Source organism: Hippoglossus stenolepis, chromosome 7, assembly GCF_022539355.2.
Source record: "Hippoglossus stenolepis isolate QCI-W04-F060 chromosome 7, HSTE1.2, whole genome shotgun sequence".
Classification (NCBI taxonomy): domain Eukaryota; kingdom Metazoa; phylum Chordata; class Actinopteri; order Pleuronectiformes; family Pleuronectidae; genus Hippoglossus; species Hippoglossus stenolepis.
Window position 1 is genome coordinate 4279782 of NC_061489.1, and position 72089 is coordinate 4351870.

At 40.6% G+C, this 72089-nt stretch overlaps 3 protein-coding genes across 3 annotated transcripts; 2 read left to right on the forward strand and 1 right to left on the reverse strand.

The window, feature by feature from the left end:
* Window positions 1-26503: 26503 nt before the first annotated feature.
* Window positions 26504-27982, reverse strand: LOC118112659 (tripartite motif-containing protein 16-like). The gene has a single exon (XM_047340710.1). It carries the CDS (start codon window positions 27965-27967, stop codon window positions 26519-26521), a length of 1449 nt encoding a protein of 482 aa, XP_047196666.1. The 5' UTR covers window positions 27968-27982; the 3' UTR covers window positions 26504-26518.
* A 1493-nt stretch (window positions 27983-29475) lies between these two features.
* LOC118112660 (CTD nuclear envelope phosphatase 1A) lies at window positions 29476-31251 on the forward strand. Its single transcript, XM_035162161.2, has 2 exons — window positions 29476-29486; window positions 30518-31251. Exons 1-2 carry the CDS (start codon window positions 29476-29478, stop codon window positions 31224-31226), a joined length of 720 nt encoding a protein of 239 aa, XP_035018052.2. The 3' UTR covers window positions 31227-31251.
* A 900-nt stretch (window positions 31252-32151) lies between these two features.
* On the forward strand, window positions 32152-32982 carry LOC118112440 (U6 snRNA phosphodiesterase 1-like). The gene has a single exon (XM_035161751.1). It carries the CDS (start codon window positions 32152-32154, stop codon window positions 32980-32982), a length of 831 nt encoding a protein of 276 aa, XP_035017642.1.
* Window positions 32983-72089: the final 39107 nt, after the last annotated feature.

The following is a 72089-nucleotide window of genomic DNA, read 5'->3' on the forward strand; positions in this document are numbered from 1 at the left end:
ATGAGGCAAAAAGCTGATCCCTGGAGCCTGAAGTGGATTTTATAAACCCATCTAACCTGCTCGGATTGGAACGTGATTCTCTCTGTCCTGGATGAACCAAACAAGCTAAGTCTCCCTATTGAAACTCTCCTGGCTTCACCGAATTCCCTTGGCCTCTAGAAACTTCACCCCTCATCTTCCCTCTACCTGGAGATTAAAGGACCGCCATAAAGAACACACATTTCCCTCACTTTACCTTTTCATTGGACCCTAACTCCCCTCTCCAACAACACACACACACACACACACACACACCCCTCTTTACAAATCGAATTATGAACTTAATGGCATATTATATACAAACAGTTTTTTTCCTGAATACTCTCCCCACACACACAATGTCATCTTAACTCTGACAATACTCACCATGAATTCTTAATGGAAACTTCTTTCATATATCACTGGATATTTTGGTCAATATGAGTTCTTTGTCAGTTTATTAATCATACCTATATGATTTTATTGTTAACTTGATTGAATAATTCAATTTAATATATATTGATTAACCGAATTGATTGTTTGTGATTTATTTTTCTTTGATGCCTTTTGTAGTTGGGTAAATAAGCTACTCGGGTTAACTCTCTTACCGGGAGATATTAACATTTTTGACAGGTGAAGAAGCCCTGTCTGGCGCCCAACTCTTTTATTTTTTTCAATTTAGAAAACCTACGCTGCAGTGTTATGGTCTTTCTGCTTTGATTTCACTGATAACATACACCCCACACAGTAGGTGGTCTATGTAATCACTGAAAAAAAAAAGAAAAGCATTATTTTCATTCCAACAACATGGTAATATTGAAAAGAGTCCACCTGGCTACGGACACAGGGACCACAACCCGAGGGAGAGGGCACACAGTCCACTTACAGCCCCACTGAGTCCACTTACAGTGATCATTTGGAGTCTTTTCATACATGTTTAGACCATGCAGTTATTCTTTTTTACAGTTTTTGTAGCGGCACTGTCAGTAATTTACTGCTCCTCACTGACCCAACCGAATCAAGCTAAATGGAACGCGCACCAACTCCTCCGGCTCTCCATACATTGACTACATTTTCGTGTGTGTGCGTGTGCGTGTGCGCGTGTGTGCGTGCGTGCGTGCGTGGCATGCTGTAGAAAGTGTAGCTGTGAGACACAACATGTAATTACTTATATTTACAATGAGCAGAAGCATCAGGGGTTGAGTTGTGGAAAAAAACCAACAAGCTGCAGGATTTAATCCTGGAATAGACACCACCTGCTCACAAAACAATGCTTGTAGAAGTGCATGCAATTTAAAAACAGCATGATAGAGTAGAAGCTTTAGCATTTTTGGCTTTGAACATTCTATAACATGAGGTACCTTGTAATATTACGGTTTGCTGCAGGGACTTTGTTTCCACTTGCTACATCAGCTCCTAACTGCAGCCACCTTTACTTGTGTACTTTGCAGTAGGAACTCATAGTGGTCATTAAATAAATGATTAAAAAAATAAAGTTTAATTAAACTTGGGGATTCGCTTCAAACAGTGAAACCTGCAGGGTCCAATAGGATCAACTCGATTGGTGACTTGAATGGAAAGTTTCTCTCCCCTGATTTAAGGTAGCTGTAATCTGGGGCTGATGATTCCAGCCCCTCCTCTGCACAGCAGTTAAGTGGTGCTTGAGCTTGACGATTATATTATCACAGACATTGACTTTTTTCTTGTCTCAATGCACAGGGAGGTGAGCAATTGCTTTGCACGTCATTGGACTGTATAGACCTGCATAGGGACATGCCGTGTGACAAGAGCCCGCCGTGTATGGCTTAGCTTCAGTGTGTGTGTGTGTGTGTGTGTGTGTTAGATCATTGTCATATCTCTGCTCCCTGTAAAAATATATAATAATAGAAAAAAATATATAAGCAGTACTGAAAATAGGAGATAACGCAGTTAATTGAGGACTTTAAGCCGCCCCTCATTTTACTTACCGCATCATAATCTCGTAAACTTTACTCAGAGGTGATTTGGTTAAACATTTTCAAGGTCCCCTGTCATCTATTATTCAGCATGTGCGAAGCGTAATCGGTCAAACCAGCTGCTGCTTGAGGCACAATGTGAGGACATTTTCTAAGAACTTCAAATTAATGATGGACAGTTAAAACTGTGATTGATAGACTAAACCCAGCATATTGCTTCCCTAATTACAAGTTTCCTCAATGTCAGATCTTTGAGAGGTGGGACATGAATAATTGGATTTGGATTAAATTGTTGGTCCAAAACACTTCAAATCCAATTGGAAACATTTGTTTTCAGTATTGTAATCTACAAAAATAATCTATCCGAATAAAAAAAGGCCTAATTTGAACTGAGTTTATACTGGTACGTACTTTGCCAGAGAGTCAGAGGACGTTAACAGCACTTAACAAAATTCATTTTTTATGTCATTTATTTGATTCAGAACAGGCAAACTGAGTACCAACACTAACATTTAGATATAGGCCTAATGTGGTTTTAAAGTGTGAGTGTTGACATTTATAAATCTCCCTTAACATGTTCTTGAAATAATTATTCTCTTCAGGCCAACTAATTTATATATCTCTGTATTTTCCTCCTCTCCCATGTATATGCTGTGTCCATAGTATAGGCAGTTCCTTTCCTGATATTTGTTCCAACACTGGGCAGTTTGAGTCTTTAGTTATGTGGTACTTTGTCAAGCAGAGACAAATATTTTTCCTTAATGGAGCTCCTACAAGTATTGCTATATACCATGCAGTTTAAGTATATTTGAATTTGTCATTGGTTTTATATGTTTCTTTAATTGCTGGTCTTAATTATGCAGCTAGTGTGGGTTTCTGATCTATGCTACAGGTGCATGGGATAGATATATCTTACTTTTTTACAGCCTATCAAAACATTTAGTTTTAATCATGCAACCTGATGGTGGCACATAGACCTGAGCTTTTCTTCTAAATGAACCATGAAAACTTAGCACTGTATCACACTGAAAAAGATCAGTGTTTTTTTTTAGATTGGAAATGTATAATTGTTTTTGAGTCAGGTTTTTGATCAACTAATGCAGGATCTGGTTTGGGACCTTTGGGTTTGTTCACTAGTACTGGGTGTCACGTCCTATAAGCCACTGTAGGAAGCCGGAGTTTCTTTTCATCAGTGTTGTTAGGAGCCTTTGCGCCTGGTGATCCCCCACTATAAATCCCCCACTATAAATCTTCTTCAGTTGGAGTGTAGCTCTACTCACGCTCCCATCTTAATGTGTCACAGGCTATTAAACACTCTACTTGTCACTCACCCACACTCACTCATCCTCACCACATTTACAATCGTATCCCATTGTGGATGTTTGTCTTTTGTCTTTTTTGCGTTATGCTATTTCAATCAAGCCACAAGTTAAGATGGATGCAGAAGCTTTATTTAATAGACTTGATGTTGTCACTGTTGATTAGTTAGAAATGTGTGGAGTAGGGCCAGGTACTGAACTTGGTACTTTTAAAATGTAGGCATCAAATTATGTCAATAATAATAATACAAAAATTAGTTCATACCCCCAATCAGTAGGGGGCAGTTATCAACCAAACACTGGTTTCCAACTGCTATTAAAACAAAAAAAGCAGATGTGGTATATTCAGCTAACATAGATCGTTTTGACATGGGTGTAAAACATAATGACAGGTTTAAAGCTAGGGGGCCCTCGTTTCTGGCCTCTCAGATTTCCTAACTATTATTCCATATGTTACGCGTTAGTTCTCTCCCTCTGAGAATGCTCTTTGACCTGTTCGATGGAGGGGTTTCCATTTCTATGTACGAAGCATGTCTTTAATTAGAGGCCCCTATGTATGATGTCATTTTATCTCAAATCTTGGGCGTAAACAATTTCCCTATATGAATGCTTGTCCGACACCGGGGAGACAGACTTCTGCATTGGCTGAGAACGTCTCCGGGTATACCTAGGTACCTGTCCTGACCTGTAACTTCTGTGGAATAAACCTTATTATACAAGCAAGAACGGTGTCCGGAGATTCCTTCATCATCATCTTCAACGCACTGCTGCTTAAATATACAACACAGAGACCAACATGATGACACACTGAGTCAAGTCCGTACACTGTATATAAAGATGGCTATTATGATAGTGAAGCCAAAGCTTTTGGCTGCAGTATGGGTCATAAATCCTGCCTCCAACATGTTAGTGGATGAAAGATTTTTTTTTAGGTAGTTCTTATCACACTGATGTAACAGAGTTTTCAATTGTATGATAAGTTTGGTTTTAATTAGTTATTTGATGCTATAAAAACAGGGTGATACATCATGATTGACAGCTGAAAGTGTTTTGACAAGAAGATCAATAAAGGGAACGTCCTGTAAGACTACGAAGACTACGAAAGTAGGAGGAGTTATGGGACTGGTTACTCATGAGCATTGTACAACATCATAAACTATAAAAATAGCAGCATATGAAAGTATCTTTAAGTGCATCCTTTTATTCTGAGGAAGACAGTTCTTCTCAATAAAGCCTTTGGAGCACAATCTTCTCTGTAAGTATCCTTGCGCACCTACACTGGCCAGGGCAACACATCTAACCTGTGAGGAGACACATGAAACATCCAACCTGACTCGTCTCTACATACTTAGTATCACAATGTAACATCACCATCCACTGGCATAACTGTGAGAAATTGTAAATGGTCTCTATTTATATAGCGCTTTTCTTGACGACCACTCAAAGCGCTTTACAGTTTTTTGCCACTCACCATTTCACACAGTGCATCATGGGCAGCACTTTTTCTATGACAATGGCACAGTCATCAAGCAATTTGGGGTTCAGTATCTTATCCAAGGATACTTTGGCATGCGGAATGGGGACGACTGTGAGCGAACCGCTGACCCTCTGGTTAGAGGACGACCCGCTATCCCCCCTGAGCCACAGCCCCTCCACAAAATGTTATCTGTGGTGAAATTGCAATGAAATTACATTTGTGACTAATCGAATGCTCAGGACTTTAGATGAGCTATGAAGCAAGAAAACAATCAGTGGGAAAGCAGCTGTTGACAGCTTTTACCAAATAAAGTGTCAGCTTGCTAGCTGTGTTTCAGAACAGCCACAGAGGGAGGATGAGCTGCAGGACTTCTGAAAAGTCCATTTAAAGCAGACATTGCCCGGAGATTTGCAGCCCTGAGGTGGAGTTTTCTAGTTTATTGTGTATAAGCAATTTACAGCTATAGGTATGTGTAATGAACAGTGTTTCTTAAATCATCAGCATTCAAATATGATCAGTTTACTGTTGCGATTACAAACATGACTGATGCAAATAGACCAGCAGCACCAGCACAGTTTATTATTTAACATCAGCTCACTGTATTATGAACGGTCATCTCATCCTGTTTCATTTAATATTTTAAAGTTGAAGTTATATTATGAGGCTTCTATAGCGGGCCTCATACATTATTAACTGGTGCAAAAGAAATTCCAGTGATTCTTTATTAATTTGTCATTTTTATGGGTGATGTTGTGTGATGGGCCTACGGATGTTGCCATGTGTACAAACAAGGGTAAGGCTGTAATAATGTAACATTATCGGACAATGGAGGAAGACATCAAATCAGCCCCCCCAGCTTCTGGGAACATCCCCTCAGTGTGTGTGTGTGTGGTTGTCAAATGACACAAATCACCTGTTAGACGGTATAACCACTGTAATTCTCTCTATATAGCTGTAAAACACACCACACAAGCAAACCAATCAGCTTGATAATGTTTTCGCTCATCCTCGGTGTGCGTAGTCCTGTGTTGTGTCGCTGTAGCGTTTCAGGCGGTCAGGTTACTCAGATTGTGTGTGCTTGTTGGTAATCTTCCAGTCTTCTGTCCCAACCTCTCCGTTGACAACACATGGGGCCGTTTACTGGGAGCGCAGCCAACCTGGCTCGTGGCTCATCACAAACAAAAGGTGCTTCTCTGTAGATTTTGTAAAGCCCCAGGTGGAATTGACAGTGACGGTCACTTCGAACAGTCGTGACTGAGTGTGTGCTGTTGACAGAAAACCAAGGAAGTACAATGCTGTGATTTAATTTCAAAACTTAGAAGCATGATTGTAGGAGAATGAGTGTGAAAGAGAAAAAAAAATGGGAAGAGTCAAAACCTGTAAGGGGCGAATGACTTTGCAATGTGTGGTGAAAACTGGACACAAAACCAATGAGAACAAGTGCCCAGACAACAGATTAAGTGTCTCTCAGTTTGAATATGAGGCAAGAATATATATGATTACTTGCAAAAACTCTTTTGGAATCTGTTTTATTTACTGGAGAAACATTTGACTCACGTGATAAAAGAAACTTGTCGGACAGTGTATGACATTCAGCAGATGATAGTGTTAAAGCTGCAAATATGAAAAACTTGGGCATTTGTTGTTATGAACCAAAATCAGGGTTTATTGCCAACTAAGTTTACACAGGCAAGGAATTTGCTCTGGTGTGTTTTGTGCAAGCATAAATATAACAATATTAAAATAGCGAACAATATAAAATATAACATAAGTAATTACTGCAATGCAAACGGATAACATTTTTGGAGGTCGGTAAGAAACTGCGATAACACTAACCCTGCCCTGGTTGCACGTTTAATCGTGACACTGATGCTTTTCATGATAGTTAAATCACTAAATGTCAGGAAAGATGAATAATTATGAATTTCACATGAAACACCTGAAATGGCTTCCTGTCATTGGCAGTAAATATATTTTTTATTCTCGTGTGGTTGAGACTCTGCATGTTGACGCACACAGCTGAAGTGTGCCTCCCTGACACGCTGGCACTATGATTGATATGTCAGCGCCCTGCAGCCAGGAGAACTGAAGCAGTAATTGCTGTTCGAGTCATAGTGTTCCAGTCAATAATATTATTTTCACAACTCCTGGGTGTGCTCATTGTTTTCTCAATTATTTCAGGAGAGCCTCATAGTGATGCAACTCCTGCAGTTTCATCTGTGAAACCAAAGGCAAACTGAAATTGTGCCAAAGCATAAAAGACAGTATATCAAATCAAAGTATACATTACCTTTCCACACGGTGAAGATTTTCACTTTACTTCAAAACATTACATATTTTATTAGAAAATAATATGAATTTGATATGATTTAATGATTTATACTTTCATCTTCTTCATGACTTCGCATGTTTTCATCTGCGCTTGTCTTTGAACCCATTCAATTTTGGTTTAGATCCGTATCAGGGGTGTGAATGCAGGATTTTTTCAGTTTCAGTTTCCTTAACATAGTGTGTTTTTCAACATATTGATTTCTCAGAGAATAATTCATGGATCTTGGAGGAGGTATGTAATATTTAACCCCTGGGCCACACTGTGCAGACATGACGTGACTGTCTCTCCAATCTGTTGCATCTTGCTGGTGTCTGTTGTTCATACAGAAAGCGTGCCTGCTTCAGAGCTGCATGTTTCTGGCATTTACAATTTAAAAAAACCTTGTTTAAACAAACGAATGGGTTCAGTCAACATAAAGTGTCAATGCTTTTACATTAAAATGGGTGCAGGAAGTGTTGCAAATATTTAAGTTTGTGACATATTCAACAGACAGACATTGAAACTATGGTGAAAGGTAATTGTCACTGTTTATTTTGCAAGCAAGACCCAGGCATCCAGTGTTGCCTGGGCGTTAGTGTCATTCTAGGTTAATAATAATAATAATAATAACAATAATAATATAGTTTTTAGTTTAAAAAAAAAATGTAATATATCAACAAATGTTGTGTCTTGATATCCTCAAAATACACGGATCATTTTATTTCGGTTCATTTAAAACCTTGCAAGGTAAATATGAAAATACATTTCTAAAACTCAATAATGAATTGACGTGTGGGTAAGTTTCATTCTTGACTTTGGAGGCAGTAGTTTGAGAAAAAAGATTAACTTAAGTTACCCCTTTCAAAAACATGATCAATCAAATGCAGCCCAGTTGTCAATTAGAGACCTTACATTGTAAATATGGCCGCCCCTTTATCTAAATTATTTCATGAATAACCAATTATATAAACCATACCAATAGTAATACAGTGTCATCCACATCACACATTGTCTCAAACCAAGGAGCAAGGAAGTGCCATCCTGTGCTTGTCTTCTCAAATAGAGATGATTGATAACCACCTCAACTCATTCTTATAATTAAGGGAAAAGATGTCTTTCTCCCTCTGGGTGAGTTTTCTCAGGGTACTTGAGGCCAGAGTCCTGAGATACGTTAGAGACTCTAAAATGATCGTAGGTGTGATTGGTTGCTTGCCTCTGTATGCTGGCCCTGTGATGGATGAGCAACCTGTCCAGGGTTTTCGCCACCTTCCGCCCAATGTCAGCAGGGATTGGCCCCAGTGCCCTTGCGACCCTTATAAAGATAAACGTTATAGATCATGGCGGGATACCGGAGTTTTCTCATGAATTATTAGAGATTATAAAATCATTATTCAGACGTGTCACATAATTATGAGATTAAAACTCTATATTTTTCTATTCCTTTGGTAAAGCCATAGCACCTCCACATAAATGTTTATATTATAGCCTTTATTATTCTCCTTTTTTTACAAAAGCAACTAGGACACTTTAGCCAATGTTAATTTTCCATTTTTAGTTTTTAGTTAGCATTTTCAGCACAAGGACGAGGTGTGTGAGATCAACTCATTAAACAACACGTGGTTATGTGTCAGGAAGTGCAGCACTACAATTTGTAAATGTGTTTTTTATAGTTTATGGACAACACTGGAAAGATGCAAGCCTATTTCATGCATGACTCTTATCTTCTGTTCACCGTACACCTAAAGGCTTCAAGCCCCAAAATCAGCTGATAGAGATAACTAAGAAGATGTTTGTTTTTTATCACTCACAGCTACACTCCAATGTGAGCAGTGTCAATCAAAAAGGACCAAGAATCTTGCAAAAATGTGTGTTCCATAGTGTGAAACTGTTGAATGCAGTGTTTTTTCTTTACATCATCTTAAATTAAGCCGTTTTAATGTACATGATATTGACTTCAATATGTGTGTGTGTCTTGCTGCAGGGCCGTGCACTTACTGGACCTCTCCATTAAAACCAAACCACTTTTAATGTCCTAAAATGAGCGAATTACAGGCCATGTTTATGGATGAGTGGGTAAGGTGGCTGGCTGATTCACAAGCACACTGATTGGCTGAGTGCTTGAATGGATGACTGGTTAAATAAATTGGCCAGATGACTGAATTCCTAGCTGACTGTATGCATGCGTGCTCTGGACAAATTGCAGAGTGGAACAGCGCACAGCATGAAAATACACCTTCCTCTTGGGACAAGTTATTGTCTGTTTGTCATTCTCCATTTTCTACTTGGCTTCCTTGGAATTAGTATGAATTTATTACAAGCTGAAATGTATCTAAGCTGCTCACAGAGCTATATCCTGAGACTGCAGAGATGCACCAGGTTAAATTGCATGATGGAGTGACTGGCTCCCTTCCTGAGTGACTGGCATGACTGGTTTTTAGATTATTTTTAGATAGCCCTCGCTTCCCTGTGAGTGACGCAGCAGCTGGCTGCCTGATTGACTGTCTGAAAGATTGACTAGGGGGACATTGATTGACATTTGACTGTTCAGCTTACTTGATGGATGAATTAATAGAGCAACACAACAGCAGTGGAGCTCAACTCGTTCTTTACTTATATTATTATTTTGAATAGTCCAAGGGTCTAATTTACAACCAGACTGTTTTGGAGTATTATCTATTAAACAAATTTGCTATTGCTTCTTTTGTTGTTGTTTAGACTATATCTCTTGGTGAAGATATTTCTGTGACCCGTGGTCTTTGCTGCTTTTAGACATGCACTGAAATCAGAATAATCTAATCAAATTAACGAGAGGGGCTGTACGTGAGAACAAGAATGTCAGTCAGTCTTCTGACATTCTCCTGAGATAATGTCCAAATGAGCTCATGTGCGAAGGCGGGAGATTATCTACAGGATTCACCACGAGCAAATACGTGTCTTGATAACATCTTTAACACACAATGGATGCAAAACCAAAAAACCCTATAGTCTGACTTGAGAGCTGTCAAATTTTAAAAACTAAAACAAGCCTTCTACTTTTCCTTGGCCCTGATGGAAAATATCATTAGACTTCGTAAATATGTGGCAGCAGATGTTATTGACATGGTGTGTCCTTGTAAATGATGATGCTACAAGGAGTCTGGGAACGGCATTATCTCTTATCTTTTAAAAACGATGTTCCAGCTTGCCCTACACTAAAGGAGCAAAGCATTCAGAGAGTTTGACCAGCTCTAATGTCTATGAACAGATTTGGAATATAAATTTGCAGAATCGTTGGTTGCCTGCAGGTAAACAGTGTGTAGAGCAAAAGTGGTGGAACACATTGACCTAAAAATACATCGGATTATCAAATTGCTTTTATATGCAGATAGATGTTAAAACAAATTAGCCAAAATGCTATTAGGATCTAAAACGTCAAAGAAAGTAATTGCGTTTAGTGTTTTGTGGCGTAAACAGAAGATGGAGTCTTGGCCTGGATACCACTGTCTACACTGGAAGCCCCAAAATAAAGACCATTGCCCCCAGATACTGTCATCAGACCATAGCCCATGGGCTCTAAGACTGGACCAGCTCTTATCATGGCAGCCACCTCAAGCTCATTTTTCTCTCTTAGGAAACTTTCTGAAACACTAAACGACTGCAGCCACGCTCTTGGGTTAGAGACATGAGGCTGATATTGATCTGCTCGTCCCACTCTTCGAGAGAAAGAAAGTTTATAGAATGAATGGATTGATGTGGTCCTATGGGGGTAGAGAGTGGTCGCATGTCTGAGTGATTTTGTTTACACTCTCTGTTACACTCAACTCACTGAACATTTCACTTCCTCAAAAGAATATTAGCATTAGGATAAAAATATGTGAAGGAACTGTTCATTGGATGCATGTGACGCACACAGCTACATGAGCAGTGTGCATTGTTGACATATTTCAGTTTGAATCAGTGTGAAGCTCACCTCAGCGTACAAAGACCAATCTTTCTGAAGCAATCCAATTAATTCTCTTTTGTGTCTGGGCAGGCGAAATCAATGCAACAAAAGGAACTGCATGCACTTCAAACAAAAATGTATTTAAACAAAGTCTAGTCTGCTGGCTATAACCATTGTAATGGAGTGGAGTACGACTGCAGCACTCTTTGTGGAGAAGAGTTCATTTGGGAAACACCCCTCGCCAACCCAATGTTAACTGGTATGGATAAGGTACGAGTTACCCATATTTTAAATGTCTAGGAAGCTGTAGAAATGTATTGCTCAAATTTTGTGTACATTGTTTTATCTACTGAGGTGCACATATTTCAGACATATTTTCTTTTACTCACATAAACAGACAGAATTTCAGCTAGATAAAAGCTATTTAATGATCGTTCATTCAGCCATTCAACATCTGGTATAACAGACACAACAGAGCGATGCTGTACATAAACACACTCCTCAAACGCACACTGTCCCTCACTCAACAGAGGGATGTGTCTTGCTCTGATGCTCTCAATGTTTATGTGTGGGTACTCGTTTTTGTTACCTCTTTAGGACCTTTTCCAGCATAAACAATGATCTTGTCAGGAGCAGTAGTGGTCTTGGTTAAGGTTAGGGGTCAGATGTAAATTGGGATGTAATAAGGATAGCTGTGCAAACCTGTGTGTGTGTGTGTGTGTGTGTGTGTGTGTGTGTGTGTGTGTGTGTGTGTGTGTGTGTGTGTGTGTGTGTGTGTGTGTGTGTGTGTGTGTGTGTGTGTGTGTGTGTGTGTGTGTGTGTGTGTGTGTGGTGTCACGTCGGGTGGTGCATCAGTATTCTGCTGTAATTTGACAAGCACTTCTCAACCCCTGAGATACACTGACACACACACACAGATACAGAGAGACAGTGGGTAATAAAAAAAAAAGAGAAGAGGGGGAATGAACAGAACAAAGACAATGAGGAGTAGAGAGTGAGGTTTGTAAGAGAAAGCTGAAAGCTGTGTGGTACACTCACATTGCTCCAACCCATCCCAGAGGGAAGTGCAATTTATCCACCATTTCCAAACCCTCCCGAAGGGAAAGTATCATTTTCCGCTGCATAATAAACAGCAGAGTGGAGGAGAGACGGCAATAACACTTACAGAATAGAAATCACTGCAGGAAGAGCTTGGCGGTCTCCATCCCTCTGTCTCACTCACACATACACTCACTTGTATGGCTGTAGTTTTGAGGCCTTTCAAGATTTAAGAGGGAGAATGTGTTGCCCAGGGAGTGACGCACGTTTTATTTACAATTTGAAATAAATGGAGGAAGACGTTGAGTCATATGTGATCTCAGTGCAGTAGCGCTGTGGCATTCTGAGTCCGGTGCCACATACTGAGACATATCAGACAATGCACAGTGGGACTGATTTGTTGGTGGGGCTTGCTGAGGGTGCTGCTGGGCAATCAAGAGGAGTGAATTGATTGTTACGAACACCCAAAGTGCACACAAATTGAGCAGCCAAAGACTAATCTGCAAGTTAATGTGAGCACTGCAGCAGGCCTCTAGTTGACATGAATTGACAGTGAAAGTACAAATTGATCATTCGGGAATCATCCCCTCCAGCAGATGATCACCGTGTATCCTGCGTCAGTCTCAACCCCGTTCATATGATGATGGTTATGACAATAATTGTTGGAGGAATGGTATCAATATAGTGACCATTGAGCTTGGATATTCATTTCAAAGTTCCACTTCAAAACTTATCGTCTTAATTCAGTGAAAAGGTAGCACAGCAGTGGCTGATGGGAATGTCATCAGTTTGCGAAATCCTAGCTTGGCCAGTGAAGCCAAGTGTGTGTGTGTGTGGAGTTAGCATGTGCTCCCTGTTTCTTTGGCTTCCTCCAGATATGCAGATTTGGGTTAGGTTGATTGGAGACTCTCTTTTTGACTGTAGGTTTGAATGGTCGGTTGATACGATGGCAACCTGTCCAGGTTGTACCGATTTGCTCTCGCCCAATGTCAGCTGGGATTAGCTCAAGCTCGCTCCACAACTTTCAAAGAACAGGCTGCATGGATAATGGTTTGATGGATGGATGGCAGTGGAGTACAATTCAGTTTTTAATAGTTCATGCTGATGGGTGGACATGAATGGGCCCAGTACTCTTTGTCACTAAACACCACTAGTTCCAATCACATAGTGGGTAATGGAGAAGTCGGAGGATCACTGAGAGACATCATCTGAGAGCCAGTCTTGACTAAAGTGGTGAGCGAACCAACATGGCCACCCTCAGATGTACGACCATGTGCAATGGCCTCTCACTACACAGCCACTCCAAACATTTTGTCAGTGACTTGTACCTTGACAGATATGCCACCAACCCGTGGTAGGTTTATGTTTAATTTCAACAACCGATTAAAAAAATGTAATTACAAAAATACAAATAAATTGTTTTTAAGGGTTAAGGTTTTACATGTGCAAAAAGTAGCATAAACAATAGAACATAGGGATTCACACATCATCACACACCTGCATCTTCTGTGAAGTGTTTTGTGCCGTTGCTTCATTGTAGAGCTTTGTGCAGTGCTCTTTCCCCCGCTGTCTGTCTGTCTCTCTCAGAAAACGTGGCCCTGTCTGTCGGACTTGCCATCAGCAGCACCAGGAAATCCTGCTGCATCTGTGGCTCAGGGGACTGTCAAAACATCAAGAAAGTGTTTAGTGTCTTGTGCAGGCAGACAGACTTCGTCGTAACAACTAATCTATTGTCACTTTGCACATGAGAGTGAATTGTGTTCCTGTTCAGTGGGCAATCAAAATGATCAACCCTCATTAACAGGCCAGTCTTTAGCCTGTAGGCCAGCATGTTTACAGATCTCTATTCAGAAATAGTAACATGTCGACATACATGTTAGTATTGTGCAGTCTGTTAACTGTGAGGTGGCCATGGCTCAGCAGGTAGAGCAGGTCGTCCACTCACCAGAAACTTCGTAGTTCAATCCCCAGCTCCTCCAGTCCTGATGCCGAAGTGTCTTTGGGCAAGGCACTTCATCCCAAATTGCCCCTGACGATTGCTGTGTGTGAATGATGTCATGTGAGATTGGGTCATGTAAAGCGCTATGACTGGTCATTAAGGTCAGACAAACACTATATAAATCTATTTACCATAAGACCCAAGGTGGAGATGATGTCCAAGGAATGTAGACATGACGCTTGGCTAGATTGGCCAGCCTCAGGAAGTCTGTTTGATTTGAAGATATATTTTTAACAGTGTTACTGAGAATTAACCACTCTTGTGTTCGGTTCAATAGGTTAAACCGAACCACACTTTAACACCTCTGAGGTATTTGTGAGGAAGAAGCTGCAGATAGATATGTCCATATTATAACATAATTTAAAGTTACACTTCATTGGATATGGACCATAGACATATTTGTACATTTTCATGCTCATGTTTGTACATGTGTTTACTAAAGAGACACACTGAAGACACATTTTACATGAGGATATACGCTTGTCCAATTCTCCAGTGTCTGTGTGACAAGACAGAAATGATTAAGTAGTGTTTCCTCTCAAACTGTCCAGAGTCAAGTGTCCAGAGTCAATTCTGCCAATAGTTTACTAACTGACCTCTCCTATGCTCCTCTGCATATTCAGCCCCTCTCATCTGCATCTCTTCTCTTTTCATGAGCTCCTCCTCATCCCGTCATTTGCCACAATACATCTCAAGTTTTTTTTTTTCTTTGGCATTTCACATTTTACCTAACATCCGTCAGTTTTTGTAGGCCTCTACAGCTCATTTGCTCCTATTCAATTCCAAATGGTACAGACAACAGTGGAGAGATTATCTCAATCAAATACTCGCATCAATCATGAGTCCATCTATCCTCCCTAACTATATATACAAGCCATCAATCAAATTCTTCTGACTAACGATAAATACATTAGTAATTGAGATTAATTGTAGGATGAGTTTGTTCATCAAAAACTACACTATTCTTTTATTATGATATTCTAATGCAGCATGTTGCCCAAATGTGCCTTGTGCCATGTGAGAGCAGGTGGTCGTGGGCTGCTGAGCCACTTCACACTGGGTCAAGGACGCAGACCGTGTGATTTCAATTGGAACCAAGAGGTAAAATGCCACGAGGTGCCAAGAACCCCAGCCATGACTTGGCAAACGTACTGCAGATACACATAGCCTCAGCGTAATGAACCAGGGAAGAAAGAGGAATTATAGCTTGAAGGTGTCCTCTTCCTCTCTGCAGACAGCTTTAAATATTTGTAAATATTAATCATAAATACAGCATAGGAATCACTTCTGACTTTGCTTGCCTTCCAACAGTACCACCTTTACACTATTATAGTTTCATTTAAAAAAAAAAAAACTGATGTTGAAAACAGAGTGATGAAATGAGCACAGAACAATATCAGCACAAAAGAAGCTGTGAAGGAAGATATAGTGAAACCTCAAGAGGCCTTGAGAGAAACCATTAAGTGATGGCTTTATTGTTTTTGCTTGCAAAAATACACATTTATAGTATGAAGAGTCATTTTATTCTTTTTACTACGAGTGTGAGCTAGTTTACCCCATGGTTTATTGACTCCAGAGCAGCTCCCAGCAAATTCCTGTTGGAACCAGACCTGAGTCCAACAGAGTAGTTACAGATCCCCACCAGAGGGGGCAGACATTATGTTATTATGCCCGACCTGAGCCTGACACACTGTAATGTAAGCAATAAACTGAAGCACTGAGTTTGTGTTATCCTTTCACGCAGTTGTTGTTACCATGAACACCAATTGTGTCTTTATCCTATTACACATGTGTGCACCTTCTTAAATGCCAAAAGCGTTATCTCCCCCAAGCAGGTACAATTTTTTCAGTTTGTTGTATTGTTTGTTTGTAAACAAGATTGCACAAAAACACCTGTTTCCCAGGGATTAATACATGACTATTTGTGAAAAAACTTAAGGGAGGGCGACATTGTGGAACGGTGATTAGCACAGTCGCCTGTGTTAGCCACTTTTGGAAGAAGGTTGCCAGTTTGCATCCCGGCTCGGCCAGGATCTGTCTGTGTGGAGCGTATGTTTTCTCCTTGGTATCCTCCCATAGTCCAAAGAAATGCAGATTGGAATTAGGTTAATTGAAGACTCTGAATTGACTGTAGGTGTGAATGTGAGTGGGAATGGATATGCGACCAGGGTGTGCCCTCCCTCTCGCCCAGCTTGGGATTGGTTCCAGCTTCCCCTGCGACCCTCAAAGGATACGGGGTATAGATGATGGATGGATGGACATTTAGGAGACTGATATTTATGAATGCATGAAATTTGGTGCAGCTTGATTGAATTTAAGATGACCGTTGGAACATTTGTTTGCAAAAACTACCTAATCGCTTTCCACTAAACTTGGTGAAGGGATAGGGCCGAACCCTGGCAATAATTTTGGTGTGTTTTAAGGGGTGGAACCATAGACCTTGTATAAAAAGTGGAGGTAGCTTTCGGCTCCAAAGGATGAAGCCTGTGCGGATGTGATTTAAAAGTGTCAAAAGATTAATACCACGGAGTTCCGGCAGGAAGGCTCCATAAAGTGCCACTCAAAAAACACCACCTTCTTCCATGAAATAGTAAATCTTTTCCATGAGTCCAAATTGACTCACTCACTAAAGTCTCCATATCAGAGATCTGGTGGTCCATATGGAAATAATATCATGGTTAATTAGATATTTGAGCTCAAACTGTGGTAGTTTTAGGGGCGTGTCTGTTTTATTGACACAGACTCACAGATGATTGACAGGCAGCAGTTGTTCCGAGAGAGATTCACCGGAGGAAAACTGGAGCTTTATTTACATCGTGTTCACTCACTTCTCCTCTGATTCTGTCGGTGTTAGTCATTGGAGACGGTTTTGACACTTTTACTGTTAGTTTGTTTTAATTCGTTTTGAGTTCACCGGGATCAAGGCTTGTTCTTTGGGAACAACAGACCCAGAGCAGCTGATATCCGGTTTGTTCGGTGAATAAACTCATTAATGTGAGTTATGGTGATAGTTCAGTTTCAACATTAAACTGAACTGTTTAGGTTACTTCTCACATATGGTTAAACAGTAGCATTACCATTTTTAGCATTTTTTTTTAATCCTTAAGAGATGACAAAGGTTTTTCGGTTCATCGGGACCCCCAATGTCTGCATGTCAAGTTTGAGAAGATTTTACAGTAAAGATGTGGAGAAAAGTAAAGAGAAACTTAGATTTTTTTCAATTCAGCACTCATTAAGTACTCATTAAATATAATTTTTTTTAAATCCTTGAGAGATGACAAAGATATTTCACATATCTCTTGTTCATGATGACCCCCACTGTCTGTGTGTCAAGTTTGAGAAGGTTTTACTGTAGAAATGTGCAGAAAAGTAAAGGGAAACTTTGTTTTTTTTCCCCATTATAGCACTCATTAACTGATTATATTAAATTACATTTTTAAAATCCTGGAGAGGTGACGAAGAATTTTCACCTCAATCTTGTTCATGGTGCACCCTACTGTCTGCATGTCAAGTTTCAGAAGGTTTTACTGTAGAATTTGTGAGAAAATTAAAGGCAAAGATGGCTACTTTTTGATTATGGCACTCAAAACATGCAGATTTTAAATGTTACTATAAAAAAATCATTGAGCGGTGACACATATTTCACCTCACTCTTGTTCATGGTGACCCCCACTGTCTGCATGTCAAGTTTCAGAAGGTTTTAAAGTAGACATTTTGATAAAAGTTAAGGGACAGTAACTTGCTCGTATTATTTATCAATTTTTTTAAATCCTTGAGTGTTGACACAAATATTTCACCCCACTCTTATTCATGGTGTCTGTGTGTCAAGTTTCATAAAGTTTTACTGTGAAAAAATTGATAAGGGGAATATTGTGCGCTTGACTTTTTCATTTAGATTTTGTTGCTTTGCTACATTAAATCACCCATGGGTGCAGTGGTTGTTTATTGTTATTATTATGGCTCATTATTGTCCATTTGGTTTATTTAGGATTCTTTGGTCATTTAAATAACATGGGTAAGCTCATTATGCAATGAATGTCGTTTTATAATAATATCACACCACTCAAATATGCAAATATTTTCTTTTAATGGGACTTTAAAATTGAAAAAATTCCTGTTTTCCAATTATCTTTTTAAATTGAAAATGGATGAGATGAAGGTACACAGGTTCACAGGTGATGATTAAACAAACTCATTTAATGACTTCAGACATTCCTTTGTGAACACAATGCCTTAATACAATGACAGTATACATTTTGTTGTACTAGAATTGTGGCAACAGGCGCACAGGTAAATTGTACCCGTTGACGGTTTTAGGTATAAACAGCGATCCTTGGTGGTTCTAGTTTAAAAAAAGAAAATTGCTAACTTTAAAAACTAAAGGTAAAACAGCTCTAATAACGCCATGGGTGTAGTGTAGCATAAAACTATGAATATGAGAAGAATAGTTTTGAATACAGATTTCAGTTTGTGTGTGTGTGTGTGTACTCACTAAATATCAAAATATCAAATTACCCATCAGCGTTTGAGATGGATGTTCCACCACACAGTAAACATTTTCCCTCATCCATATTATCCATATTAATCTGTTAATCCCTTCATCTATTTAAACATTCTGATGCCCACAATGTCATTCACATCACACTCACACACAAATACAAATAGACACTGATGCCTCGAGCATTTGTACAGACTCAAACGGCCACAATATCCTGAGCTCTCTCTCTCTCTCTCTCTCTCTCTCTCTCTCTCTCTCTCTCTCTCTCTCTTCTCTCTCACACTCACACACCATATCTTTGTCACTAAGTTTGGCACACGTTGTGGCAGCAGAGAGTCTATATCGCTCTTTATCTCACACACACACACAATATCTTAAAGCTTGGGAACATCAGGTGGGACAGAAACAGAGCAAACACAGACGAGGCTTCATATTACAGACAAACAGTCAAAAGCAAATACAGTGGTTGGTAGTGCAGATGATTCTTAATAGGAAAACTGGGTTTTCAGCCCAGAGTGAAGAAAAGACGTGTGACTGATGTCTCACTCAATTGACTTGGCTTTCTGTTTATTTTCCACCTTGAGCGAATTTCCATCTATTCGCACCCTCTGGGGTCTTCTCATAGATTTATTTATGCAAATGCAGCAGGTAGAAAATTTACTTCACATTCTGTATTAACACACCTCAGTCTTCTTTTCATTCACCATGCCAGGGTTTTACGTGTTGAATATAATATAAAATAAATGTTGTACATGATTGTTCTGGAAAACACTTCTAAAACAGTTTAAATTTAAATTTAAATCAGTAAGAATATAATTTGTTTGATAATATTGAATATAATAAAAGAATAAATAAATAAGACAAACAGAATCTGACATAATAGTGTAAATTTTGGCTGCAATGTCTCTCCCCAGTAATTCAAATAATGCCTTTTAGAATGCAATCGGAGCTAAGATGCGCCTACCTACCTCCCCAATCTCACAATTACAATTATTGAAATAACATTGTTAACGCACAGACACACACAACATATATATATATATATATATATATTATTTGGCAAAATTCAATTAAAGACAATATCTTTATCGAATGGTCTGTGTGCCATATGTGCTTTTATAGGGAAAACCAGAACCTTCTTTTTTTAAGTCACTCTGAAAAAAATCACCAGCCACAGCAGAGATAGAGAAAAAATCCTGGTGCCGGCCATGCTCACCTCTGAAGTTTCCTGTTAGCCGTCCTAAGCCACTTAAACTGCTGGCACAGGCGCCCCATGGTCGTGGCCTCCAGGAAACTCCACAGGCGCAAGAATATGTGTTTGGGGAAGCCGGGGATGAAGCAGTCGTGTCACAGGATATATGAAGGGATGACGGGACGGAGGACGTCTCTTTTTTTTCATATGTTTATAAACTTAATAACATAGGGACGTACCAAATGGTTGACTCTATATATACATCCAGAATTTAGTTTACGGCTCAAAACATCTACATATGCAGTATCTGTTTAATAACAGCTGTCAATACTGGACAGTTACAGATGAAAGGTTTGACATCCAGAGTTTTTAATCTGAGCCTCAATAATGAACATGTAACTATTCACATTTCACTTTTTGGGAGATCATATCACTCTTTGATATTTGTTTGTCAGTTAGGCGGAAACAAATCAGCAGTCTGTCATCAGAGCATCACAGCAGAGAAACACAGACAGGATTAAAGCGAGTCAGCGATGATCCTCTGCTTCTTCGACTCGTCTCAGACATCAAAATGAACCAACTGAATTCTTCCACAAAACGCTCAGGTGCGGGTTTGATTCCAGGTTTACAAAAATACTTCTTGTAATGTTCTCCCTGATATGCGGTGGCACCTTTTGTCAAAAAGTCCTTTCAGCTCTCAGTTTGAAAATAACCGTACTGCGCAGTGACAACAAGGACGTTTAATCTGCGCTGAGGAGAGGGCCCCATTGTTGCTTGATGTTTTATTCTTTGTTATTCACTCTGAAAGACGGCAACACTGACACCAGCCTTTTTCTGGTGCATGAGAGAATGAGAGAGATAATCAGTTTCCATGATACAGAGACAGAATAAGGGAACAGCTGCGAGACAGTGAGTGAGATTGAAGGCCAAAACAGTGTGAATATAAACCAGAGGACTGAGCCAAAGAGCTGGCAGCTGGCTCCGGTCCACAGAACCGCCTAAACCGTCCCAAAGGAAAGTGCAAAGTTTCCATCTGCAGTGTTTATGTTTCCACTGTATGTGTGTACTTCTGTGTAAAGCTTAGTGCCAATCCCCTGTTATACTATGGCTCGGGTTAAACAATATAACTACTGTGTGTACGTGTAGTGGCACAAACACAGACACTGACTGATCATTGTTCGTATAAATCCTCTCCTCTATTAACCCAAGTGATACAACTTCATGTTGTCAGATCTATAGCTAGTGTTGTATTTCTGATTGTGTTCATGTCCTTTTACAAAATAGCTGCAAGAATGTATTAAAACTTGTTAAAATTGGTCAGGAGTCAATTTAACACCGTAACCTCTAATTTCCAGAGTTGTGAAGAAGTTGTTTAGACTTGTGTTGTATTTATGTGTTAATGGCAAGCAAAGAAAAATATCAGATCAGATGTGACAGGCATGTAAATAATTTAAAAAGTGTTCACGTTAATCACAACAAACATCTGTATTGGCTAAAAAGTAAGATGTTAGGTGCTTGTGAGAGGTGGACATGGAGTTTTTTGACAAAAGTGTAACATTTGTTAAGTTAAAATTAAAAGCTGCCATATGGAGCTGATTGTACGATTGTGTTAATTGGTCTATTACTGATTACGTCAGCAACCGACTTAAGGTTTTTCAGTTGTGAACAAATTTGTCAGATTGTTCCAACATCACAATAACACACAAATACTGAATCTAAAAATGATGTCACTTGAGGCATCTGCCTTTGATGCCACACTGTTTGGAGGCAGCTGTCAAAGTTGCCATAAGTGTTTGGGGGCAGTTGTCACTGGTCTAACAATACATTCAAAAAACTATCTGATTTGCATATCTGCAGAAAAAGACCAGATATTAAATCGGATAAAGATATGCACAATAGGCTAGATAAATATACGTATGGAAATACGGGAATGTACAGATGGTTATGCAGTGAAGTGTCCACTTGTCACTTGTTGCACATTGTTACAGTGCAAAGTAATAATGATGTCCTCAAAAGTTTTTTGACAGCAGTCATATTCTCCCTGAGATTTCAGTTTCCTGTTTTAGTGTGAAGTTTTGCTCCTTGTTTGTTTCCCACTTTACTTCCTGCTTTTGTTGCTCTGCATTTTTGGGTCCTTAAAAACCTGACAAGCATGACCACTCATTACAATCATAAAAACTAAAATTATATCATGGAATGTGGTTTGATAAAAGTGGGTTTTAAGTTTTGATTTAAAGGAAGTTACAGACTCAGCCGGCTGTATTTCCTCAGGAAAGTTGTTCCAGAGTCTCTGAATCTTATTTCTAAAACTCTGTCTTAGTGTTTAACTGAAAATCTGGATCAGTTCAAAGTCTCCTGATAGAGGATCTGAAGAATTCAAGATCTGTGATAAATCGAGGAGTCGGATCATTAGGAGTTTTACAAATCATAAAAAGAAGCTTCAAATCAGAGAGTCAGTGTAAAGAGGTTAAAACCAGGCGGATGTGTTGCAACCTGTTTACTCTGCTTAAAATCCTGGCACCAGAGTTCTGTCTGAGGATGTTCCACACATTTCTATATAGAAACATTTTAATAAATGCATTACGTGATTTTATTATGAAATTTAAAAATCTGTTTCCAGATTAACAAAATATTTAAAGTAGTGTCATGTACTGTGTGAATGAAATGTTTAAATACTCTGAACACATGAAATAAAACACAGAAATTGAATTAATAAAATAAACTCACTGACTGAGTTTTTAATTTGTCATTTAATAAAATCAAATCTGTATAACTTGCATTTCATTTTCTGTTTATTAAATTCCAACAATAGTTAAATAAAAACAAAAACATTTAAGGAAAGAAATTAAAATCCTTAATGATAAATTTAAATCAAACAAATGAAAAACAAAACAATCCTCCATATGTTAAAGGGGACATAGCATGCAAATTCCACTTTGTTAGTGCTTCTACAGGTTAATGGGGGTATCTGGCATGTCTACCAACCCAAAAACTCTGGGGAAAAAACACTCGCGCGTTTTGTTATAGTTCCTCTAAGTCAGAAACGTCATGCTTGAGTGACTCGATTTGAGCTTCCTGGGTTTTGTGTTGTAACAAGGCACTGGAAGTCTCCCTACATGGTCTTGGCCCACCCCCATCCCCCACACTCGTTACGCCGGGTTTACACCGGAGGCAGCGAGGCTGCGAGGCAGCGCAGCGCCGTTCCCAAGCACGCAGCCGCCTGGCTGTACCCACCGGACGAGCATTTCTCCGCTGGTCAGCCCGCGATTCACTCACATGTGGCATTTGTCTGGATCGTTGGGACTGGGAGGCTGCAGCAGTTGCTCGGGCGCGACCGCTCGCTCTCCCATGCGTGAGCTGGAATTTGTGTCAACGCCACACAGCCAGCAGTGTGGAAGACTTCCGCAGTGTTCAGCGCTACTGTAACACTGGCACAAACACACAGAGCCCCCCCACTCGTTACGCGGGGTTTACACCGGCGGAAGTGCCGCTGCGAGGCAGCGCAGCGCCGTTCTCAGCGCGCAGCCGCCTGGCTGTTCACACGGGACGTGCATTTCTCCGCGCTGGTCAGCCCCATAGACTGTATATATAAGGTCAGCCCGCGATTCTGTTTTCTCCGCTTGTTGTTGTACCCGTTGAATGTCGGGGTTCGGGGTAAATGATGGTCTTCATAGCCCCCCCCCCCCACCTCTCTTTCTCTCTGTCTGTCTGCTTGTGTGCTTGTAGTGGATGGGCAGAGGGGGACATTTAATTATGTGATTGGTAAAATTAAAAATCCAGGACAACAGAAGGGGAATACAAAGTATGGGATGCATATTTGATAATTTATATCGTTTAAAATCATGGGGGGAGAGGGGGGAGGGGGGAGCTGGCTCATTAGCATTTAAAGGAACAGGCACTCAAAACAGGTCACTCTGTGGAGGGCTGTTTTATACAGGGTAAAAAGGGTGCTGTTTTAAATGATCCTTGTGGTATTTTGACCAAAGTATGTTACAGACATTTCATTAAGACCCCAAGGAACCATATCAACTTGTGGTAAAATGGGCATGCTATGTCCCCTTTAATATCAAATATTTTAATCACATTATCCATGAAATCTAAAGAGATTACATGGATAATATGATGACATCTACACCCAATGTTATCCTCTAACACCCAAAGGTGGATTAATACATAGGTTATTGATTTATCTTCAGTTCAGGGTCCGTGTGGGTGGAGGTGAAGCATGTGGAACATGGTTACCAGCAAACACTCACAGACACACTGTAGCTGGACGTTTCCTAACGCTCCACCGTTAAAGCCCGGCTGCACGGCGATTATTCTATCATACCTGAATCCAACAGAGGCCACTCGCACCTAAACAGTCACTCGTGAGTTTGGGGAAGGTCCTGCACTGTCCGTGCTTTACAATGACTGAAGGGATACAATGGTCTTGGTATCTGGGCTACACAGAATGTCTTGAAAGTACATTACACCTTTCTACTGTTACAACCTATTGAATAGATAAATAAACATATTAATGTTTACAGAAATGAAAAAATCGATCGACTGAATCTGTCGTTTTCTGTTGGGATCAACTGTTTCACACCAAAGTCTGTTAAAGTCTCTGAAGATTAAAACCCACTCACACAGCTTCAGTCTCCACCCTCTCCTGGTCTCTTATGCCAAACATTTATTTGACTATGTGCGTCGTCTGAATGATCTTGATCTGGAATAGTCACAGTTTGCTCTACATCACCAACTCTATCCCCATAAGCCCCGACATTCAAACTGGAAACGGCCTCATTTACACCAAGTTTGTAATCTAAGTGAGGCCGTTTCCAGTGGAATCTGAATGTCGGGGCTTGCGGACACTTGGATGACACCACAGGAGCAGTTCTTTTCTGTTGTTTTATTAGGTCTGAAGAATCGGTCACCTGTTACTTCAATTGTATTGGATTCTGCTGCAACACTGTTTACCCCTGAAACTCCAGAAGTGTTTTGTGGGCTCAAACACTTCACCCCCCAGAACAACTTCTGCTGCTACAATTGCATCATTTCCTGTCAAGTGCAGAGATGTCTGGTGTGCATGCGCCTACGGAGTAGAGGTTGCAGAGGTCCACCATCTTGTCTGCAGGCAGGTACTCTAGTAAAGTTCAGCTCCTTTTGTTGAACACACGCCCTCCTGCAGAATTCATTTCAAATCCAAGACTCACACTTTAACTGAGTAAAGGATGCCCTGGTTGGACGTGTGTGTGGAGGACGATGCCGAAGAGCACACTTGTTTTAATCGTGTGTGTGTGTGTGTGTGTGTGTGTGTGTGTGTGTGTGTGTGTGTGTGTGTGTGTGTGTGTGTGTGTGTGTGTGTGTGTGTGTGTGTGTGTGTGTGTGTGTGTGTGTGTGTGTGTGTGTGTGTGTGTGTGTGTGTGTGTGAACCAAAGAGCTAATCTCATCCAGAAACACCCTCCTGATAAATTCTGACCTTTGCCCTTCACTGGATCAGCTATAGAAACTGTCCATCGTCCTCAGTGTCTCTGAGCTGTCATCAGACTCGTTCACTTCACAGAGAAGACTATATTTTCAAGAAATCCAATCACACTGTATCTACTGAGGAAGTTTAATGATTGCTGGGTGAGATCAAAGTCTGCAAATGGTGAATAAGAAGTATTTTATCTTACACCACAGTCGAGGGATGTGGAAATCTGAACAGGTGGTAAAATGTGTCATTTTAAAAGAGCACTGGTAAAAATCAGGACTTGTATTAGAACTTGAGTATATTTGTTATCTGCCCTGAAAAGACACAGCCTGAACATGAACACTGTGGTTTGTGTTGTTTCAGGAGGAAAACTGACTCAGTTATTCTCTCACATTAGTTTCACTTTGTCTCCATCAGCTTTGAATGAGATCCTGGAATGAAGACAAAAGAACAGACTGGATTTATTCTTTATTTAAACTTTCAGCTTCTTCACACATTTGATTTGTATTGCCTTATACATATATGAGAGATTTAAATGTATGTTCACATGTATAAGAAACAAATGTGATGGAGAGCTGCAGAAAAACTCCTCTGTGGGACGCGATCAGGACAATCTCCAATGGAACTGCTAGTTCAGATCATTAAAATCAAAAAGAGAAAAACCTACACAGCAGCAGATAAATATGCCTGTACACTAAATATGTAAATACAATGGGGAGGAGTGGATTCACACTTTAAAGCATGAGCCATAATAAAAACAAACCTTTAACAGCTTCTTAAATGTCTAGGTTCCACATTTAATATCTGACCAAACATCCCATAACACTGATGGTCTGTAAATCAAACCAAAGTGTAGTTGATCTGTTGGACATGTTGACACTCTGGGGTTATTGATCATTTCATCAGTCAAGTCTGTTCAATGACTCTTGTTCAGTGATTTCATGGACACATTCACTTTATCCATACAATCAGTTTGTTTCACCTCCATCTCAAGTGTGGAATAGAAAAGAACAAATAATCATCTCATTGATAATGATCTGGATCAATACAATTTATAAAACATTCGGGAACCTTATTTCTACATTGATTTAGAAAATAACAGCAACATTAGTTCCTTCAAACACATTCATGTCAGTGTATTTATAGATTTCTATCTTTACAAAGTGAGAACTAAATATCTGTGATAAAGGAAGGTCAGTGTTTGATTGATTGACAGCTGATCTCTGTGTTGAGGAGAAACGTCAAGACGACGAAGTTTGATCAACAAACATGGAGACAAAAGAAGTTCAAGATTTAAACACCAAATCTAAATCACTGCTTTTAATGACTCAAGTCTATTTGAGTTTACACACCTCAGCTGTGACTCCATAACAATAAACCCTAACTCCAGCATAGAGAGGCTGAGTGAATGTGGTGTGGACTCTGTGGAGGAGAGTCATGGTGTCAGAGACGCTGTAGAAGGACAGAACACCTGCACTGTGATCCAGGTACACTCCTACTCTGGAGGACGGAGGACCTGACACTGGAGTCATGATGTTGTTGTAAAAAACAGAATAACTGTTTTTATCACAATCTAACGACCAAGATTTATCATTGTATCCAAATATACATTCATATGTGTCTTCTGCTCTGCTGATATTCTTGTAAGCGACTGCTACCTCAACTCCTCGTCCTCTCCACTCCACCTCCCAGTAACAACGTCCAGTCAGACTCTCTCTACTCAGGACCTGATACAAATAATTGAATCTATCTGGGTGATTAGAATAAGACTGTTCTTCACTTATTACTGTTACTTTTCTGTTTCCCTCAGATAATAACAGATGTTTGTTTGCTGTGTTTGGATCCAGTGTGATTTCCTGTGAATATTTTAAGAAGTCAGCTCTGGTGTTGGGCTCTGGGTGTGGCAGTAAAACATCCACTTGAGACACAATCTGTGAAATCTTTGTCTTTGTCTCACTCAGAATGTCCTGTAGTAAACCTCTGACCTGTAACACAGCTGCTGTCACGTCCTCAAAGTACCTCAGAGGACGGATACTGATGCTGGATGAGTGTGCAGATTCCCTGAGTGGTGACAGTGAGGGGTCATTGTGTAGAAACTGGTTGTGATCCTCTGTGTTTGAGAGCTGCTTCAGTTCATCGTCTTTCCTCTTCAGCTCATTGATCTCCTGCTCCAGTCTCTCCTGAAGCTCTTTGGCTCGACTCACTTTAGTTTCCTGCTGGGATCCGATCTGCTGCTTCACATCAGAGCTTCGTTTCTCCACCAGACGGATCAGCTCAGTGAAGATCTTCTCATTGACGACCTCCACCACCTGTTGAAGCAGCTTTACATCATTCTCTCTGTCCTGGAGTCTCTGCTGGATTGTTTGTCTCCTCAGCCCAAGATTTCTCTGCCTCTCAGTCCTTTCTGCTGCAGCTTTATGTTCATCCACAAAGCAGAGATAACAGGTACACTGCTGTTCAGTGCGGTAGAACATCATCACCTCATTGTGATGAGAGCAGATGTTCTCCTGGAGCTTCTTGGAGGGCTCCACCAGCTTGTGCTTCTTAAATGGCGATGATTGAAAATGAGGCAGGAGGTGTTTTTCACAATAAGAGGCCAAACAAACCAAACAGGACTTGAGAGCTTTCAGTTTTCTCCCAGTGCAGACATCACAGGCCACATCTTCAGGTCCAGCATAGCAGTGATCAGCAGGATCAGCTTGGTGTCCAGTCTTCTTCAGCTCCTCCACTAAATCGGCGAACATGATGTTTTTCGCCAGGACAGGCCTCGGTGTGAAGGTCATTCTACACTGAGGGCAGCTGTAGATTCTTCTCTCATCCTCATTGTCCCAGTGGGTTTTAAGACAGATCATACAGAAGCTGTGTCCACAGCCAATAGTCACCGGATCCTTCAGTATATCCAGACAGATCGAACAGCAGAATCTTGCTCTGTCCAGTTGGTTTTCTTGCAGCACAATTTCACCTGGTGCCAGTGACTGTAGAATAGTCTGTAGTTTACACAACTCAACTATGTCTCCATGATAATAAACCGTTACTCCGGCATAGAGAGGCTGTGTGAATGTGGTGTGGACTCTGTGGAGGAGAGTCATGGTCTCAGACACGCTGTAGAAGGACAGAACACCTGCACTGTGATCCAGGTACACTCCTATTCTGGAGGACGGAGGACCTGACACTGGAGTCATGATGTTGTTGTAAAAAAAGTAATAACTCTTTCCAAAACAATGAAATGCCCAAGATTTATCATTTAATCCGAATCCACATTCATTCATTGAGTTCCCTGCTCTGCTGATATTCTTGTATGCGACTGCTACACAAAATCCTCCTCCTATCCCCTTCCCCTCCACCTCCCAGTAACAACATCCAGTCAGACTCTCTCTACTCAGGACCTGAGACCTAGCAGTGAATCTGTCTGGGTGATTAGAATAAGACTGTTCTTCTGTCATACGTGTTACCTTTCTGTTTCCCTCAGCAAATAACAGATGTCTGTATGCGGTGTTTGGATCCAGTGTGATTTCCTGTGAATATTCCAAGAAGTCAGCTCTGGTCTTGGGCTCCGGTTGTGGCAGGAAAAAATCCATTTGAGGCCTCGATGTGAAGGTCTGTCTACACTGAGGGCAGCTGTAAATTCCTCTCGTATCCTCATTGTCCCAGTGGGTTGTAATACAACTCATACAGTAGCTGTGTCCACAGTCAATTAACAAAGGATCATTCAGATCCAGACACAACGAACACCAGAATCTTTCTCTGTCCAGTTGATTTTCTTGCTGCGCCATGTCAACTGGTGCCAGTGACTGTAGAATAGTTTCACTTGCTCTGAAAAGAAACAGATTGCTGCTCCTTCTGCTCTTGTTCACAACCCTCTTTTTACCAAGTTTTAACAAAGCCCCTCAGTTAGCTTTGACCGATCTTCACAAAAATCGGGACACCTGTGTATCATGACCAGACGCACAAAAAAGTCTGGAGGTGCAGCTGCCTTTGATGCCACAGTTTTGAGGCAGATGCCTTTGGTGTATTTTTTTATGTTTGAGTGCTTACTCAGGTAAGCACAAACATTAATTGGCTAATGATACATTAATAACAGCTTCTCACCATCATGATTTCAGACAGTGGACTAAAGTCATAGCAAATTTGATTATTTTAATGTAACTCATTGAAAAGAAAGCAGGGTTCCAGTTTCATTCATTAAGCATCATGTTCCATTGACATCACTGCCAAGTCCTACCACATTTGTGTGTATCAGATTGTTTTACATAATTTTAACAACAGCTCAACTCTCTATCAACATCTAAAAATGATGCATGAGTAAAGGTCATTACACAGAAAGACACACCATTACCGTTAGCATCAGAAACTGGTTACACCCCCTTGGCAGTCTTGTCATGATATGCCCTGAGACTGTTCTGTGAATCGGAAAGTACAACTGACTAAGTATTTGTAATATAAAACACTATAGGCTAACACACCTTGAAATTGTCTCTCCTGCGAGACCTAAAGCTGCTAGACTAAACACAAGTGAAGGAAAGATATTTTCTAGTAATTTTGCAGATAAATGGAAACTAACAATACTTTCAACTTGCATATCTGCAAAAAAGACCAAATATTGAATCAGATAAAGATATGCACATTTATGTAGCCTATTGAGTACAATATGTACAATCCGGTATTTCTATATGTATATTTATAAATATAGTAATAATGAGATAAGAACATGTAATATAGCCTACACGTATCCAAACGTAATATCACTTCATGTTTGAATGCAGTCCAAAAAACACAATTACTAAGCAGTATAAGACTTTGGCGAGGCTGCCTCTCCTTGGACGCCGCACAGGGTGAAGTCGCACTGAGCCGGTGCTCGACAGCGAGCGGCCCTGCAGCTCTTTTTGGGGTATTTTTTGTCCGAGGTTCAAGTTGGTCACCCCGTCGAGCTAGCGGTAGCTCGGCAGCAACTAGCTAAGCGTTGGTGCACAAGCTAGCTCCGGTGCTAGCTTGTCAACTAGCTGCGTGCTAAGGTCCACACAGCAGCAGCGACAGCTTCTTTTTCCCCTGCCCACGTTTGTCTTTCACCAGGACGATACCAGTGAGCTGCATTTAAAGCGAATTGGGCCACAAGTGCGCGGAGGGAGGAACGCACACGTTTCGCTTGGCCTCTGCTTAATCTGAATCGCTAGTTTTTGGCAACTGTGGCTACAGACGGGGTCTGACTCACTAGCAGGCAGGTTTCCTCTGCAGTTCAACCCCCGAGCAACTTGGGGGCAAAACAACCTTGCTGTCCACCGAGGATTGAAGTTTGACTGACTGGGGGTCCGCGCCTGCTCGTCACCATGCTGAAGACCCGGCATCCGCACCTTTCTCTGCGTCACGTCGAGAATATGGGTCTTCATCATGTACATCCTCAGGAAGCACCTACGGACGATAATCCAGTATCAGACGGTGCGATACGACACTTTGCCTCTATCGCCAATCTCCAGACTCAATGCAGTAAAGAGGAAGATTCTGGTTCTGGACCTGGACGAGACGCTGATCCACTCTCACCACGACGGGGTCCTCAGACCCACAGTGAGACCTGGCACGCCGCCAGACTTTATCCTTAAAGTCGTCATTGATAAGCACCCAGTCAGATTCTTTGTACATAAAAGGCCACATGTTGACTCCTTTTTAGAATTGGTGAGCCAGTGGTATGAGCTGGTGGTTTTCACAGCCAGTATGGAGATCTATGGCTCAGCAGTGGCAGACAAACTGGACAACAACAGGAACGTCCTGAAACGCAGATACTACAGACAGCATTGTACATTGGATCTAGGTAGTTATATTAAAGACCTGTCTGTAGTACACGACGACCTGTCCAGTATTGTCATCCTGGACAACTCGCCTGGTGCTTATCGTAGCCATCCAGACAATGCAATACCCATCAATTCCTGGTTCAGCGACCCTAGTGACACAGAACTTCTTAACTTGCTGCCTATGCTGGATGCACTAAGGTTCACTGCTGATGTGCACTCCGTCCTTAGTCGAAACCTCCACCAGCATCGACTCTGGTGATTGGCTGCATCAAGAGGGGCGGGGACTTGTTAACCAGCCTCTTCTACCATCTATTATCATAATCATATGCTTACATGCCTCAAGTGGTTTTTAATATGTAATTGTTATAAAAGTTACCGTTTATTTAACACGTGTAATGAACAGATTGAAGCAAATTAACTACACTACTACAGAGTCGTGTTTGGTTGTCACTTGATTTAAATTTTAATAAGTTAATATCAATACGCTACATGTGTAAGTTGCATGTGATAGTAACTATGTTTCACAAATGTTCTGATACAGGCTGGTATAACCACCATTACTATTACCACCTCGTTTATTTAGCCTGTTATGGAATTTACAGTGAATTAGACAGTTTAGATATGATTATAATCTCCACACACCACTGTTCTCATATTTATTATATAATTATGTTTTCACACAGAGAAGTGGAGAGACTTGATGTGGACTGTTATCAACAGCTCTGTGGGAGATTATCACCTTGAATATTACAGATGAGGTAGAAAGACATTTTATCTATTTGTACAATGTTTTATTTCTTTCAGTACATTGCATTTCATTTAGCTGACGCTTTTGTCCAAAGCGACTTACAATATGTGCATTTAACCATGAGGGTACAAACCCAGAGCCCAGTACATTGGTTCTGTCTGAAATCTGTGGTGCTTCCACCTGCTGAACACAGAATAAACTGTAAGAACCAGTCTTGGCTGGAACATACACAACATAAAACATCATTTTATAGTGAGTTTCTTATTTTCATTACATGAAGCACTGCAGCACCTTGTAACGGACCGACAGAGCCCCCCCTTTTTTGTTTGTTTATTAGCGGTCGCCTGATAGTGACGTAGGAAGTCAAGCCAGTTGCTGGAAAATGTCTTCATCAGTTTTTTAAACATGTCTCCTCCACATTTACTTTGACCGCAGGATGTTGGTGAGATACAGCAGCAGCTCAGAGGAGGACAACCAGGAGGAGACTGCTCCCAACAAAGATGGTTCTCCTACGTGTGAAGAGGAAGAGGAAGGAGAGGATGGCTGCCCGGTGAGGAAGAAACCCAGAGCTGAACCACAGGTCACCAAAACAAGGCTGCCTGTCCCTGGTTCCCTCATGTCCATGTTCCCAGATGACGGTGATCCAGAGACGGAGGACAGCTCCCACCACGGTGGACGGATCCGCTCTTTCAGACACGAGAGAGGAAACTGGGCCACCTATGTTTATTTACCATACCATCCTGAGGAGGAGTTTGAGGAGGTGCTGGAGGAGCTGTTCTCCGCTGCGAGCGACGGGGTTGTGGATTTGACCCAACAGGAGGAGTTCCACCTCAGCCTGTCTCAGACGGTGGTGCTGAGACACCACTGGATCCAACCCTTTACACAGAGCCTCCGGGCAGACCTGGCCCACTGCAAAAAGTTAGTTTGCTCTGCGAGGAAACTGAAGGTCTATTGTAACGCTGAGAAGACGAGGACGTTCTTGGGAATAGAAGTGTGTTCTGGTCAAACTCAGCTGTTGGACGTGGTCCGAGTTGTGGACAGAACGATGACAGAGTTTTGCCTGGACACTTTTTACAAGGAGCTGTCTTTCCATGTGAGTCTGGCCTGGTGTGTCGGAGACATGAGGGAGAAGATGGAGGAATGTATTCAGAAGCTGCAGTGTGTGGTTGATGAACGTGAAGAAGGACCGTTTCACCTGAGGTTGGACGGCGTGGAGCTGCGCTGCAGGACTGGAAACAAAACCTTCTGCTTCCCCCTGGAGCCGTAAGACCAGACGAGAGTGAAACACCTCATGTCAAAGGTCACTGGCCACACTGCAAAACCTGGAGAGGGATCTTCCATCCGCATTACAACTGTTACTCACTGTGTTTACAAATCTCCTTTAATAACTGCGAAGACAATCAAGGCTAAAAGAATAAATGTTATTGTAATTTTCTGCATTATTTTACCACTGAAAGTTTCTACTGAGTGTAAAAAAAAAAAAGTCCGGTGAGACAGTTCTCCTGATCGGTGGGAGGTTTACGTAGTGAAGTGGACATATACCAACCGCAGAAAAGTAAGCGCTTGACAGTCAGCTGACTGCCGGTATGATTGTCGGTAGAGCTGACTCACACACTGACTGACTGGTGCGATCATTATTTCCCTTTTTTTGGAGTGGATTATCCGTGTTTTTTCCATATTTTGGTTTTCCTTGGACATATCCTGAAGTGGACTCTTTTTGTTGGCGTTTCTTTTTTCTCATTGGCCTAGTTTTTTCATCTCTTTTCTTGGAAAAATAAAAGAGACTCATTGACAAGAACTGTGCATCTCCTGTGGGGTTTTGTCATGGCTAGGGACTGAAAGACAGCTATTTTTGTTGTTGGAACTTTTCTATTGATAGGCCTTTTTAGGTTGTGTGAGAGTAACGTGGGTTATTGTTCATACCTCCTTTGTGTTGGCTTAGTTTAGTTTAGATAAATTATTGTCAGGGTTCTGACACACTTTAGATAAAAACCCAGTGTTTTTTTATTTTTCTTCTTTGCCATAAGAGACAGAACACGGTCAGCACAGCTGTGTCTTTCAGGCTCGTCCGTCCCTAATACAATGACAGTAAATATAAAAGTATGGCATTATTGTAGAGGAAGTGTTACTTATGAACAAAGTTTGTATCCTTATTTTCTGTGGATATTCAACTATGTATTTGAAAATGGTTTTGGATTAAACAGTGCACTACCAAGACAATGAATGTACAGTATGGAGTTCTTCCACATTAATAGTATTGCTAATTTAATGCATTATGTATTATGTGCAATACTTTGCTCTGATTGTTTGTAAGTTATGAAAACAGGTCTGTACCTTGAGTCAGTGTTGAAGTGATGACACTCAGTGTTCAGTCTGATTGGATTCCAGTTGTGTCTCATGTTGGACATCCAGTCACCTAGAGGAACATTCAACACAAATACACATACGTAAAGTCATACATGTGCCAGGTTAACTCCTTAACAGACTTTTACATGGTAAAAATAAGTATTACTTAAAAGTTCATCAGATCATAATCATTTCACTTCAGCTTCGGAAATAGGTGGTGGACATCAGCCTCAGGTTCTCTATGTGACTGTCTGTTCTAGTAAAGTTACACTTCCTATAATTTATTTATACGTTACAAAAAAATACATTATTCTGCATGTCCACTTATTTAACACAATAATTCAGTAAAGTCTGCCTAAGATTAACGATGTAAAAACTGAATGTAGCAGACATGTTTAGTTTTCACTGTAACACGTTACAACACCAATACTCTGAATAAAGAGCTTTAGGAGACGTAATGCTACTTTAAACAGCTGCTCTTAAAATGCAGCTGTGACTTTAAATACTCACGTTTCAGGTGATCACAGTAAATCTGTTTCTGGTAAAAATTTTAACTATTTAAATTACGTTATATACCATATAGCCACAATAACAAAGTTCAGCTCAAGGAGTTTCCCACTGCAGCAGCTGCACTAACGTTTTTTCTTGAACAATAATCTAATATGACATTAATACTGAAGTTACTAACTGTAAGGGTTTGGGTTCCACCTCTTTTAGAAGGTGTTTTCTGTTTACATCCCTGTGTTTCATGTTTTCTGTGTCTAGTGTCTAGTTTTACTTCCTGTCTGTGATTGTCTGCACCAGTCCTCATGTGTTACACCTGTGTCCCATTGCTCCTGCCTTCCTGTGTCTGTATTTAAGCCTCTGTGCTTTCATCTGGAATGGAATCATCACTATCAAGCGCCAGGATGTTCGGGTCTCTGTGTTTCAGAAGGCTCGCCTGAGTCCTGTTCACCTGTGTAAGCCTCCTGTGTTTTCTTTGTGCTTTTTTTTCTTCAGTTTTACACTTTGAGATTCCTGCGTTTTATTCTAGTTATTCTTTCATTAAAAATACTCTTTAAGTTTAAACTCTGCATCTGGGTCCATCTGCCTCACCAAATCCTGACAGAACAATCCGACCAAGAATATGGACCCAGATGCAGAGTTTAAACTTAAAGAGTATTTTTAATGAAAGAATAACAAGAATAAAACGCAGGAATCTCAAAGTGTAAAACTGAAGAAATAAAAGCACAAAGAAAACACAGGAGGCTTACACAGGTGAACAGGACTGGAGCTCAGGAGACACGGGATACAGAAACACAGGAGGACCGGACATCACGGCACTTAGACAACGATGATAGACAACAATCCGACAAAGGAAAGCACAGAGGCTTAAATACAGACACAGGGAAGGCAGGGGCAATGGGACACAGGTGTAACACATGAGGACTGGTGCAGACAATCACAGACAGGAAGTAAAACTAGACACGAGACACAAGAACCCAGACTACAAAATAAAACAGGAAACAGAACCTGGAGTGCGAAAACATGAAACACAGGGATGTAAACAGAAAACACCTCTTCCAAAAGAGGTGGAACCCAAACCCTTACAACTAACGAGTGAAACAACTTTACATAACATTAGATATTTAACGTGGTGGAGCTTATTCTCCAAACACACACAGTCGCCTGTCTCAGTTTAAAAGATTCATCCTCATAAACTATAACGCTTCTCTCTGCTGTGTGGACCGGTTCATGTCGGTTTAATAACTCCCGTACGGTCCCGTTAGCATCGCCATTACTGCTGGTATCTTGCCTGCAGGCTAGCGGAGCTAAGCTAACAAGCCAGGTACAGAGACACTGATACCTGCTCATCACTACTAACACTAACACATAAATAAAATACTATACTTTACTTACCACAGAAACTGGAGTGCAGACGTCTTTAGCTTCTCCGTCAGGAGAACAAGCCGAACATCAAACTGTATTATTCATCCGATATGTGAGTTAAACTTCTCCACAGACTCAGGTTGTGTTCAGTGACTGGGATTAGCCTGTTAGCCTGTTAGCTCAGGTGAAGCCGAGCAGGCAACAGGCTAGGAGCTGGAGTCGCGAGCTAACGGTGACGTCACCTGTCCATCAAGTGATAATTATTCATAATTTCAAACCTCTATATAATTTAAAGTGAGTTAGAAAAAGGTTTTTGAACTAGGCTGTAAACAGGTTTAATTCTGCTCTAAAGTCGGGCTTTTTAACATGGGAGTCAATGGGAATTGACTCCTTCTTGGAGCCAGCCTCAAGTGGCCACCCAGTGAACTGCAGCTTTTTGCACTTCCGTATTGGCCTCATTGCTCAGCCCGGGATGTTGCCGCTTGGTTCCCACGCAGACAACCCACTTACTGGTTGTGGTTCCAACTGTCTGGCGGACCCACCATCACCCTAATGAAGGAACCTGTGAGAAATTTTCAACTTCAAATTTAAATGAAAGATGTGCAGTCAACCTAGAAAGTACAGATATCACAGTATGCCAACACAAAAACAAGTTTAATGATAACCAAAACGACCAGTGTCCAGAGGAATATTCCTTTACATTGCTGCATTTAATTAAAACCAAAATCTTAGACACAGAAACATACAACAATATCTGCTTTTAACAGACTCAACAGTGCTATGCAAACGAAAAAGTAACTAGTTCAAAGTCAAATGAGTAGTTGCGAGAATAACCACAATCTGTGACAACCTTCTGCATGACGATATTGGGACACGTACAGAACAGATGTTTACTCTGTGTTTTTTGGATTCTCCAGAGTTAATGAGACACACGTTTAAACCTGGTACACAACACAAGACGTGATCTGACATCAATTAATAACTATTTTAGAATATATGACTAGATGGCAAATATCCCATGTGATTATCAGTTTGTGTGTGAAGAGAGACAGAGAAGAGCACACACACACACAGTGAGTGAAACACTCAAATATGCAGTTCTGTAGCTGTGACATAGGCTGTTTTACCATTTATTAAACAAGTACTATCTGGTATAAATAATGGCATTATCTCGAAAGTTTTCCTCCATGAACAAAAAGAGTAGCAATGCAACAATAACACATTCGGTATAACAGTTGCTACCTTTCAGAAAGCCAGTGGTCCATTTAGGCCTGGTGACCTTTTTAAGACACCTCGTGAAGGATGCCTACATTTAGATAAGCAATTACCTGTAAATGATTAGCATAATCAATCTTCTTCAATTCAAAACAGCTATCTTGTTGATCGAGGGTTTGTGTGATCTGTCTCGATGGGCTGGATGTGTGATTAATGAAATGTGAGACGGATCAGTTGCACATCAGCAGTTTTCGTGGTGTCAGGCCAGCTGTTGAGTGCCATTTTTTTTGTATTGTTATATATGTGGACATTATTCCCTCTCTGATCTTTCTCTCTCTGGTCACCAACACCCTCTTTCTCCCTGCTTCCATATTGCTTCCTCTCAGTTCCTTCCTTCCCTCTTTCACCATTAGACTGAGCAATGGAAAAATCTATTCTCTGATGACAAATTTTAAGAAATGAAATGGAATATGGAACATGTATATCTCTATGGATAATAGATATACATTATAATTATTTGTCGCTATGCAAACAAATGTAATTTAATTGATATGAATAGGTAAGGCTCTTAATGCTACCAGCCTACCAACCGTAAATTAGAAGGTCATTGCGGCTTAGGCGTTGCCTGGGTCACCAAGGTCCACGTCAGGTGATGGCGAACCAGCGCCACCTATCGAGAAGCGAGCTACTGGGAGCAGACATTTGTGATCTAGGGCGGAGAACATGGAATTTTGGGAATGCTACTATACAATAGGCAGAGGATGTGGGATCAATGCAGTTTCCGGAAAAGGAGAATCTGAAAGACAGCACAGAGGCACAAATCATGGCAGTGCAAGAACTTTTACACAAATACACATACTTAAAATACACACACAGCTACACACACACACACAATTTGTGCATGTATGTGCACATAGATCAGATATATATTTATGGATGGTTTGTTATATTGTCAGGATCCCCCCACACACACAAACACACACACACACACACACTGCTTGTTGGGAGGTATGCTGTGCTGCTGTCATGTTGGATTTGCAAGGAACACTCTTAAGTCAAGTGGTTAAACACAGGGAATCATTTATAAATATTGATTCCTTCCATGTAATGTAAAATTTATTACAGGGATGATCTTCAATCCAAATATTGACTCGTTCCCAGCAGCAGCCGTCTGAAATGACTGCAGGGACAGCTTTCAGTCCAATTACAGTGCACCACGGCAAAGTGGAGTCTGGAGCTTGACAGAATGACAAAATATGGTGTGGAATTGACTTGGGAGAAAACATTAAGTACAGTACGGTTTCAGCACCAGATTGAATGTCAAGAAATTTGAAAGGGAGACTGCAATTTCAACGATTGGAATCAGTCTTGCAGAAGAAGTTTGAACTTCCTGTGTAATTTTCTCTTTCCCCACTTGTTGTTTCTACCTTCAATATATCAGGCTTAATAACAGGATTCATGGTGACAGTGACAGGGAAGATAGAAGAGTCAGACCTGAACCCGTAACATTAGAGGTTTATGATATTTGTCCACCAGGATGTGATTTTTAAATGGCATTTCTGCTCTATTGCTTTCAATAGAAAATGTAATGACATGAATTTGAGATGGTTTTAAATAATGCAGGAATTATTAAACGTCAGCAATCATTTATCTAGTTGTCAAGATACAAAAAAAGTGGCAAGAGCAATTGAAAGTAAAACGTGACATAGACAGAAATGCTGCAAGTTTGTCCTCAGTGGTGAAAGGTAACTGAGTATTTCTACTCAAGTGCTGCCCAATTTTGTGGCTGTTATACTTTCCATTAGTGTTTCCATTTGATGTTAAACTTCTTTTCTTCATTTTAGTTTTTAGTATTATTATAAATATTGGAATTTTACTCCTTTACATTAATCCGCCAGACAGCTAGTAATCACAGTTCACATTTTTTTAAATTGGAGGTAATAATTATTTTTGTACACCATGTAAGGGGGCTTGAGTCCTCTTGAAACAGCTACAGGTTCGATACTGATCCTGCCGTTTTCTGGATGTCTTCCCTGCCCTTTTTCTCCTATTAAAAAATCCCAAAATGTGTAACTAGTTATTAGTTATTATTATTCAATATGTAAACGACATAAATAGCTAAAGATAATCAAGAGTATTTCTACTCAATTATTTGAGCTTTTCACTGAAACGATGTGTGCATATATATATATCTCTTTAGTCATTGAATTTTCCATTCAGAAAATGTATAGAGCATTACATCTTTGTACTCACGAATATCAAATAATCACGTGTTTTTAATACTGATTTCTGAAAGGAAAGATTATGTACAAATGTTGCTAAAGTATACATCAACAAAAGCTATTGTTAAAGCTCAAGTTAAAATAGTCATGTTAACCACTACATGACCTCTACGGTTACTGTTGAAAGTATAATTATTTGGCTCACTTCAGAAGACACTGCCCTGTACGTACAGTCACATTAAATTCTTGTCAATGGAAATGCAGCTCTTCATTCTTGGATTTTAACTTACCTTAGGTAGTCCAATGAAGCTTGTGTCCTGGGCTCAAGTAACCACCATCAGTTTGGAACAAAATCATGTTAAGAATATAAAAGTCTAATCAGCCTCTAGTTAGAGCTGCGTACAGTTAAACAGTATTACATGTAGGTTCATTGTAGGCTCTTTTCAACAGAAATGCCCCTGTTTATGGACTCAATGGGCACACAGCAGTGACTAGTTGAGAAACCAACACAGCTGCTCATTGGCACATAAATACTGAGCTGGTAACATGTAACAATAACCGCAGAGCAAGTTATCTGCGGTGCTTTCACACAGTGAGCACTTATCACCGTCATCTCCATACGTCCCAACATTAATACAAAGGATTTCATGTCACCCTGGCACAGAAATACTGAGCTGAGTACGCTTAGCGTAACGAGTTACCTGTGGTGCTTTCACACAGCGAGCATCGTCTCCATATTTCCCGACGTAAATACGAGGGCCGCCGCCATGTCTCCGGCACAACAAGCGGCTACCAGCCGAGGCACCCCAGCCCCTCTCCCCCCGACCATTTCAGTGGGGAGATGTGTGCGAGCAGTGACGTTCGCTACGTCCATTGAACCAACAACATGAACTCCGGAGACTCCTAACTCAACAAGAAACAAACCGTACACCATCTAAATACAAACTTACTCTAGTTGACCGCGCTAAGACAAGCTTATTTGCCTTGTTAATGATAACCCACAATAAAACACACGTCTTCCAAACTCGACAGAACAAAATAATAAACTCCACAGCAGTGAGCTAATCTTTTCACTATGAAAAACTCACCAACTCTAGCGTGGGTGAAATAAATCCTTGATTCACAGAGTTAGCTTGATGTGAATATATATATATATATTCCTGCTCTCCTCGCTGTCCTCTCTGTCTCCTGCCCCGGCCGGCGTGGGTGTGTACCGGTGTGTTTGCGCCGCATGAGCTGAGCTTGTTTCTGGGCAGCGGCCCGACTCTTCTCCAGTATAAGTACGGAGCCACTAACCAGAACTGTAAAATTACACAAACAAACCCGAAGTGACCGCATATGAACAGAACAGAATGGAGGACTCTATATGTTAGCATGTTAGCTCGCTAATCTAACTTGGCAGCTATGCACCGATAAGCGATTACCAAATTACCTCTTATGAAAACTTAACAACATAATCAGGGGAGAATTTAATACCTTACATGATATATAATTTGATAAGAAAATATGATTTTATCATGCATTTGACTTACCTTCTTGTATGAAAAGGAAGATGGCATCAACCGCGTGAAGAAATACCGCCGGAGGAAACAGACGTTCACGTCATGACGTCAGACGCAAAATGGTTATTTTAGAGAAACTAAATGAGACACTTTGACTCCAAGAAGAAATTTGGATTCAAGGACCAAGCTCTTTTATTAAGTTGATAAGGTACACAAATGTGGACTGCCACCACTCAAGCAGCAAACTAAATGTGATTCATTCAAAACTTTACATTACTTCAACTATTACTCACATTCACTTTTTAGAGTGTAGTTGATTTTAGTCTGGCCACACTATCTTCTTTGTGGCTAGATACTTATACTTGTTAAAAACATGATTGGCAGGTTACATTTTCTTCTTGTTTTTCAAAGCTGAGTTTTTGCAGTGTCTATAAATGACATGATGGAAAAGCACAGGGAGTCCGCTGATAGGAATTTGGAAGTCTTCATCGTGTCAGTTTTTTTTTGTGTAAAACTGAAAATAGAAATCTGTCTTTGGAACAGGCAATGTGCCTTGCTCCTTGAGGCCACTGGAGACAAAAATTAGCTCATTACAAAAGGCAAAGAAGAGACTACACTCAAACAGCACAAGGTTAGACTCAGTTTTAATTCAGACTTATTTTCAATCAGTATTTTCCGGTTCGGAAAACTTAAAGCGGGAGGACTCACTGGTTGGTTAGACAATGCACATGTGTTTAACTTCTCCACCTGTGATAAAGAACAGCACAGATGAGAGTTTTTCTGGGGACAGTGAATGAGACCATCCCAAATGGGGATAGCCATGCATCTGCAACGTATTCCAGATAGTTCATCTCTGTCTTACACTCCTGTGTATACACACCAGATGCTATTCATCCTTTAACTCCAATAGATTGAGATATGGGAACCATCTGGCACATGTAATGGGAAAAAGTGGACCTCATTGAGGAAGAGATTTTGAGTAGCGAAGCATTAAACTTGCAAATGTTTTATGTCCTTCTCGCCAATAATCATAAATGATGCTGGAGCGCAAGCATCCTTTCAAACCCCAAGCCTCTGGAGAGACAACCATGTGGCAGATATAAAGGCACGTTTTATTACAACTTACTTGCAAGTTTCCAAATATCTCATTCACAACCATCTGTCTGTCTGGAAATCAGCCAGTCTGAGCCCCCAACTAAGCCCCTTTCAACCACTGTCCAACCAGGCCAGCTGTCCTCCACTATTGTCCATCCTCCACCAATCCTTTGTCTGTCACAGCCAGTTCTCTGAGGGAGGGCCCTGTTCTTTATGTGGCACCACCAGCTCCCCATTAAATGTGTTAATGTGTGTCAAAAATATACTCTGTAATGAAATCATTTTTATGTCTCAGCATTGTGAGAGTCTCGCCTCCTATTCTCAAATGCATCACTTAAATTATGTCCTCAACACCTACGTTCTTCAGGTAATGACAGATAAACAACTTCAAATTACAAAGTCATATTTTTATGAAAGGGTTTGTTGAATCTTTTACACTTTTCTTTTGACTGCTGTGATTATGTTACACTTTTTTTTTTTCTTCATTTTATTCTTAAACCAGTTTTACAACACGGGTTAAAGAAGGAACATAAGATTGCCAGTAATAACTATTTTGATGTTGTTGCTGTGCGTGCACTAACTGAGAAAGCAGCAGGGAGTGGTAAAAATGTTAAAAAGATTAGAGCTGTATGTAAACAAAAGCAGTGAATCACTGAGACTGCTCCTATCCCTGGATAGTAGAAGACAGAGGAATGATGACATTATCTTGTTTGAAATGTGACAGGTGAATTTTTCACAGGTTTTATAAAAAAAAATCCCAAAAAAGGATTAGCATACTGTTAGCATACTTTAGGGACATAGGGACTGCAACGAGATATTAGCAGACAAAATTTTTTTGATAACTCGTAAATCAAGGCTACAAGCACTGAGTGCTGAGTATTTAACCCTTTGTTTTTAAGACTGGTTGATCAGTATATTGTCCAATCAAATAAAAGTTCCTTTGTTTAAAACCTTTAATATATACTGTACACCTTCAACCCTCTTTTCCCTAATGATAATGATGCTGTTGAAGCTCGGATCAAACCACAGTGAGGTCTAAATGTCTGAGACTGTGTTGAAAATCATTAATAAATGTAGAATCCCAATCAGACAGTCTAAGGATTCAGAAACTCTTGAGAACAAGTTATATTGTGTAAAATAAAGAACACATTTGGATGATTCTGCTCAATATCTAGGTCAGAAGTCAAATGTAATCAAATTTGAGCCAATAACCAACGTAACTTATAGGCTCTGTTTCATCTCTGTTCAGATGACACTGATCAACTCATCAGAGGCTCATTCAACTAACTCAACTTGCAGCTGGCGTTCAGCTGTTATAAATGAGGCTTTGCCTCAAGCTTCCAGCAGATCATTCCTCACAAAGTAGCAATGTGTTAGTGGGGAAAATAGCACAAGACTAAGTGAAAGCGTCAAAAGTCAAATTGTTATTCTGAGCAAAGAGGGACTTTGTCAGTGTCAAATCATGATGGAAGTAAAGGTTCCTGAGGGGGCAGTGCACGGAACTCTCAAACACTTTGCAAGAACTGGATCAGTTGTCTCCAAAGCACGATCAGGCAGAATAAAAGTGGCCCGCCATCAGATCAATACCTCCAGCTTTGTTCTCTGAGAGATGGAAAAGCAGCTTTATCTCAGATACACAATTTGCTAATTAAGAACGCAAGGCTCCAATCAGCAGGAGCAGTGTCGAAAGAAAGCTGTTCAACAGCAGTTTCTAAATCACTTCCCAGGAGGAGAAACAAGACGATACACTGTGTGAAGATATATGAGCATTTTCACAGAGTAACTAACGTTATTTTTTCATACATTGCATGTCAGCTATTTCCCGAGATCTGTTAAACAATTGACACAATCTTCAAAGCCAAGTTCACAACTTTTCAAAATATAAGCTCTATGCTCGGTATAAAGCATTGCAGCAACAAAACTAACATTGTGCTTATACCTTGAAGATAAATTGCCAAACAGGAAGTGACTAAATGTCTGTATCAGTCTGATATGGGGGAATAAAAATAAACAAATTATCGAAATGATCTGGCAGGGTAGTTCTGGCCCGTGGGCCCCCAGTTGCCAACCACTGCTGCAGATTATCTGAGGGAGACATGTTCAACTCAGTCCATGGACTTCCTGTTTAATGATGCCCCACCCCCACTGACTGCAAGGTGCTTTTTGCCTATTTGTTCAAAGTTTATTAATATTGAACGTATTGCGAGTTGAAATTGCACCAAATTTGACACCACACTTCCTTGGGGCGCCTAACAATATACATACCAAGTGTAAAGTGTCTAAGACGTATTGGTTCTGGAGATATACGTTCCACGTTCAAAAGGAGAGACATTTGTGGAATTAGTAGACAGATGAATGAAAGATTGCAATTGCATTTCATGAAAATAATTTGTAGAAGTCAAGTATATACACAGATCCCCAATGGCAGCCAAACGAAGAGCTGCTACTTACACTGCTCTTTGCTAATAAGATTTAGCATTTGGAGCTTGGCAGATCTGAGCATTTTTCCAGCCTCAGTGTGAGAACTCGGTCATTCACTCTGTTATACTGCTTAAATTCTGGACTCATAATGTGATTTTATCATGTAGAATTGGGTGGATTATGAGCATATCTCAATCAAATTATCACTGCAAGTGAGGTGCAGAGTATTTTCCTACTTTATTTTATGCAATGCAAATTGTTTTGTATTTTGTTATGGGGGTTGGAGGCTACATTTCCAAATTCACTTTCTAACCCCACAAAAAAAGAAATCAAAGGCTACTGCTCACTTAGCTCCTAATTATCTGGCTTACTCTGACTTCCTATGGGAAAGGTGAACGTGTATCGTGGTGCACATGTAAGTTAACTCATCACAGCATGCACAACTCGGATAACCCCTGTCTGGGTTGCGTTGCTCCCTCAGATTTTCACATTTTTCCTCCAGGAGAATATCCAAGCTTGTGAATCTGCAAAGATGTAAATCCTAGCAGGGTGTCTGCTGAAGCTCCGTGAGGAGAGAGCTGAGTCTTTTCAAGGGCAGTTAAAAAAATCCTCAACTTCTGGAACATTAAAAACATTGTTTTATTTCAGTCAGTTAAGTCATTTTAAGTGCTCCAGTTTCAGGGCCCTCTATCTGTACATGCTATCTAATTTTGAGGAAATTCATTAATGGTATTTGTCCCCCCAAAGTTTTCACAGGCATTTATAATGTCATGCCAACATAACTAAACCTGAATATCATGTCAAAATTGTTGTCCAAACCTGGTCCAACCTGTCAGGTCCCGACTGGTCTCTAGAGTTAACAAATGTGTGTGTGTGTGTGTGTGTGTGTGTGTGTGTGTGTGTGTGTGTGTGTGTGTGTGTGTGTGTGTGTGTGTGTGTGTGTGTGTGTGTGTGTGTGTGTGTGTGTGTGTGTGTGTGTGTGTGTGTGTGTGTAATATTGATACAGTACCAATGTTTAGTTTCTTGGTTGGACAAATTACATCAATGGTGAAGTTACACAGACACTGACAAGAGTGGAGCTTTGGTGAAGGTTCATGTAAAGATACAGAGCAGAAATCCTTGTGAGAAACTTGAATTTTGACTAATTTTAAATCTGAATCTGTTCTGTAACAATCAATCTCTTACTTCCTTTTTTTCTTTTTACAAATTCAAATGATTTCTATTACAATATTATATTCTATTATATAACTTTATTAGGAAATGCAGCAACATGTTGTACACATATAGAAAAATAGCACACAGAGTGTTTTCAGTTTGCAAAGTATTTTGCTTAATAAATTTGCTTGCACCCAAGCCAAGTGGGACAACCCTTTTGTAATATGGATAACAAGGGTAACAGACACAAGACAGAAAAACAAAGAAACAAACCGAGGGGAAATAAAAACTAATAGAAAAGAAAGAAGGAAAAGAAAAAGAAAAATAGGTTGCAAAACAAAGGAGAACTCGATTATCAATTGCACCCACGCTACTACAGCACTGCAGGTGTACGTTGTGAACAATATCCATGCACAGATATACTCGTAAATAGGGGCTGGATGGCTCAAATATTTTCCACACTTGAATTTGAATAATTTATAACCACAAACTAGTTTGAGCCTGTACTTTTATACCTGCAAATTTATTTGTTTGCTGGCAGAGGCTGAATAGAATTTATTTTCTATAAAAAAAATTCACTAGATTGTTTAACAAGCAATGTTTTATAGTTTCACTGCTATAAGTGAAACCTACAGGGGATAAGGCAACAAAATCTCCTCATGACGTGCCACTTGTCACATAGCACAAAGCAGGATGTATCGGAGCTTTGTCCTGTACATTTCATTAAAGAAAGCTTTTCCTTGCATCCCGTCCCTGCGGAGCTTTGAGTGACATAAGAGATGTGCCAAGTTCACATGTTGAGGGGGAGCAGCCTAGTTTCTCCCTTTAGGTTTGAGTTGAGGGTTTTTTTCAACAGACTGGCGGGATTACAGAGCGACAGTACAAGAAGACAGCAGTACTTCAAGTGGAATCAGGGGTATCCTGAAGATGTGTGTTTTCACTGCCAACAATCATTCTGTCAACACAGGCAATCCACTGCGAGCAAAATTAAGACTTTATATTGAGAACGAAGCACACACACACACACACTGTCGTCTCTCCTTTGCAGGGCATCTAAGCAGCGCACAAAGGTAGATCTTGACAAAGCGTCCTGTTTTCTTGCTTCCTCCTCTTTTGCGCTGTCACTTTCTTCTCGTGTTGTTCCCCTGGTTTTGTTCCCCTGCTTTAATCTGCATTTGTTGCAGTGATCGCTTATGCTGTGTTGCATCAGCCTCTGCTGCTCTCGCTCTCCTCTCACTCCTCTCACTCTGTTCTTCTCAAACTCATAGTGCCACCCAGTGGTGAAAGGCACGAAACAAATCATCAGATTGATCTCACAACGCTAGAATCAAAGGCTGGATGAGATTTCATAGGAGAATGCATCTGCATTTTTGCTGTAGAGACATATATTTGCCTACAATATTTAGATTAGTCTAAAGAGATTTGTGTATTTAGTAGATGACAGTCCTCTTACATTAATTCACAGTATTTTTTACCATTTATAACATCATAATCTTCTACTATTCCTCTGGGATAGTATTCAGTGTGACATTAATATGAAAGCTGTCTTCGATTTAATTAATACGGTACTGCTACAGTACAGTGATATAGGGTCACTTTCTTAATCCCATGGGGCAGTTGAAGTTCATTAAATACTGAACGTGAAAATATTCAATTCAATTTTATTTGTATTGCACCAAATCATAATATAAATTCTCACAGCACTTAACATATTAAGGTCGAGACCTTAAAAATTAGAAGGAAACCCACAGTTCCCACAATGAGCGGAGAAAAAGAGGGAGGAGAGGAGAGATGGGTGGAAAAGAAGGGAGAGAAGAGAGAGAGAGAAGAGGGGGGGGGGGCAGGAACAGTTGTGTAACCATCATGCTTCAGCTCTGAAAGACTAGTTGTTATAATGAAACAATAAGAGTGATATTTATAGATGTAAAGATGTTATTAATGATGGCAGCAACAGTTGATATATGAGCTGACAGTCAGGAAGTGTCCTGATTTAATAGCTTTCCTTAGCTTTAATTCTTGCATATAGTGCCAGTCAGAGTGAAGCTGAGAGAAAAGTGTGAGTAAAGAAAGCTCAAATCAACCCTCTAGAGTCATATTCAGACATGAACTCTGGATGATGTCCACACAATGTGGTCGGGACTTTCTCCAGAGTTTGCCTCTGTCAAGTGAAAGGAGATCCTCAGATCAGACTTTTCACAACAAAATAAAAATCTCTGCTGAGGGTTTAGGTGATGGGTAGTGCAGCATGCAGGAGGCAGTACCCAACATGAATTCCACTGAGAGATCACATGTTTTTGTTTACAGTTCATCGACACTGGCGGCAGCTCTCAAATCTCATTGTATTTCCAAGTTGATTTCTTAGTTAGTGTCCTCTACATCCTGAGATATTTATATTATTTTTGTTTGTTTTTGTTTTGTTTCCATTGTATGTTAGAATTGTCATCACAGTGCCCACTTGCTTGTGGGGACTCCCCCGGATAATCTCCTGCTGCTTTCTCACTTGGGCTAATTTGTACATCCGCAGCAACTGACTTAAACATTTGTGTTCTCACGTACAGTCCCTCTAGATAATTTCAGCAGGTTATTCCTGGAGTTCAGTGCAGGTCTGAAAGCAGCTTAGGTTTCCAGGTAATAAAAAAAAACCTTTACCTTCCCCAAACCCAACCTCTGCATTGCCCTAAAACTCCCAGGTTAAGTAAAGCTGTTGTTAGCTTGACTGCCCAAGTGTAAAAGATAACCTGCAGGCCCCCTATTTATTCACCTCCTCATCCTCAGGCCTGTTGCTTGCTGGCTGCGCAAACACATGCAACTATGGATTTGAGGCTGGAGTGAGACCCAGCATGTGCTTCTCACGTTTTGAATCATTGCTCTCTGTAGGCCTGCTGGCTGCACGTGGCTCCTAAGTGGCGATTGGTTGGTCAGTGAGAACCCTGAATCAAATCTCTCTCTTTATCGTTCCTGCCTCAGCTTGCAGCCTGCCTGCTGGTTACCCAACAGGCGGCAAGCAAGACACATTCACTGATAAACTCATCTTAAAAACACACCTGATCAGTTTATTATTAAAGACAAATAGAAAATAATTATAAGAGGAACACAGCAGTGTTCCCATGCGCTGGCAGGAGATGAGTTCAAAGCATGCACCACTGTCAGAAAGCAATGGAAGCTCCTGTATGGATGTACTGTGTGTGCACATTAATTATTGCTGACATCACATGCTGCTGAGAGCTTTAACCTCTGCTGCTTTGAGCAGTGAAACCAACCACCACCAGTTTGATGGAATGCCACCTGCTGCAAGTTTGCTTTGCTCAGTTTCTTTGAGGTAACCTGATGAAATATGCACCATATCAGCATGACATCAACCTAAATATTGAAACTATTGAAGGTTGGTTTTGAAACAACACAGGGTGTCAGGATTGGGTAGAAACCCAAGAGCAACCTGAAGACCTTCACCAAATCTGTTTTGCTATTGATATTTGGAGGTGCAAAGAAAAACAAACAATTTAACGATCAAAAACCACACAGTGAACCTTTTGCTCAACTTCTTCTTTTTCCACTTTTTCTTCTTTGTCTTGTGACTTACTTCCTGTTGACAGCAATCATATCTACTGAGGAAAACCCTATTGTGCACACATTTAGGAGTTCATGTGTAATAATGTCTTCCGTGTGCTAACATGCTTGATTTGAGCATCTCTAGCTCAGAGGTTGTTTTGGTTGTGTGATTGAAAAGAACAGGGTGCTTTTTTATAGCAGGTTTGCTCATGTCTTTCAGATCCAGAGTCTATAATGAAATTGAACAACAAAATCCACCAGAGACTAGGAGGACATTGTTGGCCATGCAGTGATGGACTCCCACAAACTTAACAGTGGTGTTATATCCCAGGTTATAAATGTAGGAATAGTGCAACTTCATCAGACTTGATTACCTTCACAATAATTGCATATTTGTATAATTGGTATAGCAAAACCTCAGGTCAAGATGAGAAACGTACAGTACGGACAACATGGTGCGAACTGTAACACAATTCACAGATCATGGACTACCCTCCACTGCTGAACTTTAGACTACAGACAAGGGACATACGACTTTTATACTTTTCAAAGCTTCACAATGGTAATTTATTCCTTTAGTGTTGTCATACAATGTGCTGATGTTTCTTTAACCGTCCACAGCAAAGTTCCACTAATTATAATAATATGGAAACAAAGTGCTGAATCTTTAATCTTGAACTAATCAACTAAATCTTAAGCCATGATAACACAATAAAACACTGAGCCTCTAATAGCTCTAAAGTAAGTACGTATAGCAAAAATAAAGGTGTTTGCCAACTAACTAATAGCTTCTGTCAACTCTCTAACTTCGTACTCTCTTGTTTTAATTTGTCTTGTATTTTGGCACACAACACCATCTCTTTACCTTCAAACAATCCTTTACTTCAACTACAGCGACTGTTTGTGCTGCAGAGGACTGAGTGGATCTCTGCACACACACACACACACAAACACAGATTTTGAAAGAAAAATGTAGCCTGTTACTAAGGTTTTATATAGGTTACATTGTGCTGTTGTGGTGCGGGGGTGGACCCAAAACCTGCGGGTCATTCAAGTGAGAGTCCGTTTTATCGAAAATATTGCAGTTTGTGGAAAAAACTACATTTAAACTATGTAATAAATAAGAAATACTGCATGCAATAGGTTTTTGTGTTTTAGTTTGCACTGCATGCAGCACTCCACACACACACCCTTCTGTTTCTCTCTCTCTCTCTCTCTCTCTCTCTCTCTCTCTCTCTCTCTCTGAATAACCTGCCTACATATAAAGTAACCTAACCTGTCATTTATCACATAATTCTTTGCACACAAAGTGATAGCCTGGCCTGTCCCAGCATATCAGCAGATTTATGATAAATATGCAACTGTGTTTTTTGCCCATGCATGTGTCAGAGTATAGTATTTTACCCTAAGTGATATCCATTGTCCATCCATCCATTATCTATAGCGCGTATCCTCTTGTGAGTCGTGGGAGGAGCTGAAGCCGATTCCAGCTGATGGACGAGAGGCAGGGTTCACCCTGGAGAGGTCACCAGCCCATCACAGGGCCACATACAGAGACAAACAACAATTCACATTCTCATCCACACCAACAGACAATTTAGAGTCTCCAGTTAACCTAACCCCCCAATCTGTGGGAGGAAGCTGGAGTGTGAATAAATGTTTGACCATCCTCACACATTACATCTGTACACCATTAGGAGAACAGAGCCTGTCTCATTCCACACATACTCTCTTCTCTCAGAAAATCCAAGCAGACACTGAAAGAACATGCAAACTCTACACAGAGAGACCCCAGTCAATAACCTGCCTACATATGGAGTAACTGCACCTACATTGATCACATCTGCCTGGCTCATCCTAGCCAATAAACAGCTTTATCCTGAGTGTGCAACTGTGGCTTTGGCCCATGCCTGTGTCAGTACATGTGTTTATGAGAGTTTATGATACAGAAATGTATTTTGAAGTACAAGTACCTCAAAAATATATTTAAATATATCCGTTTATTCCACGACTGCACAGATTGTAAACAACAGCTCCAACACGCCAACAAATGGAATTGAACAGATGATCAGACAGGTTGTGACCAAGGCAACATTTCATGAATTCATTGTGTTTGTATTAATCCCTCTCCACACAGAAAGCCAACTGTGGCATGTAAGGCAGGTCAGAGTTCCACCAGGAAGTCAGAGTGTGAACTGTAGGGACATATTTGCCTTAGTTTTCTCCTCCTGTTAAGTTTGATTTGTTTGATTGTCTGTCGGCTCGGCATTGTTGTACATTGGAGCTTTTAGCTACAGTCTGTTGTCACATTGAAAGATGGCAGCAGCTGCTGTGGTACACACAATGGTAATATAACTACTGCTACTAACAAAGATGAAGTCCAAGTTATAATCAATTGTTCTTTCCTTCAAAACTTGATCTCTCCATGACCAAACAATTAAGTCATTAAAAGTGAATATGACCGTACACACTACTAGGTTAAGTAAAAAGTTGGAAAAATCTATTTAATTCCAAACTTCTTTAATGTAAAGTCGTGATGAGAATGTGTCCCATGTGTCTCTCTCCCTCCTTCTGTTTCTTCGTTTTGATTCAGTCAGATTTTATGGTCAAGAAATCTCCTACTGGGATTTTAAGTAGGAGCAAAAAGTTAATGGCCAGAGGCGTCTGGTGTGATTTAAGACTGTAACGTAATCATCAGCATTTACATTTAGAGTGGAAACAAAGCCGACCCCAGTCACTTCAGCTGACATTCTCAAACTTTTAATAGCTCTGCCACACTGTAACAACTGTTCACTAATCAGCACCAACAATCACTGAGCTGCGTTGACTTGCTCCCGGTGTCTGCTACATGGACCTGTCTCAATCATGACGAAGCATTTTAACTCCAAACAAAACTGAACACGTCCAACTATGTCTCCGCAATCTTTACAAACATGCGGGTGTCCTGCCGTGGACTTTAAACAGCGCATTGATTTAGCTGTCTTTTTCAATCAGAGCAATCTAAACACTCTTTGCTAAAGAAAGCGATGAAGACAAACGAGATTGCAATTAAGACAATTACGACTAGCGATTAATACTAATGATTGCTAAGAGAGGGTGTTCAGAGCAGTGGTGGCACTGCAGCAGCTGCAGAGGAGGAGTGCTGGGGATGAAATACCACCAGAAAGACAGGAAGCCATTAGAATGTGGGGAGGTGACACAAGACATAAAAACATGATATACATGCTGACACCCTCTCTAACTGACAAAATGACTTCTACCACATGTATTGCTATTTGCTGTTTGTTTGTTCACTGTGTCCTGAATTCTAGCACAGTATTTCATGTGAAACATCAATTTCCCAAATGATCAAAACTTTAAATCTCCCATTTACCGGTTCAGTGAGTAGGATTTTGTTTTATTTAACTGAATACCCCTCATTCTTCCTTTCCAACCATGTAGGTAACTAACAGAGTGTAAATAAAGATGGAGGATGCGTCTCCACCTCCTCCCATTGTACATAAATAAAGCCAAAATATCCCAGATACGGGTGCTGCCAACTTGCGATTGTGAAGTGATTTGGAGCAAGAGTCTGCACAGTAGAGATCATGGTATTGAGGTCAGGTCCATGCACACGCTCAGCCAATCACAAGTCAGTCTCAGCTGTCAATCGTGACATTTCACTCTGTTTTATAGCATCAAATAACAAATCATTAGTAACTTCAGGCAACATCATAATAGGCCCTCTCTAGAGCCAGAGTAATTGTCCATACAAGTGGAACACCCTCTCCTGATGCAGATATATAGACTCATTGTAAGCTCATGAAAACACAACAATTTTCAGTTGCAGGGGACTTTTTTAAGATCACCTTAACCCTTGTGTTGTTCCTGGGTCGGAGTGAGTGAGTGAGTGAGTGAGTGTGTGTGAGAGAGTGTGAGAGAGTGTGAGTGAGTGAGTGACCATGGCATGATGTCACGTCAGGAGCGTTTCACAAATAACATGGTCCTCGAGGGCGTACGGCCGAGAGGAGGGTCACTGCTCCTCCTGCTCCTCCTGCTCCTCCTCCTCCTCCTCCTTTGCTGCGGCTCAAAGCGGGGTCCCCCGGGGCCCCACGATCCACGCGACGTCCCGCACCGGTGACCTAGCCTCGACGTTCCGCCTGTTCATCACGCCGATGGTAGAGAACATCATCCTGGAGATGACGAATCGGGAGGGTCATCGAAAATACGGCGACGAATGGAAAGGGATGGATGAGACCGACCTGCGCGCCTACGTAGGGCTGCTGATCTCAGCGGGCGTGTACAGGTCCCGGGGCGAGGCCGCCGCCAGCCTGTGGGACGCCGAGAGCGGCCGGGCGATATTTCGTGCCACGATGCCCCTAAAACTCTTCCACACGTACTCCAGACTGCTGCGCTTCGACGACCGCGAGACGAGACGCACGAGACGAGCCACGGACAAATTGGCGGCCGTGCGAGAGGTCTGGGACGCGTGGGTGGCGCGGCTACCGCACCTCTACAACCCGAAGTGACCATGGACGAGCAACTGGTTCCGTTCAGAGGTTAGTCTTTTTTTCCGTTTTTTTTTTATGTTATGTAGATAGCAGCTGCTAGTCCTCGTCCTCATCTCATCTCATCTCCTCCTGTTTTTCTCCCTAGGCCGGTGTCCGTTCCGTCAGTACATGCCCAGCAAGCCGGCGAAATACGGGATCAAGTCGTGGGTGGCCTGCGATGCGAAATCAAGCTACGCTTGGAAGATGCAAGTGTACACCGGAAAGCCGAGCGGCGGACGCCCAGAACGGAACCAGGGGTTGCGGGTAGTGCTCGATGTAACGGAGGGACTGCACGGTCGTAACATCACGTGCGACAATTACTTCACCTCCTACGAACTCGCGCGGCAGCTCCTGGAGAGGAAGCTCACCGTGGTCGGCACGGTTCGGAAGAACAAGCCCGAGCTCCCGACCGGGCTGCTCGCGGTCAATCAGTGACCGCGAGGACGGGAAACCGGTCATCGTCCTGGACTACAACCGCAACAAAGGTGGCGTGGACAACCTAGACAAGGTGATCAGAACGTACAGCTGCAGGAGGATGACTGTGCGCTGGCCCCTGGTCGTCTTTCACAACATTCTCGACGTCTCTTCCTACAACGCCTTTGTGATATGAAGAGACATCAACCCAGACTGGATCCCGGGCAAGCGGAACAAGCGGAGGGTGTTCCTAGAGCAGCTGGGAAAGGCTCTCGTGACTCTGTTCATCGCACGAAGGGAGCGCATCCCCTGCACGGAAGCGTCCGCCACGGTTGTGAAGGCTGTAAAAGCCGCCGCCGCACAAAGAGCTCCTGACTACGACGCTCGACCCGAGTGTCCGGCCTCCTCCATAGCCCTAGCAGCAGCCCCGCTCGGGGCGAGTAAGAGGAATAGGTGTCAGATATGCCCCAGGAAAAAGGACTGTAAAACTCACACCGTGTGCCGCGGGTGTAACAAATACATCTGCAAGGGCTGCTCACTTGTCTATTGCCCTACGTGTGCGTCCTAATATGGGGTGGGCTATGTGAGGGGGCCAACAGCGGGGGAAGTAGGGACAACACAAGGGTTAAAGGTACAGTGTGTAAGATTTAGGTAAAAGGGATCTATTGGCAAAAATTGAATAGAAAATAATCCTACTGATGTTGTCACTAGTGTGCTTCATCTAAATTGTACTAATTCTTTACCCTAGAATGGGCCCTTTATGTTCCAATACTTTATAATTACATTTGGAGTCCTCTTTATGGAGGCCGCCATGTTTTTTACAGTAGCCAAGACTGGACAAACTAAACAGCCTTTGAGTTTTTATGATAATTGAAGGTTACCACAGGTTCTCTTTCATGTTTGGAAAGAGAGGGTGAGGTGAGGGATTCAGCTGCAACATGCAACTTCACCACTATATGTCTCTTGATTCTACACACTGAACCTTTAAGTTATAATATATAGTTATAACCTTCTTGACCTCCTGTGTGATGTGGAAGCTAGACAGATGTCTGAGATGACTTACAATCATCAGCTCTGGTGCAGCTTCAGGGTTCTGCAGACTGAGTCCAGCAGCTGGTTTTCACTTGCCGCGGCTCAATTACTGCAGGTCACTTTTACAGTTTGAGATAGAAAGCAGAAACCAGCATTACCACAGGTCAAGCAAACAACACATTCCAAACAGGCAGGTTTACAACGGACACTGCACTAGTTCAGTAAATGTCAGTAACACAAGTATGCCTATTCAAGCAAACAAAAAGTCCAGTTTTGAATTAACTCCAGAAGAGTTGATTCCAGCACATTTTCATGCTTTACATAGCTCCACACCCCCCAGAGTTGAATTGACAACCTCACAATAATGCCAACAATGCCAGAGTTGCTTCTTAAACTCACAAAACATCTGGAAAGTAAGTACTTGATCAGACATATAACATTGCTCTGAGTCACATTTTTTTCTATTAATGGGCAGTGTTACTTTCACTCCCTACAGTGTTAAGCCAATAACAAGGAGGAATTCCATTAACAAAATCATTTTAAAAGATTGTGAGTAATGAACAGATTTTCATCTGAAACTGTATGAACTTTGAATATCAATCACTTTATGGAATTTAAGATCAGACATTTTTATTATACATCTTTCCTCACTTTGTAACACTCTGAATGCATGTTGATGGTCATAAAAATTATCTGTGAATAGCGTGTTTTCAATTAAAAAAAATGTGATTTTCAACCAAAAAGACTGGCATGTCTTTGTCCATTGCACTGCAAATAACAAGTTCAGCTTTATATTCTACACCATCAACTTTAACCCAACTAGTTGAGAAAACATCCTAAGACGAGATAATTTCAAGCAATGTATTGTTGACCACATTCTCATCTCTAAGGGAAAATTATTTTAATTGCCCTCATTCTGTTTAAAGGAGGTTTCCCAGTGATAGGCATGGCCAGCTGATACTTCATAGCAAGTGACTTTTTTTTATTATAATTTTTTATTTTAAAATAATCTTTAAACAGCTTGAGTTTGGCTTGAAAACTCATAGACCACATATATAATAATGGGCCAATTTACGTATTAAAGATTGGAAATTAATTATTAAATGATGCTTAGGTATTGCATTTCTATGTGAAAAAAATTCCATTATTAAAAGCAACATTAGTAATACAGGAATAATGTCATCAAACAAAAACGTGATATTAGATCATCTTTGTGGGGTGTTTATTTGTTCTAAAAATGCATAATCAACACGTAAATCCAGGAAAACAAGTCCTGTTCTGACCAAGCCTTGTGTGAGGTATCCACAAAGCAATTTGATCTCGTACTGAGCCACACCCTTAAGAAGATCATGCGTTATATCATGATTAATAATATTAACAATGACAAGTTATTACAGGTTTGAAAATACCACAATGAATTAGCTGTAGACTTTTTTTTTTTGTGTCCGGCTCTGATCTACACTTGTTCCTCAGGAAAACACAAATGTCTGGAATTCTGCACATGAACTTTAATGTTTGTAAAATTGACACAGTATCCTTCAAAGGTGCTTGATCATAATACCAGATGTTTGCTTTTGCCTGTTGTCATATCTCACTCCCAGCTTTATTTCTATTTGCTTGGCAACTCCCCTTTTCTTGGTTGGGCAGCATATTTTTCAATTGTTCATATTAATCTCAAAAATAAGATAATCTCCCAGACAAACACAGAATAAACAAATTAAATCTAGTTAAAAACTGTCCCACTGGTGCTTCTTGTTTTCCAATTTTAATCATATAGTATGCATCACTGTAATTGCAATTACAGCAAATGCTTTCAAACAAACAAAACAACTCCACTTGTTGCCTCATCCGGATCACTTTCTGCTGACTGCACCAAGCCACACAGCTCTGGTGTTGAAGTGAGCCACTTAGCCTCTTTAACGACTTTTAGCTTGAAGAACACATCCCATGTCTGGAGCCGCCTGGAGGACGTCTCCATATCAAATAAGAGAGTTAAGTCTTGTGCCACCCTTGAAATAAAATGCTGCAAATAGCGCTGCATACACCAAGTTAGAGATCTCTTATGTTATATATACAGTCTAATTAATAATTAATGAGCAACCATCAGCTGTTGTCTCAACGATTTAAGTAGTAAAAATATATATAGGCTTGCATGTGAAGTGTTTGTCCACCATAGACTGATACCTAGATAACCTGGACACATTTACTGTTCAATCCTGTATAATCCTGTATATATTCTCCATATATGTTCTATTGTAAATTCTGCAGGTAACATCACTTCATAATTGTTTCAGTGAGTTTGACTAAGCTAGTTGCTCTATTGTGTCACCTATTATGTTTCCAACTTAAGAAGTGAAATGCACGGGCAGAGCTTAATTACAGAGAAAACCTACCATTACATGACAGCAGCTGATGGGAGGGATATGAAAGTGACATATGCACCAGCAGCTTGGCAGTCGAATCATTGTTCTGCTGCTAAAGGTGACACAGCGAACAAGGATTCACACAGTGAGATGGAGTCAGTGTCTCTGAGCAGTCAGAGAGTGACGGACCGCTAGTTACTTTATGATATAAGGTGTTTTCAAGGTTTGAAGGAGCAGGTCTGCAAATGTTACTTGTTTGAGTTCCTCGCAGTGCCACAAAAAATACTGTCACAGTGCCCCTGAGCAAGAAACTCAATCTCCAACTGCCACACTGGAGAGGTGAGAGGTGAATGTGCTATAAAAGCCCATAGAAAGGCTTAGTAACAGCCCAATTCCAACGATAGATCTAACCAGAGCAATAAAAAGGATACAACTAGACATTCTTTCCGCCACAAACTGCAAAGTACAGCTCTAACTAACTTCATAAAGCTCCCTTGAGATAAAAGTTTCTTTCTGTTGTTGTGAAGATGCGTTTGATCTGCCTGAGCAGTACTTTCAGGTTTTTTTACAACAAGAAGGAAGCAGGTAGAAAGCACACCAACCCTTTTGGACCCCACAAAGCAGTAAACACACATACATGTCTTTCCGTCAAACACGCAGACAAGACAAGGCCCTCTTTTCTGCACTTTGTTTCCTTTTCTGTGAAGTCAGTGGTGAACTTTTACCAAGTCATCGTTCTCTCTTTTAAACCACCTCAAGGCTTTCACTTTAATCAGCATCTTGAACTTGGATGAACCTGAAACTCACGTGAAAGTCCCGACTTCTACACAGCGAACAGTTTAGCAGGTCCACCAGATGTGGTAGATATAGAGCGCTGCTGTCAGACAGCTGTGAGTGCTGCTGGTGAGTATCATCTCAGTGGATTCCTCATTCTCTCTATAGAGGTGTAGCTGTCTCCACAAACATGCAATTTTTGTAGTCCATTAATTTTTGGCATTAATGGACTACAATTTGGGAGATAGACTATTTGTTAATGGGTCTGTGACTGTAACTGTGCAACAAATTCTAAAAGCCAAAATAAAATGTTTGTCTCCTAAAATGATCATTCATGTTACAATAAGTATTTATATCTATATTCAGATGGTTCCAGCTCCCCTCAAAGAATAAGGGGTATGGATGGATGGATGAGATGTAACTAAGTATAACAATACTGTACTTAAGTAAATTTTTCACAACATATATCAGCAAAGTATTGTATCAGCAGTATTTTCTATTCCACACCATTTTTACAATGAATTGCATGATATATTAACGTTATTTGTTTATATTTTATATAATAATCATCAATTATGAGAGGGGAACTGACCCAATCAGAGCAGTCAGGTAACATTAGGCCTCTTTCACTGAGAGCAAAGTGAACCTACTACTCCACTACTTCTACTATAGTGCACCACTACTTCCATGGCCGTATTTAAAAGAAATATTCTATTGTGAAATAAAGGTTGCATGTAGAAACACAGTATGAATGTGTGAGTAAATTGGTGAATGTGTCTATAAAGTGCTTTGAGTGGTCGTTAAGGCTAGAAAATAGCTGTATAAATGCAGTCCATTTACAGTAATATTATCAAATAGCTGCCATTTGTAACACTATATGATCAGACAAGTTACGACACAAAGAGCTTAGAACGCATGACCCTGAAAACAACATTATTGCCATAGTCTGTATGTAAATGTACCACATATGTGTAAATCTGTTATAGTTGGAAAGGATCTGTTTGCAGTGGCTGAATAAAATTATAACTTAGCAAATGTGTAAATAGCTGTTCAAAATAGCTGTTACGAATATTTTGACTATGAGCGTGATTTGGATGTTAGTGTGTGTGTGTGTGTGTGGTTGCATAACGATGTCTCTGCTTGTGCAATAGCCTGTGTAATGAGTCCCATCATCTCTTAGTAGAACGTGATTAGGCAGCGAGTGACCATTGGTAATGTGGAGGAAATAAGAGTGACATAAAGTAAAGGTTGAACAGGAGAAACAGCAATATATGCGATGATGACTTAGTGTGTGTGTGTGAGAGAGTGCGTAGTGCGTGCGTGCGTCAGGGAGTCAGGGAGTCAGGAGTCAATAGTGAGGAATCAATCTTGGAGACATGCAGTAAAAAATGTAAATTTTATAATGGTTATTTCTGAATAGCCATTGTCTCAGATTGCCATCACCTCACAGTTTGCATTTGTTGGTAATAGATAATGGATGTTGTTATCCCGCCACTTTTTCCCCCTCAGCCATTAGACCAATTACCACTGCACTTTACGCCACCATTACAGTCATTGTAATTATTACATAGTGGGCGCCAATGACAATTTTATAGTTCATTTTCTGTCCCATTACCATTAGAGTGTCAAGGGTAATTTCTGCAGCATCATCCCATCATGGGTGTTTCCTGCATCTGTCTGCTTTGTATAGAGAAATCAAAAGGAAACAAAAGATATTTTGAACATCCGTCACTGTTCACAGACAAGAGCGTGTATCTCTGACACCAGTGGATGAACTTGAGGAGCACTGCGTATTGACTGGTTCATTGTTAAATGACAGTGGAGCAGGAAACTAGTAAAAAGCGGTTGAATGCAATATACAAGGCTCTTTGTTTGTGTGATATGTTTCATCAACAAAAACAAAGTTAGAAAGTGAATGAATAGATTTTTGCATGTATACTTTAATTGTATGAGTTCTTCCAAGGCTTTTGAAAATTAGGAATCTAATCAAATGGCACAACTTAATAATTTATCCGCTTAATTAAATTACTGTTGTTCTTCTGCGGAGTTACCACAGCAGCAGGGCCTGACATTACAGGCTGTTATGTCTAAACCAGCCTAGATTAGGGAGGCATTCTCACTATATGATGTATATAAGGATAGACTACATTCCAGCACCCCAATAGTGAAGCCAAAACTTCTGTATTGCTCCCTGGTGGCTGGCTGCAGTATATGTCATAAACCTCATCATTCTGTGTGAGCAGATGGGACATGGGCCAAAGTGATGCGTGTTCAAATGTTCACTTTTTCCAGTAAGTTTGGTTTTACTACTAATTTGATGTCATAAAAATGTCATGATTAGCAGCTGAGATAACACAACACTAACATTGGTTGAGTGTGTATGAGCAAGACCTTAATATCGCTCCATCCCCCGATCAAACCTGAGCAGACACTGGCTCCAAACATGCAAGATGGCAGCAGTCACGTCAGGGATATTTTGCCTTCATTTCTGGATTGTGGGAGAAAGTGACATGTCGCCCATCTTTATTAACAGTCTATGGTTCACAAAAGTGTTAGCAGCAGGCTAGCTCCTCTAAATACATACTAACCCTATACCAATATTACTGTATCGCATTCTGAATATTTATCCTTGTACTCTCCCCTCTCAATTTTGTTTTAATACAATGGTGATGCTACACTGTTTGAACAATACTATCAGGAGCCACACTATGAGCACTGGCTGTCTTCATGTCGTGTATAATGGACAGATCATGGACAATCTAATCTGAGTCATTTGGGTTTAGTGATGTTTTGGTTTGAGACATAATTTGATGTACATAATGGATTTCTCCAATTATCACCTTCAAAAGTGGCAAACGTGGGGATGATTAACTATGTACACACGCAGCATTGGCATTCATTTGGAGCAGTGTTTCTAGTGGTGTGAAAATCTAAATGCAATATTTACTTTCTTTTCTTCCCTCTACAATCTACTGGGGGGGGGGGACATTTTGGTCTACCATGTTCACCAGCTAGTTGCTTAATGTGTGTTTCTGCTGTTTGTTGCTGACAAGGTTGTAGATAATGTTTTTTTAACAGAGCTTTTGATTGCATGGAAACAGCTGCCGGTGGAAACAATTGTATTAAGTTGTGTCTAAAATTCATATAGTGAGGTGAAAGATGCTGAAACAGTGTGGAGAGCAGAAAGGGAGTGTTCTCTCTGAGGTTGTCTCCACACCCTCTAACACATCCAGTGAAGAGAATTAAATAGAAGATAAAAGAAAATGACTGCTACTTCTGGCTGGTGCTTACAATTTCAATAATGAATAAATAAAGTAAAAAGGAACATATTGCACACAATATATCACAGCTAAAAACATTAAAGATAAAAAAAACTATTAGACAGGTGGGAGAGCCTTTCCCTGGAAGGAAAAGTAGTTCAGTCTTATCAAGGTGTGCAGACATCCACTGAGAGATGCCAGTCAGACAGGCAGAGATTCGTGCTGCTACCTGTGTTTCAGACTGGAGAAAAGAGAGGATTAGTTGGGTGACAGAGCATCATTTGACATCATTTGAGCTATACTCGCTTATTCTGAACAAACATACTCCAACACTGATGCATCCCTTCCCAATTTAGGGTTAACTCATATCCCTCTTTCACACTTTATATTCTCGAGATAAATATTTTTATCACACCAGTAAACATTTTCCTCAAAGATCATTCTTAGTTTGGTCAGACAGCTTTCCGATTACTGTCTGGCCAAGTGTCCAACCACAATCATGCACTTCTCTCTACTGCACAGAAATGTCCTTGAGCATGAAGATGCTGTAATCCTCAGGCATTAGAAGACTTTTCATTTAAAGTGAGTACAACTAATTCCCCGTGTAAAGGACTTGAGATAACACGTGCCAGCAATTTGTATTCTGGGTGTGCATGAGGATTATGAGTCATGCTATCATTTAAAATAGCTGAGGGGGCATACAGATCTGCACATCACACACACACACACACAGAGGAGAGATAACATGGTGTAGAACAAGTGTAATAGCGGGGATCGAGGCGTGCTTAAACTATTATTATTTTAGAAAAAGGCTCGTCACATTAAATGGCATCATAATGAGGGGAGAGGGAGAGAGGGGAGGGGTAACTGAACAACACTTTGACTGAAGGAGTAAGAAAATGGGACGAGGTGGAGGGAAACCAGGGTGAGGAAAAGGGAGACACGAGCAGAGTGTGAAAGGAAGAAATGAATAATCCATTTCACTTTGTTTCACAACAAGACAACAACGCAACAACACTGCGCTGTCAGACACAAAGAGAAAACTCCAGCTCAGACTGAACACTGACACATTTTGATCACAAGACATAATTGAAACTTTTCTTCTGGGAAATCATCTGTTTGGTTTATTGTGATAAACATTCTGCACTGTGTCGGTGTTGACCATCTTAAAGCTGAGGTAAACACAATTATCTTGAGGGAAATGCATCTATCTGCTGCAGCCTTCAAACAGCGATCCATCACCCAGCCTGAGTATGAAGCGCTGTCCCTGGTGCTGAGCTCAGCTGTGCTCTGTTTTTGCTATCACTTGTGTTTCTCTATAACGGCATTTGGGTTCATCCTAATGTGGCACACACTTATTCTGATTTCTATTCATTTTTTAACTTCATAGTGAGAGAGAAAGTCAATTACAAAGTAATTTCTAATGTTGCATTAGCAGACACCAGTTACAAGGTATACAATGGTGTAAGAGTATATTCCCTAGTAAAATAAAGATATTCTCTGTTGTTGTTTCTTTAAACTTCTCCACACTAGAGCGGATATTTAGCAAAACAAACTTTATCCTCTTAGTTTGGTCCTCTTGTCTTCATGCAAATGCCGTTTTATGTCACCAAAACGGAAACGCTTTCCAGTGCTGATTTTTGGGGGAAGAGCAGGTCGTCCACTAACCAGAAAGTCGGGCGGTTCGATGTTCGGTGTCCTTGAACTGAAGCCTAATTTGCCTCTGTGCCGGCAGTGTGTGAGTGATGTGTGATAGAGAAAATGTCACTAATACATGCACTGTACAAATGTTTGTGTGAATGGGTGAATGAAAAAAAAATCTTTGAGCAGTCTTTAAAACTAGAAAATTGTTTTATAAATACTGACCATTTACCGTTCATAATTTCCCTTATGTACAAAACAGATTTTGCTGATCTCTCACATGACAGGTGCTTTTTGTAATGCTGAAATATTAGATGTAGAAATATGCATGCAATATATGAAATTTAATAAAAGTTACAACAATCAAGTTAATTTGAGCAATTGAATCTCTGATTTACAATGATTCTACATAAATGGAACCCCGCTGTTGATGAGCAAAGTTGATTTCTGATTAAATCCCATCTAACCTAATTATCCCCTCTGAAGACAGCACAGCTTCCTGCCTCTTCTTTTCTTTTCTATTGTTAACTCATCATCCACTTTTCCCTTTTATTGCTGCTTTTCTCCTTGAGTTCCCTTTGTATTTTCCTGATTCTTTTCCTTTCCCCTCTCCTTCTCTGTAGTTCTCTGCGTGAATGGGAGATCACATTAGGTGAGAACAATTTTCCAATCAGTGCGGCAGTTTGATTAATTAGCCAACACTCTCGGTGAGGAGGAAAAAAGGGAATGCTTCACGCCGAGAGATCATCATCCTCCCCTCATCAGTTCTGAGAGGGAGGAGATTTACACGATGCTTTAAAGGAAAGATTAAAGGTCCCACTGTGAACATGATGACAGACCTTTTGATGCATCCATGTCGGCTGCACTTAATCTTCAGCTAATCGCAGGAACGTACCTCATTGTGGATGTTTCTCTTTGTGCAGACACTGATATGAAACAAAAGAGCGTTTTGAGCCGATGTCATCGAGTGTAGCTGCTCTCCTCCCAGTGTGCGGGAACCGGCCGTGACTTTACATCAACCCATGACAACTTAAGTTCCACCCTTTGCCTCGCCAGAAATTTTAATTGACTTAACTCTGTGCCTCTGAGGTAACACTGGAGAGCTCTCCGGAGATTTGTTTCTTTCCCGCGGCCCAAGTTATTTATTATGACAGAGATGTCGCTGCCTGTCTGCCATCTAAGACAACACTGTAAATTACTGACTGATGTCGTTAACATGCCAGAGAAAGATGCAAGAGGTATTTTTTGGGGATTAAAAAAAATCACTGAACACTAAAGAATGGTTCTAAAGTTAGAAGTTCAGTGTGAGAGCAGGGGCATGCACAGTAAAGGATTATGTCTAAAAGGATTCTTGGTCTTACATCACATCTGATTCTTGATTGACTGAGTGAGTGATTGGATTTCAGGCTTCATGAACTAAATTCTTTGTCACATCCATCAAATTCAAAGTGCTGCACATGGCTGGTGAGTTAACTTTACTGGCACACTTGAGGTTTTAACTATTTACACATCTAAATTATTAAGGAGCCATTAAAGTGACATTTAAAAACACAGGAAAATAGTTTAGGACATGTCTACTTTACTGTTTCACAGACAGAAAGATGTAAAACAAGCTCATTTAAGCAACCAAGCAAACAAAGGAAGTGATCTTCAGATTGAGAAATACAAATAGAGAAGCTCTATTTTATTTATCATAGCAGAAACTTGCCAACCTGATTGATAACGGACAAACTTCTTAAGGTCAGAGACTGTGTGTGAGTGATTGACAGCTGAGTGGTGCAGTGGACGGCGGAGGGGTGAAAAATATTGGCTCTGAGCTGTTTTGCAACATCACGGTGTCCTGCAAGTTTTAGAAACTCATTCCAGCTCCGTCAGGGACTATATCATCTCAGGTCCCACTCCTCTGACTCGGTGAGTTCCAGCCTGTATATCAACAGCATTGATATGTGGGTATGGTCACACTGGAGAGCCAGGCTCGCTGAGGTAAATCTCATGCTCACCTTGCTCACTGACAGAGTAACATGATTGTCAAATTCAGTGTGCGAGAGTAGGCGAACCTCAATAATTAAAATACAAAATTTTAACTTTAAAAAATATTTATCAGGTTTTCAGGCCAGTCGAGTTTTTCCACATTAACTTACATACAGACATAATCCGTTTCTAGACAAGAACTCCGGAAAGAGCACATTACATCCTCAGATTTACCCAAAAGCTCTCAAATCTTTCCAAATTGACATTATTACTTCTAGAAAAAAAAGAGAAGAAGTTCTTTTTAGTAAACAAACAGTATGGAGAATGCTGCAATTATCCCTTAAATTAAAATCTTGTATATGTTAATAGATAACCATTTTGTAAAATGGTTTCCTCTAAGTGTCAATAATTTCCTCACAAACTCAGTTTGGAATCAGTTAGGAAAAACTAGTTCTTAGTCGTTTCCCTTTCTTTTGTCTTCACTGTGTGTGAGTGTCCCAATTCAGGGGCGGCATCAGCGGTGCTACTAGACTGTCCCATTTCGAAGGCTCATTCATATGGGTCCTTTCATCCCTGAGCACTGAAGGCTCCAATGAGAGGATTGTCACGGGCCAACCTATCCCAGGATTCATTGTGCTTCGGTGACAAGAGTTAATGGTTACAGCGAGCGACAAAAACTGAGATTTTTCAGACCCACACTTCAAACCGAGGGACTACGAGAATTTCCAAGAATGCCTTGAAAATCACCGGCAAGCTGGGAGAGATACACCAACTTGTAGTATTTTATCCATTGATAAGGATTTAAAAATTACGATTATAATAGTAATATCCTAGTTTAATAATGTTTCACTGTATTATGATCATGCTAGCTATTTTTTTTTTGCATGATAATTCCGTATTTCCACATAATTTCGTGTCGCACCCTTTGAAGATACACGATGCACTTAATCGAACCCGTGTAGCCTGAAGCTGTTTGCTTTTGATTCATACGTGAAATAATGCAGAGCATCCAAGCTTTTCAATTTTAAATGTCATTGATTCACCTGCATTAGCATAGATGTTATTTGGATATTATAGGTTTGTCACCAGCAAAACTTTTTGTCGGGTCTGTTTACATCGATGACTACTAATGACGTGTCAGGCTTTCACGACCACTACTGATGACAAAACGGCTTCTTGAAGTGCTGTCCCAATTCGTAGGGGAATATTTCAACTACTACCACTTGTGACTCTGTTTCCAGGGGCAAGATAACCCTTGGAAACAAGGGGTAGGGAAATGGGATAGGGCCTAAATCTCAATTGAGCCGCTAGTAGTAAACATGTTAAAAAACCAAAGGGCATTGAAACTTTCTTGTTGTGTCCAACTGCAGCTCTGTTGCTCGGTGACAGCAGTAAAATCGGGACAGATTATGGAAATCCCCCGTCGACCAGGTTTGGCCTTTGCAGTCTAGGCTGCACCTTTAAGAGGACGCCGACTATGGGGCGCTGAATTGGGACAGAGCTACTGTGTGCCTTTGGGTGTTTCCAGGGCAACAGATCTGTTTACTTAATGTTCAGTCTGTGTGTGTGTGTTTGTGATTGTTTGAAGATTAGATGTAAAATGGTTCTGTTTGTTACCACTTGAGTTGCGCTCCTGCTGGCTCCAGCTCTCATGTGCCCAGTGGACGGCAAAGGCTTAACAAAATAGTGACTGTTCGCCACCCACACACTTTCACACATTCAGTATATACATAATCAAAAAGTTTCACTTCATCGGACAGACGTCTCACACACACACACACACACACACACACACACAACCATACTGATACTACTACACACAAACATACTGTTATTGTGATGGAGTTTGAAGTGAGTCTAAGTTATGAAAGTGCCTGAGGTAAAAATAAACACACAATTAAACTGATGGAGTGTCAGAAGCAGCGTTTATCAAACTGCCGAGCTACAGAGTCGTCTTTCCCCAATATGCATTTAATGGTGATGGGACAGCACTGCGAGAAAACTGCCACCAGCATTAGAGGACACTTTGTGACAAGGGACTGTCAGTTCAGTGCTCGTACTGCAGACATGTGATTTATTTATTTAACACTTTATGTAAGAAGAAGAAGATCAAAAACGATTTTGCATTAATGCTTGAGTGGAAGTCGAGGACGTGAGGACTTGCGGGGAGAAGATTCACTGCTGGGACCAAGTCCTTCATTTCAGAGCTGCACTTGGCACAATTTTCAATGTAAAACTTAACTGAGTGAAACAGCCTAAATCACAAACACCCCTCCTGTTGTTATTAAAATAACCGAGGAGAACTTTATTTTCTCACCCACAGGAAAATGGAAGAATTGTTCATTTCAACAGGGACCTAAGTGTGTGTTCCAGTTGCTTTTTGGGTGTGAGTGTGTGTGCTGTCCCTCATGATGGGAGATGGAGAACTGTGCTAACAGTAATGTGGAGCTGTGAGGGAAGATGATGATGATGGTTCGAGTTCCTTGCGGAGATCTGTGAATGTGGCAACATTGATCATAAAAAGTCAGATAGGGCAAGAAATAATGCGAAAGGTTCAACTCTGATATTTTATAACTTTTTAAACGGAAATAGGTAACTTGAAGTTCAACAGTTGCTTTTGTTCTGGTTCTGCTGAATTTTCATACCTCTAAGCTGGCAACAGCCGGAGCCGGAGGCTTAAAGATTACGTGTTCTGGGTTGTCTTTCTGTCCAATTATTATGAATATGATGTCTCACAAATACCATGAGGGAATTCCTTCATATTTGGAAAAAAAACTTTAGTTGTATGGGATGTACCAGGAAAGCCTGGAAATAATTTAATTAAATCTGGCACAAAACCTTCACTTAGGATCAAGGATGACCTGTTTAGAATTTAGTGATCGAAAGTCAAAGTCACGATGACCTCACAAGACATGATAGTGGCCTTGTGGACAAATATCTCAGGAACATATTGAGGGGCTCTCAAAAAATTTGGTGCAAACATTTGCTTGGACCAAAAATCGACACATTAATTGTGACAAAATTTCACAAATGCTATGAGAATCAAAAACGATTGAGTATTAAAATTTTATATCACAAAGGTCGAAGGTCAACTTCAAATCATAATGTTTTTAACTGCAAAACCATTATTCAATGCCATAATGCCCAAGAGAGATTTTGAACATGTTTCCTGGTTGTTGTCCGTTTGTGAGTCCAACAATATTAACAGAGCTCAATGTTCAATCAGTGGAGTACTGTGTAGCGATTAAACTTAAAGAGCAACCTAACATCACCTGAATATTTTGTATTTGTCTCCCCCTAGTGGTTTAACCTTTAACATTGCTGTATGTATGATGTAAGAGTGTAATCTCACACGTATCAGTTCACTGTGGCATCAGTTTTGGTTGTGGCTACAGGGACGCTGATTTTGAAAAGTGCAACATGAATGTAGATACTTAATGGTAAAAGTAATGGAAACTAGATGATGATGCTGAATTCTGATGACATCGGTCCCCTCTCTTGTCTCTTTGATGCATAACAGACAGTTTAGTGATTTCACATTACAGGATTTCTCCACATCAGGGGTCAAAGTTTAATTTCCCACTGGCATTAGAGCCCACGTCTGCTGCAGCTTCAATGTCTGCTCACTGAAGATGGATGACTCCATCCCTAAGAGAAGTTGACAGTATAAAAACATCATTAAGGGATTCTTAATGCTGTTAAGAATCCCTTAATGTTGTTTTCATCTGTTGCTGTTTGTACCTCCTACATCTGTTTTATCCAATGTTGGTGTCCCTGCAGTTTCTCTTTCTCTTTCCTCTTTAGTAAGACATTTAGTTTTTCTCTCTGCCTGCCTCTGATCTCTCTCTGTGTCTGTATCTGTCTCACTAAGTAAACTTTCACTAATTTTTGAAACTTTCTGGCCTTGGTGCTTGGCTGATTGCAGCTATACAGCCACTCTCCAGTAGGCTTTATTGCATTTGCATGACATCTTCACAATTGTTTGTTTTTTTACGGTCCCTCAAGTAAAATCAATTAATACACACAAAAATGCAAGAAAAAAAAAAAAATCTTTTCCATTAGTTTTACATATAAGAAAACAACAGGAAATAACTTAAATAGTGAATTAAAGGTTTCAATTGACTGCTGGTGATACCACATCCCATCTGAGCCTATACATATAAGTTATATTGTTAAAGATACTTCCCTCTGTCCTTTGTAAAATTTGCATCAGCCCTTTCATCTTAGAAAAGTTCTTCTGTTTTGACAGATTGGAAAGAGCTGAAGGCTCAGACCTGCAGCTTAAATTAGTTTCCTCTGACATCTACCATGAGGGAGAAAGAGGAGGGGAAAGTGGGAGGTTGAAGAGATGGTTTCCCTGTCTGACTTCTGCTTCTTGGTTAGAGAGAGAGAAAGAAAGGAGAGATATGGAGTAGATAGAAATGATGAGAATGATCAAAGGTTGAGCACATTTTGATGAAGAGAAATCAAGGAGGAATTTAGGGATGAAGACAGAAAAGGACATGAATGAACTGATAGAATAAAGTCTAAACTGACCAAAATATGTTTCTGCAAGTCAACAGAAGTTGCCAGACATAGTCTTTGACTGTGTTCGTCAGGCAGCCCAGTTGTCAAATAAACTGCATGATCATTGCAAAGGGATCATCAACAACCTTTGTAAGTAAATGTTAGACTCAAAGGATTCCTTCCTCATAGTCAAGGAAAATGTATAATATAATATGTTATATTTAGGCCTGGGGTGTAATTTCTGGGACTCCAGGGTGGCTGTCTCCCTGTGCTAGTTCCAACCATGCAGGATCCACTCACACCACCCAGGGGCGGTCTGCTGATTTACACATCCAATGGACTTGACTGCTGAGTCATGATGCTGGTGTGGGGCGTCTTGGTGAGTAACAATCCCAATGGAGGCGCCCAATGGGAGCCATTGTTCAGGTTTATTTGATTTATTGATTGATTTTTTTTAAGGGAGGGGGGCTACAAGTTATAATGGGAGGGGGGCTACAAGTTATAATGGGCAATACAAGCCAGTTTTATGCTTTCCTGGTTCTCTCACAGATCACGAAATACAAAGACAACTCCATCCCTTTGTGTCTGCAACTCTACAACAGCTAGAGCAAAAGGAATTGAAGAGGCCAGGGTGCTCACATTTATCAGCCACAGTGATAAGAAAGCATAGTTGTTACCAAATGCTCCAAGGAATGCACCAACGGGGGAATCAGAGTTTGGCTCTACAGAGCACAGGCAATGAAACGCCTGCAGTTTAAATTACCTGCCGACAAGTGGGCTACTGAAAAGGCCAGACTGAGAGAGAGCAAGAGGTGTGACTCCTGATCAGTGTGAGATGATATGAATGTGTATTAACCTAGGTCCAATTTAAATATCAAGCTAATCAATGAACCTCGGGAACCTCTCAGCTGTAAAACTGCCTTTTCAACAGGAGAGAGGACAGGGAGAGTTAGTGGCAGCTTTTCATAACGTAAGAGACTTATCGTGGCGGGTAGTTACTGCATAACTCAAGTGTCTTTTCACATTAATATCATTATTTAATGATGACAAAGCCATTATTCTCTGATATTTTAATCGCTTTGCAATGGCATTTTCAAGTATTACAATTTAATAGATTCTCATTTGAGAGAAAGGCAATTGGAAGTAAAAGTAAGATTTTCGCAGAGTCACATCCCTTGAAGGGGTACTTGGTGGAGACATACACAAAACATTTCAAAACTATAAACTGTGTATGAAGGTGGACGACTTGTCTCCAGTTCCTTCCCTCCCATGGTAGGTCCAGCCAATAAACATGCTCGACCAATTGTTAGTCAGTCTCATCTGTCAATCATGACATTTCATCCCATTTTTTTAGCATTACATAACTAAATACTAAAGTTAAAATCAGTTTTGAGGGACAACACAAGACAGTGTACATGATCGGGTGAGACCAAAATGTGATGTACCGAGACGAAGCGATAAGGATCGGGGAGAGGGGGAAAAGAAAGAGTAAAGTATCCCAGAAGGCCCCAGTTGCCCAATGTGTGCAACCATCCGAGCACCAACACCAAAATGTTGAAATGAAGAAAATAAAGAAGACAATAGTGAACAAGGACCTACGTGAACAAAGGACGGTGTGATGACAGACAGTAAAAGGAAAAGGTGGAAGAAAGCAGTTTAACAAAAGGTGAGAGGGAGAAAGAGTTTACATTAAACTTGCAGTAGTTGTCATAGAGCCGAAGTCAGGATAATGCCAAGGATAAAAGCCTGGGAGCCATGACATGACGGAGATTAACAATGTGGAAATATATGATGAAGGTACAAAGATACAGCCACTTAAAATTCAGAGCCACACAGCAAGTTTTGGCCTTCTACAAAAGGGGATTTTCAAAATAATCCAACAATTGTGCTGAAACATTTTACGTTCAAATATAGTAACCAGAATTTTGACATTATTTTATTTTGATAAGTGAAGTTTTGCTTCTATTTCTCTTATAGTTTTGGGCTTATCAATGTCGTTTAGTGCCGTGAGTAGGAGAATCTTCAACATTGAATTCTGCTGCTGACGTCCAGGGTATAGTACTACAAGAGTCTGCAGAAAGAGGTCATATGTGAATGAAGAATGGATGACTGTGAAGAGGGAAGAAAGGTAACATTTTATTATTATATTTGTTTGTCTGTTTGGTGTTGTTTTTTTTCTGTGTTGTTTTTTTTCATGTGTGTCTTTTCAACTATTACATTATTGCATCTACTTAATTGTTTTCCGCTTTTGTTTTTTTTAAATGTTGAAAACCAACAAACAAAAGCAATACTCAGTCCTTTGTGTTGAGCTGTTGGTAGGATACGTTGTTAAGATGCACAACAGCAAGCTTGCTTCAATAATATTTGAGCTGAAGTCTATGAAGTCAACTCTACAAACCCACACAGTGGATTGTGAGGAGATTTTCAAGAAGAGGCGTGGCTATTTTTGGATGAACTTGATAATTTTAGATTGTGTGGGTTAATTGTTTTTTTCAGAATGTGACTAAGCC

Coding starts and splice junctions, on each gene's coding strand:
- LOC118112659 (XM_047340710.1), bottom strand. CDS start 27,967: ATGACCTTCACACCGAGGCCTGTCCTGGCGAAAAACATCATGTTCGCC.
- LOC118112440 (XM_035161751.1), top strand. CDS start 32,152: ATGTTGGTGAGATACAGCAGCAGCTCAGAGGAGGACAACCAGGAGGAG.